The 72,089-nt window shown below is 39.5% G+C and overlaps 1 protein-coding gene across 1 annotated transcript; it reads left to right on the top strand.

Annotated features, from left to right (window-relative positions):
- The first annotated feature begins 33,521 nt into the window (after positions 1-33,521).
- Positions 33,522-70,448, top strand: LOC124798258 (small nuclear ribonucleoprotein-associated protein B). The gene is made up of 5 exons (XM_047261578.1): positions 33,522-33,635; positions 39,674-39,767; positions 62,505-62,777; positions 64,483-64,662; positions 70,209-70,448. The coding sequence occupies exons 1-5, from the start codon at positions 33,633-33,635 to the stop codon at positions 70,316-70,318; spliced, it is 660 nt and encodes a 219-aa protein (XP_047117534.1). The 5' UTR covers positions 33,522-33,632; the 3' UTR covers positions 70,319-70,448.
- Positions 70,449-72,089: the final 1,641 nt, after the last annotated feature.

Below are 72,089 nucleotides of genomic sequence, written 5' to 3'. Positions count from 1 at the left end.
ATGCCCAAGGGAGGACTCGAACCTCTGCCGGAATCAGCCGCACAGTCCATGACTGCAGCGCCCTAGACCGCTCGGCTAATCCCGCGTGGGGAATTTTTTAAACTTGGGGTGGTCAATGTCGGGGTGGAATTGGTTGGAACTACTGTGTACGCTCAAGCCGCTGCTGCTTGTCTTGCAATGTCTGCGACTAGCGTCCGAACAGAAGTGGTGGCTTAAAGAAAAGATTCTCGCTAGTCAGCTGTGGACAAGAACCGACTAGCGAGAATCTTTTCTTTAAACCACAGCCCCGAGACCAAGAGCCGGCGGCGGCCCTTGCGGCGCCCTCTGGATAACTGAATAGTGAACTAGCCAGTGTGCTGGTAGAGCGGCGGCAGACGCGGACGTGTGTGTTACGTGAGAAGGCTTAATATGGCTAGTGTTTGCGCTGAACGATTATTCCCCTGTGTAAACTGACCAGTCGACAACTTGGCGGCCACGGCGGCAGTCTCTTCTGCCTTTGATCATCTGGCGCGACCGGCGTGTGGATACCGGGAGGGGTGTGTGCAAAGACGACCAGCGGCGGTGTCCTCCGGAAGATTCTGCGATTGCCAACATCTGATCGTGGCAACTACTACGCAATGGATCGTGATTTAAGTGTATGTGTTTACAAAGTGCCCTGCCCATGTGCTGACAGCTGCTGTGTGTGGCACTGACTGTTTCTCAACACATCCGAGTGGACTCTGTCTTGCTGCTGAAAGGTGGAGCGTTTATGTTTAAATAAACATGGATTTTACGTTACTACTATCCTGTCATATGGTAGGTCCTTTCCCCTCTTTCTTTCTCCCGCTGTAGCAGAGAGAACCGACTTGAGAATTCTACAGTGCTTTAAAAAAATACACTTAGTAGACCTGTAGGTTGTCGGGAATTACACAACCGTGTTGGCATAAATTCCCGCCGAAATTTGAAATTATACTTTTATACAGCGCCATTTCCAATCACGATGTCAAATTCCTGACTGATGAGTTTATTGTTTCCAGTAGTGGAGTTGCGAGCACACTTCAGTCAAACACTTACCCTGTCTCCTGCAAATTGTTTAGGAACATAGCGTAATTGAGCTGAAATTTGAAATTCTCACTACCATTTTCAGCTGCATCCAGTGTCATGAATTTCCCACCAAACTATCTAACTGTGCCAGTATACACCAATAGGAGGAAAGGAAAATTGAGAAGGGGCAAGATCAGGGTTTGGAAACTGGACAGTTACGGAGTCGAACCCCAGATAGCCTCAGAATTTCCCACCAAATACTTCACTCTTAATATCCCCAACAGGGAGCAAGGAACAAGTGTCCCACCCAGAGTATATAGATTTAATTAATTAGTCAATCAATTTGATAGAGTAGACCTAGAGCAAATGAAATATTTCTGAAACAACCACAGCAGGGATTTATCAGGTATGCATTACTTTGTTCAGGAAGAAAGAGATGTTAGTGCGGTTTAATTAAAATTTAATTAACATTCTGGGACAGTTTGGTCTGCTGGTCTGAGGTGCAGGTGCTACAACCGGAAGGAACCATTTGAGGAAGGAATTCTCCAGAAAAAGGACCACAGCTGCATCGTGACCTGGCGGCTGGATGGCCACAAAAATTACAACTTTCTCCTGCTGACACATCCAGCGGAGCTCATTGGGCACTCAGTATGCATCGTTTAATTTCTATATTGATCGATGGTCTCCATAAGGTCAACGTGCTGATACTGGGTATAGGATTAGCGATCCTTCGTTACGAGGTGCGGTGTCGCGAGCCCGGGGCCACTGCACCTTCCAGCAGACAATGCATGCCTCTTGGCCAGCTTAGAGCACTGCAGCGCGTGCCATAGACTGGCGATCGCCAGATACGTTTAGCGCGATCCGTGACAGTATAATTACGTGAGGTGAGTGTTTCATGACGGTTTTCCTTACATGATCGGAATAAAAAAAAGTGCCTTCATTGCTTAAATATTCCATGCACTGCAATCAAGTTAACAACAAATTGTTTACATAAACAATGTTACACACACTAAAATCGATTCCCCCCCCCAAATCAATCAATATCTTCAGAAGGGGCAGTATGCACCAAGGAAAACTGTCTCATAAAAAAGGATATCGATTTAATTAATTAGTCAATCAGTTTGGTAGAGTGTGATGTGGGCTATTCAGATAACTCGAGCCTTACCTGGAGCAGCTCATGTTCAGCGACAGAATACCGAAAGTGGTACAATAGGTTAAGGGGAAGGGAGGTACCTCAGTTGAGCTATTTCCCTCCATTTTTTCAATTAATTTAATTAATTAGTCAATTAATTTGATATCAAAAGCACTGACATGGAACAAAACATAGTTTAAGGGGGTGACAAAGACAGTGTGCCAGAACTCCTTCAAAAGCACGTCAAATTCAAAAAGTTCTCTTGTTCCAGCAGAGAGGGAGGGGGAGAGAGAGGGGGGAGATGACAAAGAAATGTGTGCCCATATTGGCAGCCGTGAGCCAGCCAAGGAAAACCCGTAATATCATTTGCGGTGGGGATAATTAATCGAGCAAATTTATTGATTTGCCTAATTAATTTGATATCAATTTGATATCGAAAGTGCACCAGAACTGCCATTAACCTACTAATTACATCCAAAACAATAACATTCCACAAAAATATCACTCAATGCTAACCCAATATCCATTCTAAAGCTGACAAGTAAATTCTTCCTGCATCGACTAACCTGGTAGGGTGATCACTGCAATTCAGTAAATTGGGACAGTTAGATCTCTCTGCAGAGTTCAAGAAGAGTACATCAGCCAATCAACTTGCCTGAGAACTTGTAGTGGGACGCGAAATTGAAGCGTCACCCATCCACCAGTGTCAGCCCAGTTTGAAGGTGAATATAAGTTTAATTTAGTGATTTGTTTATGTATTTTGTAATATTTGCAATGGTTGTGAATTATCTAAAGTTTGTATTTATTTTTTATGTTTCATGTACGGAGAGGGCGGCGCAACAAACGGAGACAGCATCTTCACTGCCGGGACCAGAGAGAAAATTGCTGGCCACTATACATCATGGGTCGACAGCCGAAGAGCAACAGAAGATCCTGAAACCGAGTTGTTGCGTCATGCTTCTAAAAATTGAAAAAATAGGAATTTGTAATGTTTCTACAACAATGACGTCATAGAAAGTTTAATCATGTTGTAAATGTTCAGTCCTATCTTGTCAAGGCTCAGGTTCACATCTATATGCAGGATGATAATAAACTAGTGGATGCTACTAAAGTTTAAATACGTGTTCTGAGAATTTATTTATGAAAAATTATGTTAATGAATTACTAATTTATTTGACAACATTATTAATTTCGACAACGTTCATCGCGATTTTGAGTCTTGAAAGTTTATTCAATGTGGTTCTAATATTTATTAAAGCAGATAACTAGCATTAAATATGATTTCTGAGAAGAAACAAACGACATCTAAATTAAAAAACGTTTGCGCAAACCAATTGGACTGAGTGACGTAATTCTGCGCATACGACTCAAATGATGATATTTTAATTACAGTTTCGTTCAAGAACCATTCAGAGACAATTTAAAAAGAATTTAAATAATTTTGAACTGTGTTGTAACTGACGTAGGTGACGAAGTCTGCATATGGTCATATGTCAAAAGAAAATCATCTATACAAAACTTACGTCATTACACTACAAACTCCTGAAGAGATAACTCATGAAGTAAGCGATCTTCAGTTTACTTTTCTTAAAGGATAATATTATGTAACAATATTCATTCTTTATTTTGGGTTGTAAAGTATAAATTAGTAGACTTATTGTTGTTGTGGTCTTCAGCCCAGAGACTAGTTTGGTGCAGCTCTCCATGCTACTTTAAATCACCAACTTCATGAATTTATTTCGTATTATAGTAAAATACAATTATTTTGAATTTAATGGTAAACTATATCAGTAATAACATGACCTTGCAATGGGAAAGCACTTAGCAGGAATCCTTGCAGATGTGTTCATTAACTCTTTAGAAGTTAAATTTCTAAGCAATTTTTTGGCGTCAACTATAGGCATTCTTTCATAAGCTAGATACGTCGATGACATAATGATCATATACAGAGGGCCTTTTTAATACGTTCAAGGAGTTTCATGAAAATATTTCTTTCGCCTGTGAACCCGAAAATGAGTTCCAGCAATTGAATTTCCAAGATCTCACTCTTATGACAGTAGACAACAGAGTTAGCTTCAATATCTTCTGTAAAGAAACTAGTTCTGATCAAATTATTCCATTCAGGTCAGCACACCCACATTCTCATAAGATGGCCTCTTTTCATTCAGTTATTCATAGAGCCACCTCCACACTCCTTTCTTCTGAAAATCTCAATTCTGAAATCAATCTGATTAAAACTGTGGCTATCAATAATGGCTGTGATCCTTCTATAGCAGACAGTATTTTTAGTAGGAAAACCAGTGAGAGAGTCACCACCCTAGGCCTTTCTAATGACGAATCTAATGAAAAGAAAAAAATTTTCTCTATACCATTTCTGGGTCCAATTTCTTACGGGATACAGCGTTTACTTCAAAATAAATATAACTGTAGAGTAGCCTTATCCACTAATAATTCTTTAAAAAGTAACATCATACATAATTTGAAACTTACACTTTCCCCTTGGCAGAAATTCTGGTGTCTATAAAATTATTTGCGGCAATTGTCCTGCCTATAACATAGATCAAACAGGTCGAGCTATTTCGAAAAGATTTAAGGAACACTTTCTCGGCACCAATGTTCACAATTCGCTGCGTGGGTTTAGTCGAGCAGTCTAGTGCGCTGCAGTCGTAGACTGTGCGGCTGGTCCCGGCAGAGGTTCAGGTCCTCCCTTGGGCATGGGTGTGTGTGTTTGTCCTTAGGATACTTTAGGTTAAGTAGTGCGTAAGTTTAGGGACTGATGACCTTAGCAGTTATGTCCCATAAGATTTCACACACATTTGAACACTTTTTCACAGTTCAACTTTCGCTGACCATTTGTTAACCACAGGACATAATTCTAAATATGTAAAAGGCGTCCAGATCTTGCACTCGTAGAAAAATGGCTTTAGACTTAACATCTTAGAAGAGCTAGTGATTCTTAAACACCTATCTCTAAAGGATGGTCTCATTCTGAACGAACAGCTGCAATAGCGCAATAAAATCTTTTTTCAAGGTATAGAACCACTGATTAAAAATAGTCTTAATGGCGCTACTCTCCTCAATGTGGACTCTTAAACATCGTTTTCCTTTCCAGTTTTATATTTTCTATGTACATTTTGAACTACATGTCATATATAAAATAAGAACATTACAGCATATAGTAATTTTCATGCACTGAATCCTGTTAAATTGAAACATTTGTTCTAGTCTGTAATTCGATTACTTCTTGTTAGATGGCGCGAATCTGTTTTTCATGTCCATCTCGTGGCTGCCTTGGCCTGTTAGCCATCTAGTGTGACGGAGTGGCGGTTTGATGCAGTTGTTTGACCCTAAGCGACCTTGTGACTGCCATTGTATTTCGATGGAACATTTTATTCTATTCGACAAACATGTTATATTTTTACAGTTTAATTTTTATTCTTGTGATAATTTCAATTTGACAAGAGCGTTTTTGCTCAGATGTTTTTCACCTACAGTGTGATTACATGTAAGTACACTATTTGTACATTTTATGGAAGTAACCCTATTAAGTATATTGTACTTTTGAGCGATGTCATTATATTTTTTAGGTAATCCTATGTAATTTTTATTCAGACGAAGATCGGCTTAGAGCTGTCGCAGCCAGGGACATTTGACAACAATTTTATGCAGCTAAGGTGGTTATATGTACATTCTGTAATTAAAGTAATGCACAGTTGCTGGACTTCAGCCAATAACAATGTTTATAATTTCAAAACTTCCCACATATTAATTAAAGTTAATCCTTACCCTAACATGTATATAGTATAATCCTACCCAGAAGTACTGTAATAATCTACACAACACAGAAAAGAAAATAATCAAAATCGTAAGAATCATAACAAAACACAGAACATATAACTTCCTCCACAGCCTTGATGCATCCACTCCACAAGGTACATGGGTCTCCTTTTTCGTTGCTCATTCATCCAATTCTTATTTTTTGTTTCCTTAATTGATTATTCCGTCTAGGATTGCCTCTGATACGCCCTTGAAGGGCTGCAAACGTCCGACGTATACCGTCATTGACCTTATTTCCAACTATAGTTTTATATTCACAGGTGACGTTGTTTCAATCACTTAGTATGGGCCCTGGTACCACGTTACAAACTTCTTCTTCCCTTTCAGAGTATATGGACTCAACATCACCCACAGGCCCACCTTGCATTGAGGCAATGTTCCTGCATGCTTCACTGCATCCTATTGCCTTTCGAATGCCTTGGTGTTCCCTTGTTGAAAGTTCATCCAAATTTCTCTCATTATTGTCTCAAATTCTCGGACTAACTCTTCCTTTCTACTCCCTCTCAGCTTATTCACATCGAGTGGCGAGGGCATCTTCTTCCCATACACCACCTAGAATGGCGACTACCTGATGCTGGTGTGTACTTTTGAATTATAAACACCCATCACAAAAGATACATACATGTTCCAGTTGTGTGGTTGGAGATATAATAACTGAGCATCCTCTCAGTCTTTCATAAGCTAGATACGTAGATGACATAATGATCATATACAGAGGGCCTTTTTAATACGTTCAAGGAGTTTCATGAAAATATTTCTTTCGCCTGTGAACCCGAAAATGAGTTCCAGCAATTGAATTTCCAAGATCTCACTCTTACGACAGTAGACAACAGAGTTAGCTTCAATATCTTCTGTAAAGAAACTAGTTCTGATCAAATTATTCCATTCAGGTCAGCACACCCACATTCTCATAAGATGGCCTCTTTTCATTCAGTTATTCATAGAGCCACCTCCACACTCCTTTCTTCTGAAAATCTCAATTCTGAAATCAATCTGATTAAAACTGTGGCTATCAATAATGGCTGTGATCCTTCTATAGCAGACAGTATTTTTAGTAGGAAAACCAGTGAGAGAGTCACCACCCTAGGCCTTTCTAATGACGAATCTAATGAAAAGAAAAAAATTTTCTCTATACCATTTCTGGGTCCAATTTCTTACGGGATACAGCGTTTACTTCAAAATAAATATAACTGTAGAGTAGCCTTATCCACTAATAATTCTTTAAAAAGTAACATCATACATAATTTGAAACTTACACTTTCCCCTTGGCAGAAATTCTGGTGTCTATAAAATTATTTGCGGCAATTGTCCTGCCTATAACATAGATCAAACAGGTCGAGCTATTTCGAAAAGATTTAAGGAACACTTTCTCGGCACCAATGTTCACAATTCGCTGCGTGGGTTTAGTCGAGCAGTCTAGTGCGCTGCAGTCGTAGACTGTGCGGCTGGTCCCGGCAGAGGTTCAGGTCCTCCCTTGGGCATGGGTGTGTGTGTTTGTCCTTAGGATACTTTAGGTTAAGTAGTGCGTAAGTTTAGGGACTGATGACCTTAGCAGTTATGTCCCATAAGATTTCACACACATTTGAACACTTTTTCACAGTTCAACTTTCGCTGACCATTTGTTAACCACAGGACATAATTCTAAATATGTAAAAGGCGTCCAGATCTTGCACTCGTAGAAAAATGGCTTTAGACTTAACATCTTAGAAGAGCTAGTGATTCTTAAACACCTATCTCTAAAGGATGGTCTCATTCTGAACGAACAGCTGCAATAGCGCAATAAAATCTTTTTTCAAGGTATAGAACCACTGATTAAAAATAGTCTTAATGGCGCTACTCTCCTCAATGTGGACTCTTAAACATCGCTTTCCTTTCCAGTTTTATATTTTCTATGTACATTTTGAACTACATGTCATATATAAAATAAGAACATTACAGCATATAGTAATTTTCATGCACTGAATCCTGTTAAATTGAAACATTTGTTCTAGTCTGTAATTCGATTACTTCTTGTTAGATGGCGCGAATCTGTTTTTCATGTCCATCTCGTGGCTGCCTTGGCCTGTTAGCCATCTAGTGTGACGGAGTGGCGGTTTGATGCAGTTGTTTGACCCTAAGCGACCTTGTGACTGCCATTGTATTTCGATGGAACATTTTATTCTATTCGACAAACATGTTATATTTTTACAGTTTAATTTTTATTCTTGTGATAATTTCAATTTGACAAGAGCGTTTTTGCTCAGATGTTTTTCACCTACAGTGTGATTACATGTAAGTACACTATTTGTACATTTTATGGAAGTAACCCTATTAAGTATATTGTACTTTTGAGCGATGTCATTATATTTTTTAGGTAATCCTATGTAATTTTTATTCAGACGAAGATCGGCTTAGAGCTGTCGCAGCCAGGGACATTTGACAACAATTTTATGCAGCTAAGGTGGTTATACGTACATTCTGTAATTAAAGTAATGCACAGTTGCTGGACTTCAGCCAATAACAATGTTTATAATTTCAAAACTTCCCACATATTAATTAAAGTTAATCCTTACCCTAACATGTATATAGTATAATCCTACCCAGAAGTACTGTAATAATCTACACAACACAGAAAAGAAAATAATCAAAATCGTAAGAATCATAACAAAACACAGAACATATAACTTCCTCCACAGCCTTGATGCATCCACTCCACAAGGTACATGGGTCTCCTTTTTCGTTGCTCATTCATCCAATTCTTATTTTTTGTTTCCTTAATTGATTATTCCGTCTAGGATTGCCTCTGATACGCCCTTGAAGGGCTGCAAACGTCCGACGTATACCGTCATTGACCTTATTTCCAACTATAGTTTTATATTCACAGGTGACGTTGTTTCAATCACTTAGTATGGGCCCTGGTACCACGTTACAAACTTCTTCTTCCCTTTCAGAGTATATGGACTCAACATCACCCACAGGCCCACCTTGTATTGAGGCAATGTTCCTGCATGCTTCACTGCATCCTATTGCCTTTCGAATGCCTTGGTGTTCCCTTGTTGAAAGTTCATCCAAATTTCTCTCATTATTGTCTCAAATTCTCGGACTAACTCTTCCTTTCTACTCCCTCTCAGCTTATTCACATCGAGTGGCGAGGGCATCTTCTTCCCATACACCACCTAGAATGGCGACTACCTGATGCTGGTGTGTACTTTTGAATTATAAACACCCATCACAAAAGATACATACATGTTCCAGTTGTGTGGTTGGAGATATAATAACTGAGCATCCTCTCAGTCTTTCATAAGCTAGATACGTCGATGACATAATGATCATATACAGAGGGCCTTTTTAATACGTTCAAGGAGTTTCATGAAAATATTTCTTTCGCCTGTGAACCCGAAAATGAGTTCCAGCAATTGAATTTCCAAGATCTCACTCTTATGACAGTAGACAACAGAGTTAGCTTCAATATCTTCTGTAAAGAAACTAGTTCTGATCAAATTATTCCATTCAGGTCAGCACACCCACATTCTCATAAGATGGCCTCTTTTCATTCAGTTATTCATAGAGCCACCTCCACACTCCTTTCTTCTGAAAATCTCAATTCTGAAATCAATCTGATTAAAACTGTGGCTATCAATAATGGCTGTGATCCTTCTATAGCAGACAGTATTTTTAGTAGGAAAACCAGTGAGAGAGTCACCACCCTAGGCCTTTCTAATGACGAATCTAATGAAAAGAAAAAAATTTTCTCTATACCATTTCTGGGTCCAATTTCTTACGGGATACAGCGTTTACTTCAAAATAAATATAACTGTAGAGTAGCCTTATCCACTAATAATTCTTTAAAAAGTAACATCATACATAATTTGAAACTTACACTTTCCCCTTGGCAGAAATTCTGGTGTCTATAAAATTATTTGCGGCAATTGTCCTGCCTATAACATAGATCAAACAGGTCGAGCTATTTCGAAAAGATTTAAGGAACACTTTCTCGGCACCAATGTTCACAATTCGCTGCGTGGGTTTAGTCGAGCAGTCTAGTGCGCTGCAGTCGTAGACTGTGCGGCTGGTCCCGGCAGAGGTTCAGGTCCTCCCTTGGGCATGGGTGTGTGTGTTTGTCCTTAGGATACTTTAGGTTAAGTAGTGCGTAAGTTTAGGGACTGATGACCTTAGCAGTTATGTCCCATAAGATTTCACACACATTTGAACACTTTTTCACAGTTCAACTTTCGCTGACCATTTGTTAACCACAGGACATAATTCTAAATATGTAAAAGGCGTCCAGATCTTGCACTCGTAGAAAAATGGCTTTAGACTTAACATCTTAGAAGAGCTAGTGATTCTTAAACACCTATCTCTAAAGGATGGTCTCATTCTGAACGAACAGCTGCAATAGCGCAATAAAATCTTTTTTCAAGGTATAGAACCACTGATTAAAAATAGTCTTAATGGCGCTACTCTCCTCAATGTGGACTCTTAAACATCGTTTTCCTTTCCAGTTTTATATTTTCTATGTACATTTTGAACTACATGTCATATATAAAATAAGAACATTACAGCATATAGTAATTTTCATGCACTGAATCCTGTTAAATTGAAACATTTGTTCTAGTCTGTAATTCGATTACTTCTTGTTAGATGGCGCGAATCTGTTTTTCATGTCCATCTCGTGGCTGCCTTGGCCTGTTAGCCATCTAGTGTGACGGAGTGGCGGTTTGATGCAGTTGTTTGACCCTAAGCGACCTTGTGACTGCCATTGTATTTCGATGGAACATTTTATTCTATTCGACAAACATGTTATATTTTTACAGTTTAATTTTTATTCTTGTGATAATTTCAATTTGACAAGAGCGTTTTTGCTCAGATGTTTTTCACCTACAGTGTGATTACATGTAAGTACACTATTTGTACATTTTATGGAAGTAACCCTATTAAGTATATTGTACTTTTGAGCGATGTCATTATATTTTTTAGGTAATCCTATGTAATTTTTATTCAGACGAAGATCGGCTTAGAGCTGTCGCAGCCAGGGACATTTGACAACAATTTTATGCAGCTAAGGTGGTTATACGTACATTCTGTAATTAAAGTAATGCACAGTTGCTGGACTTCAGCCAATAACAATGTTTATAATTTCAAAACTTCCCACATATTAATTAAAGTTAATCCTTACCCTAACATGTATATAGTATAATCCTACCCAGAAGTACTGTAATAATCTACACAACACAGAAAAGAAAATAATCAAAATCGTAAGAATCATAACAAAACACAGAACATATAACTTCCTCCACAGCCTTGATGCATCCACTCCACAAGGTACATGGGTCTCCTTTTTCGTTGCTCATTCATCCAATTCTTATTTTTTGTTTCCTTAATTGATTATTCCGTCTAGGATTGCCTCTGATACGCCCTTGAAGGGCTGCAAACGTCCGACGTATACCGTCATTGACCTTATTTCCAACTATAGTTTTATATTCACAGGTGACGTTGTTTCAATCACTTAGTATGGGCCCTGGTACCACGTTACAAACTTCTTCTTCCCTTTCAGAGTATATGGACTCAACATCACCCACAGGCCCACCTTGTATTGAGGCAATGTTCCTGCATGCTTCACTGCATCCTATTGCCTTTCGAATGCCTTGGTGTTCCCTTGTTGAAAGTTCATCCAAATTTCTCTCATTATTGTCTCAAATTCTCGGACTAACTCTTCCTTTCTACTCCCTCTCAGCTTATTCACATCGAGTGGCGAGGGCATCTTCTTCCCATACACCACCTAGAATGGCGACTACCTGATGCTGGTGTGTACTTTTGAATTATAAACACCCATCACAAAAGATACATACATGTTCCAGTTGTGTGGTTGGAGATATAATAACTGAGCATCCTCTCAGTCGTTTGATGAACCCACTCTGTCCTTCTATTTGATTGGTTATGAAGTAGACTAGTACTTAGTTTCTTAACTCTCAACAGTCAACACAAGTCCTTCAACAGGTCTGACATGAAGTTTGTCCCTTGAGCCATAACTATTATCTCTGCCACCCCAGACCTCAATACCCATCTATTTGCCACCACTTGCACGACTCTGAGTGCATGCTGGTCCATCATTGGTATCATCTCGATACATAGAGAAAAATGGCGTTTCATAACAAATACAAAACTATTCCCTGCCAGAGTGTGGTTGAATGCTCCTCACACATCCACCCCAATAAAATGAAATAATTCCACGCTTCTGGCAGCCTCTGCAACAGTTGTTGTTTCTGACTCCAATCTGCACGCTGACACACACTGTACCCAATTCCTGATGTACTGGTCGACATCACTTTTCCTTCCTTTCGACCAGCACTTTTCTGCCACCACCTGATTCGTTGCTCTGCGTCCTCCATGGTCCAACAAAATGTGATCATGCATTTCTCTCGATACCTCTTCCTTAGCTTCAATGGTAGCACCACTCTTGGTCCTCATCTCATCTTCCTACACAACAACCTGTCAACATACTGAACTGCTGCTGCTTTCCCTATCACCACTCTGTACTGTTTGCCACTCAACAAGGTTGTGACCTAGTACCTGTATCACAGCTGTATCACTTGCTTAATGTGTCCACATTTCTGTGTTTCTTCCCAGGTTTGTGGATCATTTCATACTTGAAATAACTGGGTGTTAATACCTATCCCATCAGTCCACTGGATTTGTTCCTTAAACTTAGTAACCACTTCAAAGCAACGTGGTCAGTAACTACTTTAAAATTCCTCCCGTACACCGAAAGTATGTTACTCTGTGCACCAAGCTAAGCACTTCTCTCTCCATCACAGAATAATGCCTCATTGCTCCATTCAGTTGTCTAGATCCTAAAGCAGTTGGGTGTTCTATATTGCCTCCCTGGCTCAAAATGTACCCAAGAGTATGGCTCAACACATCACAAGATAACATAAACTTCTTTCGAAAATCAGAGTATACCAACACTTGACAGCAATAATTTCTTTAACTAGACAAATGCATTTTGACATTCCTCAGACCAAACAAATCTGGCATCTTTCCTTAGTGATTGTGTAAGCGCTAGTGTATATCTGCTAAGCCTCTCAAATTTACTATAATAATTTGTGAGGCCCAGAAAATGCTGAAACTCTTTGCTTGTTTCTGGTCCTGGAAAACCCCACAAAACCTATATCAATCTTGTACCAGTCTTCATACTAACCTTACAAATTACATGACCTAACTAATTTAGTTCAAAAAATGGCTCTGAGCACTATGGGACTCAACTGCTGAGGTCATTAGTCCCCTAGAACTTAGAACTAGTTAAACCTAACTAACCTAAGGACATCACAAACATCCATGCCCGAGGCAGGATTCGAACCTGCGACCGTAGCGGTCTTGCGGTTCTAATTTAGTTCTTCCAACATAAAGTGATACTTTTCAGTTCTCAGTGTCAACTGAGTTACCAGTAAACTTGAAAGCTTCCTTCCCTTTTTGTCTATTTTCTTGCACACCTCTTGAAAAAACAATTATTTAATCCAGATACCCAAACATGGACGATGCTTTATCTCTTTCAACACTTCATCTGAAAAATGCATAGTGGCATATGTGCACTTTATAGCCTACAACTTCCACACAGCAATCTTCCTTATCGAGAATTTTCAAAGTTGCCTCTAATGTTCCCTTTAACAACTTACCCTCCTCGGCGCAAAAACTATCCACATTGATAGATATCACCCTGCTTCTGTCCTTTTCCTGTATGTGTACAATGCTTTGTCTTTCTGATCAACATGCTGCCTCTAATACTTTACTCTCCTCCAGCTGTTATGCTGCACACAACATACCAGTTGGTAAGTCAGGCTTCACACTCACCCACAGCCACTTCTCAGTGTAACTGAACACTCAGTAATGGGAACTAAATCTTAATGTCATTACTCATGGTTTAACTGGGACTGCCTTGTACAAAAGATGCTCCTCATGACAGGTCAACATTAATGACTGTTTCCCCTAATTGAAATGTCTTCCCACTAAGTTCCACCACAGCTGTTGACAGTCTATCATGGCATGATGCTCATGTAGGAAGTCTAACGCTAGGATTATGCTATAGTCCTCCCTCACATAAGACATCACTCCTACAAACTGCTTAGACTTTCTCCGACTGAAAATTCATCATTATCGACCCAAGTGGTCATATGTCATTATCCCTCACCCCAAGCAAATTATAACGTAGTGGGTTGAGTTGCCTCTTACCCACTAAATCTCTCAAGGCCATGGATATGTGCACCCCTGTGTACAACAAAAACTCATACTTCCTACCACCAATTACAGTCTTTATGGCTCATTCCGCCTCTGCATTCGTATCTACTGCGTTTTCTTTTATTGGGAACGCCTTTCAGAGGTTCTGGGGTTTGTTTAGTGTTTAATGGGTGCTCATTAACCATCCAGACCACCCCTGCCATTATTCTTGTAACACTGCTGCTGGTTCATACCATCCCTACTTATATTCCCATAAATCACTGGTAGTTCATACCAATCCTATTACTCCATAGCTGGCAGCACTGACTCTGCACATGCTCTGCACATCCACAATTAAAGCAGCTCATGTTTGCTGCAAACACATATCGTCTATCTCTTACCTCTGTCACAATATCAGTCTCCTCAAACCCCATTGCTAGCGTAACAGACACATGGAGATCCCTAGGCGCACCAGTGCACGTCCTCCTAGACATCTCTGGCACTAAATCCGTCAGGAAATCATCGAGCTTCCGGTACCAATACCTTATTTGCCTGATCACAATGTGTCAACTCATACACATAAGCTCAAAGCCTAAAGGACACTCCCCTGCTACTGCCGTGACTGTGTTCCACTGTGGAATGGTTGCACTCAGCAACTCAGGCTCTGCTCGCATCCACCACAGAGCCACAGAGGCAAATGATGACTGTTGTGCACATGACATGACCTCCCCCCCCCCCCCACCCCCACCCCCCCGGCACAAAACTGCTGATGGCAGGCGTGAGAAGCAGTTTGCCAGTGCTGTGACACGAAGTTCCACAAGGAGGCTCAATGCAGGAGGTGACTGACCTGACCCAGCCTCCAAGCCATGGCTGCAGCTGGTAGTGCCTGATTGTGTCACTGTCTAGCATGGGCCTGGCGTCATGGTGGTGCTATTGGACTCTGAGTAGACCAGCCTCCAAATTCACAGCTATTTATAAGGTTTTGAGGTGCATTTGTTGCAATATTACAAAGCCCTCCATAACGTAGCTCACAACATTAATCTGGTGAGGTGACATCATCCCACCCCCTCTGGTTATTACCACTCTGATGTATAGATTTTGCTAAGCATGGTTAGCCCATCTTGCAAGTCTTTTGCATACGTGCTATTATGACCCACAAGTCACCATACTGTGCTCACTGGTTATACTGTGCTCACCAGACAAACTGTGCTTTCCGATCTTATGGTGCTTACCGACCAGGGGTAGCTAACACAATACTTCATGGTGGCTTTCATGCAAATTCTTACATCATCATCATCATCATCATTTAAGACTGATTATGCCTTTCAGCGTTCAGTCTGGAGCATAGCCCCCCTTATACAGTTCCTCCATGATCCCCTATTCAGTGCTAACATTGGTGCCTCTTCTGATGTTAAACCTATTACTTCAAAATCATTCTTAACCGAATCCAGGTACCTTCTCCTCGGTCTGCCCCGACTCCTCCTACCCTCTACTGCTGAATCCATGAGTCTCTTGGGTAACCTTGCTTCTCTCATGCATGTAACATGACCCCACTATCTAAGCCTGTTCGCCCTGACTGCTACATCTATAGAGTTCATTCCCAGTTTTTCTTTGATTTCCTCATTGTGGACACCCTCCTGCCATTGTTCCCATCTACTAGTACCTGCAATTATCCTAGCTACTTTCATATCCGTAACCTCAACCTTGTTGATAAGGTAACCTGAATCCACCCAGCTTTCGCTTCCATACAACAAAGTTGGTCGAAAGATTGAACGGTGCACAGATAACTTAGTCTTGGTACTGACTTCCTTCTTGCAGAAGAGAGTAGATCATAGCTGAGCGCTCACTGCATTAGCTTTGCTACACCTCACTTCCAGTTCTTTCACTATGTTGCCATCCTGTGAGAATATGCATCCTAAGTACTTGAAACCGTCCACCTGTTCTAACTTTGTTCCTCCTATTTGGCACTCAATCCGTTTATATTTCTTTCCCACTGACATTACTTTCGTTTTGGAAATGCTAATCTTCATACCATAGTCCTTGCATTTCTGATCTAGCTCTGAAATATTACTTTGCAAACTTTCAATCGAATCTGCCATCACAACTAAGTCATCCGCATATGCAAGACTGCTTATTTTGTGTTCACATATCTTAATCTCACCCAGCCAGTCTATTGTTTTCAACATATGATCCATAAATAATATGAACAACAGTGGAGACAGGTTGCAGCCTTGTCTTACCCCTGAAACTACTCTGAACCATGAACTCAGTTTACCGTCAACTCTAACTGCTGCCTGACTATCCATGAAAAGACCTTTAATTGCTTGCAAAAGTTTGCCTCCTATTCCATAATCTTGTAGAACAGACAATAACTTCCTCCTAGGAACCCGGTCATATGCCTTTTCTAGATCTATAAAGCATAGATACAATTCCCTGTTCCACTCATAACACTTCTCCATTATTTGCCGTAAGCTAAAGATCTGGTACTGACAACCTCTAAGAGGCCTAAACCCACACTGATTTTCATCCAATTGGTCCTCAACTAATACTCGCACTTTCCTTTCAACAATATCTGCGAAGATTTTACCCACAGCGCTGATTAAAGAGATACCTCTGTAGTTGTTACAATCTTTTCTGTTTCCATGTTTAAAGATTGGTGTGATTACTGCTTTTGTCCAGTCTGATGGAACCTGTCCCGACTCCCAGGCCATTTCAATTATCCTGTGTAGCCATTTAAGACCTGACATTCCACTGTATTTGATGAGTTCCGACTTAATTTCATCCACCCCAGCCACTTTATTGCACTGCAATCTATTGACCATTTTTTCCACTTCCTCAAATGTGAACCTATTTCCATCATCATTCCTATCCCATTCTACCTCGAAATCTGAAACATTACTGATCGCATTTTCACCTACATTGAGCAACTCTTCAAAATATTCCCTCCATCTGCCCAAGGCATCCACAGGATTCACCAGCAGTTTTCCTGACCTGTCCAAAATACTTGTCATTTCCTTCTTACCTCCCTTTCGAAGACTGCTAATTACACTCCAGAATGGTTTTCCAGCAGCTTGACCCATAGTCTCCAACCTGTTTCCAAAGTCTTCCCACGATTTCTTCTTCGATGCTGCAATTATCTGTTTGGCTTTGTTTCTTTCTTCAACATAACTTTCTCTATCTACCTGGGTTCTGGTATGTAGCCATTTTTGATATGCCTTCTTTTTCCTTTTACAGGCTGCCTTGACTGTATCATTCCATCAAGCTGTTTGCTTCATCCTACTTTTACACACTATTGTTCCAAGACATTCTTTAGCCACTTCTGGTACTGTGTCCCTGTACCTTGTCCATTCCTTTTCCAATGACTGTAATTGACTACATTCAACTAACTGGTACCTTTCTGAGATCGCTGTTATGTACTTGTGCCTGATTTCCTTATCCTGAAGTTTCTCCACTCTTATCCTCCTACATATGGACCTGACCTCCTGCACTTTCGGCCTCACAATCCCAATTTCACTGCAGATTAAATAATGATCAGTGTCATCAAAGAATCCCCTGAATACACGTGTGTCCCTCACAGCCTTCCGGAGTTCCTGATCTGTTATTATATAGTCAATGACAGATCTGGTTCCCCTACCTTCCCAAGTATACCGGTGAATGTTCTTATGTTTAAAAAAGGAGTTTGTGATTACTAAGCCCATACTGGCACAGAAATCCAAGAGTTGTTTCCCGTTCCTGTTGGCCTCCATATCCTCTCCAAATTTACCCATAACCTTTTCATACCCTTCTGTTCGATTTCCAATCCTGGCGTTAAAATCTTACAAATCTTACAAATTTCACTTAAAACTAGGCAGTGACACTACATTATAATTGACTGTGATATGAGATTCAATTGTGCCACAGCTATTTGAGATACATTCATACTGAATTTTTAGCAATCAAATCCGTCTTACCTGAACGCATCTGGAACTCTATTGGACGTTAGCCCTACACTTGTGATTTACAGGCGTCATCTGTAAAATAATCTGTGAAAAGGTCCAGAAACTAGACATGCTTATAAAGTCACAGTGTCCACATAGTACTAGGAAGAGGGCTGGCTGAATCCAGTTGTCAGTAGCAGTGAGATACTAAACGCCAAGAGAAAACTTGGAGAAAATTTCGCTTAAATTTCCTGGTCGTATTATAAACTTAGGAGGAGATTTCAACTTACCACCAGATATAGACTGGGAGACTCAAGTGATTAGGGTGGGTAGTAGGGACAGGGAATCGTTTGAAATTGCTCTAAGTACCTTATTCGATTAACATGAGCAGTTAACCATCTTGAAGATAACATCTTAGATCTGTTGCTGACAAACAGAATAGAACTTATCGACTAAGTTAGCGTAGAATAGGGAGTCAGTGATCATAAGAACGTTACAGCATCATTCAATACGACTGTAAACAGAAATACAAAGAAAGATAGGAAGATCATCCCGCTTAGCAATAGTGTTAAGAGACAGATTACCTGACAGGTCAACACGAAAATTTCGTCTCCAGTGCTGCCAAATGTAGAGTATCAATGAGCAAAACGTCAGGAGCATCATACAATACGCTTTATACAGGTATGTACTGAACAAAATTGTGAGCGATGGAAAAGACCCACCATGGCTCAACAACCATGTTAGAAAGCTGCTACAAAAGCAAAGAGAGCTTAAATGGAGCTAAAACCTCACAGACAAACAAAAACTAAAGTAGCCCAAATCAGCATAAGTAGAACTATGGGTGAAGTGTTCAACGAATTCAGAAATAAAATTCTATCTATCCACTTTACAGAAAATACTCAGACGCTCTGATGCATTGTATCATTTGTGTTAAATCAGAAAATGGACTGAAGCAATAATTGCATTGAAAAAGAGACTGACACAGAAAGGCCCAAATACTGAAAGTCTTTTTCCAAAACTGTTTCACAGAGGAAGATCGCACTGTAGTTCCTCCTTTAAATCTTCACTCAAACGACAAAATCAAAGACATCGAAATAGGTGACCAAGGGACAGAAAACCACTTGAAACCGCTCAGAAAAGAAAAGACACTAGACCCGACAGGATATCAGTTCGATTCCTCAACGAGTATCTGAAATAACTTGTTCCTCTTCTAGCAGGAGTGCACCTTGGGGCTCATGAGTAGATCACTGCAGTTTCTGCCCCAAAGATCGCTTATGTCAGCATTAGAATTCCCAGAATCGATGACATCAGCATCGGCTTTCCCAGAATCGCTGACTCCAGCGTCCAGCAATTCTGCAATTATATCATCCCTGTCCCTCACCCTGGTGCCAGTGGCATTAGACCGAGAGGCCCTGGGGCACTAATGGCGTGCAAGATCAGCCCCTCACCTTTCGAGTAATTTTAATTTTTATAGTTCAGTTTTGTGTGCACTGTCATTTCTTCATAATCTGTATGTCCAGTCAGTATGAAGAACCGCCAACAGCAGCAGCTCTCAGCTGAGAAGAAGAAAACTATCTCTAAATATTACACTAGTCTGTATTTTAAAACCTTTTCTCTGATGATTTGTTGAAAGTAAGTATTCTTAAATCAATTTTTAATGCTGATTCTAGAACTAACTACAGTTTTCGTCTATAATGTCAAGTTTTTACACAAAATAAGCAGTAATATTTTGACGATTTTCACTTCTCAGCCCACCTACATATTCTAACAACATCTCACACAAGGTGAGTTTCTAACCAAATACATTTTTAAAGAATACGTTTAAAAATACTCCTCAGAGTTCCCCTAATTCGTTTCTTGGCTACCTTGTATAAAAACAAGAAGTCAACAGTATTACCGAGCGAGGTGGCTCAGTGGTTAGACACTGGACTCGCATTCGGGAGGACGACGGTTCAATCCCGCGTCCGGCCATCCTGATTTAGGTTTTCCGTGATTTCCCAAAATCGCTCCAGGCAAATGCCAGGATGGTTCCTTTCAAAGGGCACGGCCGACTTCCTTCCCTGTCCTTCCCTAATCCGATGAGACCGATGACCTCGCTGTCTGGTCTCCTTCCCCAAACAAACCAACCAACCAAAATCAACAGTATTCCATAACTTTTAAACTTTCTCTTCTTTGACTTCCTTGCAGATCCTTGTGTATGATGACTGTCCTCAACATCCAACAGCAGTTGGCCAACACAGCTGCTACCCAGGGCTGCTTGTACCTCCCCTTAACATCTCGGGGAAAGCTTTCACTCTGCTCTTCAATGTAATGTCCCAAATTTCCGGAAAGTAGTCGATATGTGAGTGTAGAAAATGGACTTTTACACATTTAATAATCCATCCTCTTGAAATCTTGCAACTTGTTTCAATTACAGCCTTGTAATTAGGATCTCTGTTATTCCATAGAAAGTTCTCAGTAACTGATCAGAAGGTGGTCATGCAATTTTTTCTCTTTTCTTTGTTGTCTTCATTGTCAGACCAAACTCTCACATTACATTGACTTTACCTTACCTGACTGTCCAATTCGCATAGAAAGCAAGGTATTTTTGTGAACCCAGCTTCTTGTCCTAGTAGTATTCTGCTAACTTTGAAGTCACCGCAGATAAGCCAAGTGTGTTCCTCATACTGGATACTTGTTAAGAGTATCTTCATTTTCTCATATATTGCTTTCATTTGAACTGAATAGGCCACAAGAATGGACACATACACGTTTCCATTATGCAGTAACACGCCTTTCAGACTCCTCATTAATAAGTCTAGAAAAGTCTCCACTTTGTAGGATCATGTTCAATGCCAAATAAGTGCGTTAACTCATTCTGTGAGAATAAATGAACTAATTCTTTCTCTCTATGTATGTTCCATGAGTAATGGGTTCCTGATTCCAGAAGATTCTTACTTTTTAATGTGGAGCTGCAGATTCCTTAGGCAAATTCAAATCTCGTACAAGAGCATTAAGTTTACTCTGAGAGAACAGTTATGGAGTTCAGGCTGGTGGACATCACTATCGTCTTTGGTAATTGCATCAACTTCATTTTCTTTATCATTTTCTGCCACATTCTGTACAGCAGCAAGACGAAAAGGAGCAGTCAGATCTTCTCCATGTGCAAATTGGCCTAATGGCTGAATCAATGTTTGGATACACGATTTTTAGAACTGCACCCCTGAACGTTAACTAAGCAGAAGTAACAGTCATTAACGTAATTTTTAAGCTCTGTCCATACCACTGGAATCACAGATGGCATACATGTTTTCTTTTCTTTTGTCCACACTCTGAACCATTCCACACAATAGCGGCAAACTGTCTCTGGTGATCATCCCTGGTGCTGGTCACCACGTTTCATATTAAAATAAGCGTGGTAAGCTTTTTGCACAAAATCTGTTAGCCACTGTATAATTCCCAAAATGTAACAGAAAATAGTTAGGTTCTTCACACACTTGCGTGTTGACATGGTAGTAACTACACTCATGCTCATGAATTAAGGATAATGCTGATACATGGTGAAACAACGCTCTGGAGGGCGGTTTTCGGGTTTAAATCACCTTGGCGTATGACTATGTGGTGCATTTGACCTGCGGTTGTCGCACGGTGATGCTGGCAGTAATCCACATACGCAGAGGTGTGTTGGTGCATGTCAAAGTACGGTGCAGTGAGTAAGTGTGCTGACGTTTTCAGAAGTGCTAATGGTGACTGTGTGTTGAAAATGGCTCAAAGAACACGTATTGATGACGTTATGAGGGGTAGAATACTAGGGCGACCGGAGGCTGGTCAAACACAGCAGGTCATAGCATGGACCCTCTGTGTGCCACAAAGTGTGATCTCAAGATTATGGCAACGATTCCAGCAGACACGTGTCCAGGCGCTACAGTACAGGGCGCCCACAGGGTACAACACCACAAGAAGACTGATATCTCATCATCAGTGTCCACAGACAGCCACGGAGTACTGCAGGTAGCCTTGCTCGGGACCTTACCGCAGCCACTGGAACAGTTGTCTCCAGACACGCAGTCTACAGACGACTGAACAGACATGGTTTATTCGCCCGGAGACCTGCAAGGTACATTCTACTGACCCCTGGTCACAGGAGAGCCCGTAAAGCCTGATGTCAAGAACACAGTACGTGGTCATTGGAACAGTGGTCCCAGGTTACGTTCACAGACGAGTCCAGGTATAGTCTGAACAGTGATTCTCGCCGGGTTTTCATCTGGCGTGAACCAGGAACTAGATACCAAACACTTAATGTCCTTCAAAGGGACCTGTATGGAGGTCGTGGTTTGATGATGTGCAGTGGGATTAGGATTGGTGCATGTACACCCCTGCATGTCTTTGACAGAGGAACTGTAACAAGTCAGGTGTATTGGGACGTCATTTTGCACCAGTATGTCCGCCTTTTAAGGGGTGCAGTGGGTCTCACCTTACTCCTGATGGATGACAACGCATGGCCCCACCGAGCTGCCATCTTGGAGGAGTACCTTGAAGATATCAGGCGAATGGAATGACCTGCCTGTTCTCCTGACCTAAACCCCATCGAGCACATCTTGGATGCTCTTGGTCGATGTATCACTGCACGTCTTCAAACTCCTATGACACCTCAGGAACTCCATCAGGCAGTGGTGCAAGAATGGGAGGCTATACTCCAGCAGCTGCTCGACCACCTGATCCAGAGTATGCCAACCCATTGTGCGGCCTGTGTATGTGTGCATGGTGAACATATCCCATACTGATGTTGGGGTACACAGGCAGGAAACAGTGGCATTTTGCAGCACGTGTGTTTTGAGACAGTTTTCTCAACTTATCACCAATACCGTGGGCTTATAGATCTGTGTCATGTGTGTTCCCTATGTGCCTATGCTATCAACGCCAGTTTCGTGTAGTGCAACATTGTGTGGCACCACATTCTGCAACTATCCTTAATTTATGAGCATGAGTGTATCAACAGTAGGCGAAATGTTTTATTAATACTGTCTGTATATTTAATCACAATATAGCACTGGTAATCCAAGCCTGTGAGACAAGCAACACTTTCAGGTTCACACAACAACAACTATCATCAACAGGTGTAACAATCAATAGGTATACAGGACTATACTGAGGAATTTCCCTCCAACAATACACATAACCTATTGGCACAGTAATATACCTTTGAAGTCAAACTGCAGCTAAACTATATGTGAGAGGTGAGAGGAAAAAACTGAAAACAGATTTAGAATCATCATAAGAAGTTGAGGTAGTATCACACATTAGTTTTCAGTCATCTGATACCATTCAGACAGGTGTGTTTTGCTGTATTTGAGGCTTTGTTATTATTATTACTATTATTATTATTATTATTACTGACAATGACACACAGATGTTCCTTTGTGAATCACAACAGTATTAACAGCAGTTATTATCCACAGTCATGGACATTCATGCCGATTTCCAGAATACACTGGGAGACTCTACTCTTTCATATGCAACTGTTACCAAGTGGACAAATGAATTTAAATTTGGTCAGGAGAGCTTAGATGATGATCTGCACAGTGGTCAGCCAAGATTTGTCACTACTTCAGAAGTCATTGGAAAAGTGCACAAAATGGTCATGAAGAATCATCGATTGAATATGTGTGAAATTGCTCATGCTTCCAAGATGTCATCTGAAGTGGTATATCACATTTTAATTGAAGAATTAGAATTTAAAAAATTATCTGCAAGATGGATGCTGCGACTCTTGACGCACTCCCACATACATGTTCCGTCGCTATGGTAAAATTACACGAACTAAGGTATAAATTGTTGCCACACCCGCCTTATTCGCCTGATATGGCTCCGTCAGACTTCCATCTCTTCCCAAAACTGAAAATTTTTTTAGGTGGTCGAAGATTCACTTCAAACGAAGTATTGATAGCTGGAGTTGACAATTATTTTGCAGGCTTGGAGGAAACTCATTTCCGAGATGGGATCGAAGCACTGGAACATCGTTAAACCAAGTGCATTACTCTACAAGGAGACTACATTGAAAAATAAGAAAAGTTTCAGTGGTGTACGTACTTTTTTCTATTCTGTTCCAAGAACTTTCCATACCACCATCATACACAGCTGTGTTCATAAGCATAATTTTGGGAACTGCTTGAGGCTGTGTATTGATCCATGCATGAAGATTTCATGCCCCCCCCCCTACATTTTTTCATGGTCTTTGACATAAACTATGCTATCTCTATTAACATAGGTTCAGAGCAGTGTCATCATATTTTCGTACGATGCTCCATCTTCGTCCCACCATTTTCCATTATGACAGCGAGTAAGCCATGAAATTGTTCAATGAATCTTAACACAGTGTACTGTACTAAAAGGTTTGGGTGAAGTAACAATAGTGGAATACTTCATTAATACTTGTCCAGCACTGGAAAATACAGCGATATCAACGTCTTTAAACACAAACTTCCACATTGATCATAAAATCCCTCTATATCCATGACGATATTTGCTCTCAGAGACATCACTGTGAGATATGACACATATGATGTAATACCTCTACATTTATGCTACACATTGTACAATTTCTGTAAAGAATTCTTGCATTATTATCCACAGTAATACGAAATAGAAACAGTTCATGTTTATCATTCATAATGACACTTTCATTACCCTCCAATAAGCCCATTAACATTGTAAGCGGCATACAGACACTGACGTAGGCATCTATCAATCCATCTGTAAACTATCCTGCATCTTCTAATACATTCAGGTTAGAATTGATTTGGAGACATATGCTTTGAGCATTGATATGATTCCATCATTTCTTGTGTGGTCATGCTCGATACAATTAAGTACGTACCTTAGTTCTTGAAGCAGAAAGATGAATGCATTATGAGTAGGTTGCAATGTGTTGTTGACAGAGCGCTTCCAACCTTCTTCTTGGGTACAAATCTACCTTTAAAATACAGGAAACTGTTCCTTGGAAGTGTTAACTCATCTTGATCTTGAATGAGAATTCTTACCTTGTAGTTGTTGTTAAAGGTTGCTGAAAGAAAAGGTTTGTCACAGAGAGATTCCAGACAAATGATCTGTTCATAATGTTGCACTGGAGTTGTTATATCAAGCGGTAGCATTTCTAGCCTTCAGCGCTATCAATGTAAGAAACTAATAATTCTTATACATTGTTGCCGTCTACTACCACTGTAAAATGCTCACCTGATGGCCATGTGCTTGTATTTGTACTTGAAACCCATGATGTTGCTTTAGTGGATGATACGCTATTCTGCAAATAACCTGAAAACTTTTGGTAATGACATAATTCTCCAATCATCTTACTGATTTATGCCAAATGAGGTTTTCAAAACAGAGAAGATTTGTTTAAAAAATACAGTATTATATTGAATGGTCTTAATTATCATAGTTTTATTAACTTGAGATGATTTATTATCAGGAGAGCAACATATAAAATATGATAGTGTTACATTGCCTAAAGTAATTTATTTGTTAATGTGTCTTATGAATTGAAGATCCCAGCTATAAACAATGGTAAGGGACAAGTTGGTTGCTTTCAGAAACTGTAAAGCTTAAATAAATAAAATATTTAAAGTATATCCACTGTAATTATTTTATTCAGGTAAGTTATTGTTAAGAAATATTCCTTGAATAACAATATATTTTTAAAATCGAATGTTTTGTCAAAAATTTTACTCTTAAAAGACAGTCAGTAGGTACTTAACACTGTTTACTGTCAAAGTGAGTGCACTTCACATGCTGTAGTGTAATATGTCATTCTGATAAAACGATGTGTTGCACAATGATCACCACCATAAAAATATTTTTTTTAGTTTCAGTAGTGAATTGGGAGTTGTAAACTGTGTAGAAGTTTCAATTGGTTTGAGCATGAAACCGTCAAGGTAGGATGACAAAGCTGCTTTATCACATTTCGCAGTGCCTGCTAATTTAGGCAGTTTATTCCATGCAGTCTCAACCAAGTTCAGAGAAGCACCATGCACCAAGTGCAGTGAGTACCATGACAATTAGCATTACGTCAGAGGAACAAGGGAAGAAGCTGAAGTGTCATTAAGATTGTACAGATCTGTCATCCAGGTCATTCTCTCGAGAAATGGCTTAGATCATTTGTAGTGAACGTGGGCCGTATCATCCACTAGCATGCACTGTGGCTTTCATAGTGGGTGATAGGTGATACAGGTTTCAAAAATATTTTGATAAACTTTTTATAAAATGGTGACAGGAAGTATTTGATAAGTAATTATCATTATATGCATTAACTTCCTGTGACCCTGCTCTATAAATTTTATGAAATAAAGTTACTTCTCTACTTAATAAATCGCCAATACTGTAGATCTAGCAGGATGTTCGAAAATTTTACTACTAACAGATGTTGAAAGCAAGTGGTACATAAGAAAGACTGACTACCCTTGGTTTAGGCCGTTTAATAGAGGTCTACAATCGAATAAAGATCACAGCTACGAGACCAGATGCAGATACATAAGTAAGGAAGATTGCAAAGACAAAAAAATTAACGTGGTTACTCTGATCATTGAAGCATAAGGCAGAAGATCACAATTAATAATTAATGGTGATTATAAAATTTTATCACAGTACTTTCACCTTTCACATGAGGGAATATGTCAGTTGATTACCACTGATTTAACATTGTTTACTTGCATTTGTTTATGGAACATTACTGTGAAACCTCTCAAAAATATAAAGGATCTGAATATTTTCGGTTTATGACAGTAAGATTTGCATTACAAACGTTTTTGCTACAATAAGGCATAAAAACCTTAAAAATTAATCTATGATTCAGTTCAGTATAAAATTAGTTTATACTGTCACCTTACTGCAGCACATAAACGATGTTAATGATGACCCTCAACATTTCTGCTATCACACTATCATGTACCTTATGATAAGAAACATAACTTAACATTGGTTACTTGCTTAAATAATTGTCTACATTTATCTTATTAGCAACAGCTTTTCAAGTGCATTAGGTTCAAGAACATATTCAGGATCTTTATCTGAATCATAGTTATCCACACCATCCTCAGATTTGCACAAATCGTCCCTCTAAAGCATTTTCGTTGCATTAATACCACACACATTGATACAACTGGAATACATATTGTTGGCACTTACCAATATTTCCATACACACATCCAGACAAAGTTGCCATTAGCAAGAATCTGAAATTAGACATACAGCTGTCATTTCTCAGTTTATCATGGAACTATCAACTAATAAGAGTAAACCTCATCACGTGCTGCGTTTTAATGCAATAACTCTGTTCCTTATTAACTGTTCCTTACCATTATTTACAGCCAATGCTTTCAGTTGAGTATACTGACAGCATGTTACAACATCGTATTTTGCACATTTTCAAACTACTGTCAAATTCTATAAACATCACAACACAACATCTGCCTTAATAAACACAACAGATAACCTAAAGCTTGCCATGAATGCACAACAACCAACTATCATGTTCTTCATTCCTGATTTCTCGGTGGCAATGCATCATGTCAGGCACCATAAAGTCACAATGGAGGCAAGTAGTATCCGGCATCCCCCAAGGCTCAGCATAAGTCCTATACTCTTTTCATTGTACATAAATAATATGTCATCAGTTTTGTGCTACTGCAAATACCACAGAAACACTGGTGACCATCAGTTGTTTCCAAATGGAAAACCAATAAAGTTGGAGATACCTATCAAAAATCTCAACACTGACCTGTGCACTATCTTAATAGACACAGGATATAGGGTTAAAGCTCAATCCACACAAAACCCAAATGGTACTGGTTGGTCATTCTAGGCTTATTAGACCAAAATATTGGTAGTCCCTGCAATATTTAACCATAAGCAGGGCAATATCATCTTCTCTCCTTTAGCAAAGAGTCTAGGATTAACAACAGATGAAAATCTAAGTTGGACTGAGCAGAGAACTGCAGTGTGCAAGAAGGCATCAGCACCTCTCCATGCCCTCTTCACCTGAAAAAGGAACTTGTACAAACACTTATATTTCCCAATACTGATAACAGTACTGTCTCTGTGTAAGACCATTCTTAGGAAAACTCATGGTTGCTGGAATAGGTTATGAATGCCAGTGTTCGTTATACCTGTGATGTTCAATTCTTTGATCACTTTTCACCATCATATGCACAGCTATCCTTTCTGTGTGCAGCCAAGTACAGAGATTACCATAACCGCTGCCTTGTCCACTGTCTTATCAGTGACTGCTGATCCTTGAATCTCTCCTTGACCTTAATGACCTGTCTAAACAACATGGCAGAAATACTGCTCCCATCAGAGCAAAATCCTTTCTTCCCCCTCCATAGCTCAGCGATTCCCAACAGGGGACTGGGCGTTGTGTGTCCCTCATCATTTTCATCATCATTGACGCCCAAATCGTCGAAGTAGCGTCAACTAAAAAGACTTGCAATATGGAGGCCTAACCCCAAAGAGGATATCCCAACCAATAAATGCCATACGAACATTTAATTTCCTTTCTTCCCCACTCTATCACTCAGTATAACCATTTGCATTGTAACTGAGAACTGAATAACACCACCTGCTTCAGAAGACAGTTAACGACATATCTGCTAAAGCAACAATACGAATTATCATTGTCCCTTTAAGCACTTGTTGTCCTGTACATTCCTCCCTCCAACCTCATCTACCTTATTTCCCTTATATCAGAAAGCATCTATTTTGTATAACTATCAATTCTTCTTATACCTACCATTGTCATTATTGTTATTATTGTCATTATTACTATCGCCATTTTTATTATTACTATTATCACTACTAGTGGCAGCAGCTGCAGTAGTACAAGAACTGCTAGTATTAACTTTACTAGTCCATAGTCAGTACAGTTTACTCACACTGCCACTTCAGACACTCAAACCATTTTAATACTATTTTTCACATAAAATTGTCATTCCTTATCTAACAATGGTTTAAAAGAGGGTACTGTATGTGTGAAACCATGGTCTGATGTAAGAAAGCACTGGTCAGATCAGGTTAAATAAATGAATAAATAAGTGAATATTGTGTTATTGTGTGAGGTAACTCTATACGTGTGACATTTTGCTGCCAAAATTGTCAAAGAGTGTCATTAAAGCTACTATTGGATCTTCATATAGAGTATTATGTGTAAATGTGTTTATTACTGTTTCCATTTTAACAAATAAGTTGCTGAAAATAATATGCTGAGTGAAGGTACACTGTTACAGAACAAGAAACAATATTCTTGCCCATATGTCATATAACAGACTGTCATAATAGATTAATGCCTCTTAGCACCCAGTGAAAAAATTATTTACTGACAGACAACTAAATGTATCAGCTCTTCCTGAATATTTAAACAGATCCATATATGATTTGTCAGTTGTCCACAAATTCTATGGCATGTGGAACATAATCATACTGGCCATCATGTCACAACACAGCTCATCAAAACATTCCACAATGCTTTTCAAATAAGAGCATTCCCACATGTCGTCAACAGTCCTTCAAATCACGTCACGTCAAGGATTGTCAAGAAAAAAATGTTTATGGTGTCATCATCTGCTAATATTGGGAGTTAACCCACTTTCTCGCCACTGACTTATGTTTTAGTAGTAGATTCCGTGCTTTTGTTTTTCTTCTAAGCTTTTCTGTATGATTGCACTTTGTTTTCGTGGACAATTGCAAATGGTCCATGATGACCTGGACATTTTTGCTATTGAGTGTTCTTCCACAATCGAGATCATATACCTAAAAGCGAAAACTTATTTAGATTTTATAATAATAAAACACAACTGCTCTAATGAAGGGGAAAAATACAGTTCATTATGACATCGTTAGTTGCACAAGGATAAAATAATGGATAAGGTAAACATGACTATTTAATCCCTTATAAGTATGGTTTGATGTGTTCACAAGTATATATTTTCACTAGTATGTAAATGTTCTGAGTGCTGTTTAACTTGCCACCATTTTACCACACAAAATTGGTCAGAATATATGTTATGAAGTTTGCTTTGACCATTAATAAACTTTATCGTTGTTAGTTACTCAATACTCATACTATACTCCTGCTTTTTGTAGAATAGAGCATATCCCATAAGCTCATTTTCAACGTCTGGATACTCGGCTAAGCAATTTGGCGTGATGTGACATGATGGACCAAATGATTTGGTCTTTGAATGTGTTTTAATGTTGTAATTTCGGTAACTATCACACTGTATTTATATAAACTTAGATCTTTTAATACTATAATGAAAATGAAAATCTTATTATTAATACCGATTATTATTATCACAAGTATACAATAAACATTTTGCCTTAGCCTTACATATATAGCTCCCCTATCTAGTCCTTTAGGTCATCTGAATCTGCAAAACACTCTTTTTTTTTAGTCATCTATCTTCTGATTTATTTGATGCTGCCCACCACAAATTTCTCTCCCGTGCCACCGTTTACATCTCAGAGTAGCAATTGCAATCTAAATCCTCAATTATTTGCTGCTTTATTTGAGTGTCTGTCTTCCTCTACAGTTTTTACCCTCTATAGATCCCTGTAGTACCATGAAAGTTATTCCCTGGTACCTTAACAGATGTCCTGTCATCCATTCTCTTCTTCTTGTCAGTGTTTTCTGTATCTTCCTTTCTTTATTGATTCTGTAAGAAGCCTCCTCATTCCTTAACTTATCAGTTCACCTAATTTTCGACATTCTTCTGTAGCATCACATCTCAAAGCCTTCGATTCTGTTCTGTTCTGGTTTTCCCAATGTTCATTCTCAGAAATTTCTCCCTCAAATTGAGACTTATTTTTCTTACTAGCAAACTTCTCTCTGCCAGGAATGACATTTTTGACAGTGTTAGTCTGTTTTTTATATCCTTCTTGCTCCATCTGTCATGGGTTATTTCGCTGCCTAGGTAGCAGAGTTACTTAACATTGGCTACTTCGCGATCCCCAGTTCTGATGTTAAATTTCTCACTGTTCTCATTCCTGTTGTTTTTCATTACTTTCATCTTTCTTTGATTTACTCCCAACTATATTCGAATGCATTAGACTGTTCATTTCATTCATCAGACCCTGTAATTCTTCTTCACTTCCACTGAGGATAGCAATGCCATTGGCATTCCTACCACTCATTTAAAATCCAATAAAGAAAATGTTAAATGGTCACATGTATTTGTGATGGCGTGCTGGTTAAATCAAAAATTCCTGCAGGCGACAAAAACTGCCACATGCATCCCTTTATAATTGGACATGCTTTTTTTACCATTTAGTGGGGGTCTCCTGAATAAATATTAGTTTATCCTAATATGAATAATTAAGTGAATCTGTGCAGTGGGACTCCTTCATCAAAGTGTAAGTTTGATTTTACAAAATCGACTAATAATTAGAAGTTATTCCGAACATTGTAAATGTAAACGTCATGTGACTAGGGCCTCCTGTTGAGTAGACCATTCGTCGGGTGCACGTCTTTCGATTGGATGCCACTTGGGCGTCGATGCGGATGAAATGATAATGATTAGGACAACACAACACCCAGTCCCTGGGCGGAGAAAATCTCCGACCTAGCTGGGAACCGAACCCGGGACCTTAGGATTAACATTCTGTCATGCTGACCACTCAGTTACTGGGGGCTGACATTCCAAACATTAATCTCAACATATACCATGGAATATGCAGCACATTATAAAATCTACCATCAAGCTTCTCAAACACACATTTTCTGTAATGAAATAAAAAATAAATATTCAATATGATCAAGTATGCAGGCACCAGTAATTACTTTACTCTTACTGAGAACAATTTTCACATTACCTGGCTTTACAATAGGTTCATAGCAATTTCTGAGCTTCAGTAACCAATTGCATGTGTTCACAAGTGAAATATGTGTGTATAACAGTCATCAGCCAGAAGATAAAGTGCCTCTTTCAATACTTTTCGTCATATCACTGTTTTCTCCAATGAAGACAGCAAGCAGCAAGGAATACAGTATGGAAACCTAAATTACTTCACTGACATATTATTTATGGCTAGCAGGTAACTGACCAAGAAATACAATCAATATTCATGAAAAAGGAAATGCTCTAAGTTACAACACTACACCGCCCACCATCACACTGTAGAAATACCATACTGCGCCATTGTCATATCACCCTGTCTGACAAACAAGAAAAGTTAAAAGCCATCAAACTTACTGTCCTCTGCACCTTCCCCCACCATCATCAAAAAGATACACAAATGCCACTAGGTGAATCTACTCTCATTCTGCTTTTGATTGTTTGACAGCACAGAAATACACTTGATAAGGAATTCAAAAACAGTTTTAGTCGTTCATTTGCCTTTCGAACGACATATTCTGTGTCGAAAAGATTTTTATTACTAATTTTAACACCCCTAAATATTTTCTACGAGTATTCTAGTTTCGTATCAAAATATTTGTCAATGGTGTTCTTTTGGTCACGTTTCTGTAAGCTCTTGATGTAAAATCTGCACAATGACATTAGCAATGCAGTGCCAGTAAAGAATGACATTGCACAAGAGCAAGCACTTAAAGCGGTCAATATTATTGCTTAATATTTCTGATTGTGTGTAGATTAAGCTGAGAGTCTGGGCAATAATACTGTACAGATCGAGAACTTTTCAAATGTATTGTGCTACCTGAGAAATTGTCTTGTCTGCGGACAGTATTGACATTACCTTGCACTCACTCACATATTTTGTAGATTATTGTCTCTAAGCTTCTTTCAGTGAGCATTTGTATTTATCTAGTACTAAGAGTTACAAACAAAACGAAATTACGTTCATATTACAGTGCATCAAAATGTACAAATCATTGCTTACATGGGATGTTAAGGTAGGTGAATATAAAACTGGAGAATTAAGAATTCTTTTCATGATTTATTACGCTCCATGTATTAAAAGCTGTAGCCCTCAGCTGTGAGAAAAAATCCTGTCTTAAAAATTCGTTAAGAACAAAACCTACTAGCAATCCTTACCACTAACGTTTCGAATGTTGGAGTACGAACACATCAGAAGTTCTGATGATAATGTACTTCATCCAGCTTGAGTTTGTTCCGTAGCTTCTCCTGAGTGAATTTTTAAGACTCATTGTGCCACTTTTTCCTCCACCTTTTTTTCTGCTTGAAAGAAAATAGAGCAATTAGCTTACCTGCACTGTATCCATCCTCCAAAATTTCGAATCACGCTAAAAGTCGCACTTTTTTAGAAATCTAAAAATAACAATAATATTGCACAATATTACTACACAGTAATATATACCGTCTAAGGATCGTTTGTTTCGACCGGCGAGGATGAAGAGTGGATGCATGTGCAAGTTTTGACTACTGTGGATGCCCCTTAATCTCTGTGCATATCTTACATCCTTTCTCAAATAATATCTTTGCGGAGTCGTGTTTGGTTCACACTCACAGTTTGCATATGTAGTTGATGGCGCCATTTTGGCGGTGTGTTTGTTAGTTGTTGTAAAGGAATTGTGAAACTCTTCGAAGATGGTATGTTGGGAAATATGCAAATAATGTTTCAAGTTATAATTTGTATCCAAGCATAATCTATTTTTTAAAACTATGTATTGTATGGAGTGACGATTTCATTTCTGCAAATGCCGGGCGACGCGGTGCAACATGATTTCCATCCGCTATGCTGTATTGTTGTGATATACAACTTTGACAAAAAAAACTTACGTTGTCGTCATCTTCGTCAAGAATTTGGCTCAGACACCGAATGCACTACATAATTGTAGCAAAAGTCTATGATTTATTAGGCTAACAGGGTTTAACCATGACAAATCAAACAAGTGCTGCAACATGACCCCCTTACATTTATCTGATATTAAGTATGCATGTAGTATTCGTAAATAGTAACACAAAACCATTTTTTCCTCATTTTTCTGACAAAATATTACGTAATATTATTTGCTAAATGTGTAAAAAAAATTTTTTGTTTGCGGTACGATATCGTTTTAATAACAGCTTATGTTCTAAGCAAATGAGAATAATGAAATTAAGTTCATTTGTACGCCATTTTAAAGTACATTTTGATAAATTGCATTCATAAAATTCTCAGAGAAATATATTTGAAAGATACTGTTTACTTCTACAAATTCTGGAAGTTTCGTTTGGGGATGAACGTTGGTTTACTGTCAAAAGTAATTTTATGTTTAAAGTGGTGTTGTAAAACACCTTTAAAACTTTATTTATTTTAAATAGTAGTCCTACATCTCATTAGTTACTTCATTGTACAGCCAAATGTGAGCATCAATATAATATAGGTTAGAACAGATGAATAAAATATTTGCTTTAAGTGTGTTGGATTTAAAAAAATTGATACAGCAAAATACAAGAGATGTCGCAAAAACCAGTTATTAGTTCTTGTTACTGATTTGAGTTATATCTAATTCATCATGCTTCTTTGCAGTTAGTTGCTTGCACATCACCATTTCTCCATGGGATAATGTGTGTGTTCCTCATATAGCAGTTTGAGGCTTCAAGATTGCCTTTAGTTCCCAGTTATGTACATGAAGAATGTCTGTATAACCATGGGAAATTAAAGACATGGACGGTCCCTCATGTATATAAGACATTAACTGTGATTTAATCCTTTACTTATTTTTTTCCAATTACCAGTGTCCATTATATTCACAAGTAACATCTCTAGAAACAGTCACAGAAATCCTGCTACTTTTTTAATTTTTTTATTTATTTATTTTGCCAAATTCAAAACATTTAAACATGTTGTTTCTTTGTGCCCAGTCAATTATCTGCCTTCCCAAAAGGATTGAAAAATAATCTTAAAGCAGCTGAGTTCTTTGAGATTTGTGATTTGTCTGAGAATTGCACATTTGTTGTAAAAGGTGATGATCTTTACCATTTGAGAAACACACAAACAATAATTAATCCCTTTGTAACTTACTAGAAGGATGGTGACACACCTGAGCGCACAAGTCTTATCGTAACAGAATACCTCACAGATGACACTGTTGCTGTGCACCTGTTGCGATGCTACATCATTCTTTCTGATCAAAATATTTAATTAAAAAAAGTAAAATATATTACTCTCCTGACAGAGGCAGCTCAGTATAAGACTAGAAAAAAATAAACCATGGCTGTTCCATTTTGAAGCCCAGTGGCATTTTTCACCCTGCTCTCATGGTAAAGGAGTTAGCGATGGTATTGCTGGAACAGTTACGTGTCTGAGTGCCCAAATACTCCGGCCATCCTGATTTAGTTTTTCCATGATTTCCCTAAATCGTTTCAGGCGAATGCCGAGATGGTTCCTTTGAAAGGGCAAGGCCGATTTCCTTCCCTAACCCAAGCTTGCGCTCTGTCTCTAATGACCTCGTTGTCGACGGGACGTTGAACACTAACCACCACCACCAGTGCCCATATACTGATCAAATCATGGCACTCGAACAATTGTGTTTGCTATTGATAATGTTGAGTGCATAAATTTCAAGTATACCACTATGGAAGATCGTGAAAATGAAGAATTGACTCTTTTAAGAGATTTGAGAAATGTTGCAAAATTACAGGAACACAAAATGTCTTCATCTTAATTCCCCTAAGCAAGACCAGAATTATAAAGTGTAATTGAACAGGTGACAGCTGTTGTCAGTGATCCTGTATCATTGGATAATATTAAAGGATATATTGCTTGTGAAGACAGTGAACACTGATGGTTAGCCTGTGTAGTTAGAAAGAATTAGGTAAAAGATTGAATCACAGTTGCTTCCTACATCTAGAGGGACCGTCCATATCTTTCACCTTTTCCAGTTCTTTCTGTAAGCAGCAGGGAATTTTGAACACTGAAATTTCAACTAATCGAACATATGCATTACCCTATGCGTAAAAGCTGATGTGCAACAAACTGACTGGCTAGAAGCATGACAAACTGAACTGTTCTGGCTCATCTGATTTTGGGCCTATCTTTGGTATTCAGCTGTAGGGTGAAGGCTCTAGTTTTGGCCGCTACCCCACTTATGGCCACCTTGATGTCAAAGGTTAATTTTTAAGCTTCTCTGGAATACCAGCCAGTTCTAACATAGATTATTATAAACTTAATTTTATTTAAATAGGCTTATTAAAATATTTCTGGTATTTTTATATCAATATATACCTCATTGTTAGTATTGTTTTGGCATATCATACTAATTTACCTATGCTTGTCAGATACAGAATATGCAATAGGCACTATTCAATTATACAACATTCTTTAACTCCATCTTTGTGCATTATTGATAGGAAAATGAGTCAACCACAGAATAAGAGGTTTCAGCATTCTCCCAGCAAAGTTAAAGATGCTCTAAAGGCTATTGATGAGGAATGGAAGTTGCTACTGCAGCTGCAAGCAAGTTGTACAAAGTTCCAAGGACAACATTAAGAAACAAAATTTTTGGTGTATCTCCACAAGAATCTACAGGGCACTGTGGTCCACATTCTGTCTTAGTAGAACGTTTTGAACTGTTGTAGCATGGGATTTCCAGTTACTAAAGAAAATCTCTGTGCATCTGTGCAAAACCTTATTGAGAGTTCAGATATGGAAAGTTATAAGGCTACATTTATTAACAATCGACCTGAAAAAAAGTGGTATTACGTATTTCTTAAGAGACACAAGGTTCTGTCACAAAAACATGCAGAATATGTCAATAGGGCTAGAGGTTCTGTTACAGAAGAGAAAATAAGAATCTGGTTTCACAAAGTATCCAGCACTTTAAATGATATGGATGCGTTAAATCACCCAAATAGAATTTTTAATATGGATGAAACTTCTGTCTTTCTGGCTCCTAAAGAGGAATTAATCATAGGTCCTCGTTGCCGTCATGTTTATGATGAGTCGTGTAACTCTGACAAAGATAACTTTACTACATTGTTTGCAGTGAATGCTGCTGGAAAATTTGCTCCTCCCTTAACAATGCCAATTCTACGCACATCTTGCAACAATTAGATGTAGCTGTCTTTGGACCTATGAAAAAAATGTGGAAGAAGATTGTTCAGAAATGGCGTTTTGAAAATAATGGCACTGAAATTTCAAAATCTGATGTACCTTCTGTTCTGTCACAAATTATTACAGAATCCAAAATGGTGGCAAATATTTGTGCTGGTTTCAGGGCAACTGGTCTGTTTGCATTTAATGTGAACAATGTAGATTACAGCAAGATAGTTGTTTGTAGTATACCAACCTCACCACAGTTCAGACAAATGAGAAGCTTCAGAGACATTTCATATATAGAAAAGCAAATTGATCCTGTCCTTCTAGATGAGTTCAGAGCAACTGAGAGAAGGAATCGTGAGTGGGAAGGAAATCAAGAAGCATTATTATTTTTCAAGTTCTGGAGAAAAATAGCTGATGACATTGACAGATAGCATAGTGCCTCCCTCTGAAGATAATCCAACAGAGAATCTATCACAAAACACAGACAGGCTTAATCCTTCATCCATTCAAAATGTTGATAATATTGATATATATCTTCAACACACAGCAGCATTTTACAAAATTCAGATATTCCTTCGACACCCACCAACAGTCTTATTCCTGCAGATATATCAACAACCCCCAGTAGTATTTCACATAATTCAGGTACTCTTAACATCCAACCATAGTCCATCTTCAGTGCGTATCCAAGTGATGCCACCAAAATCATTAGCAACAGTTTTTGAAAGTGTCATCACTTGGCCAGAACCTAAACAAGGCACAAAGAGAAAGAAAGAACACACACCCACTGTTGTGACTATTGACAAGTGGGTGGAATATCATGAACTGAAGGAAAAAGAGAAGCAGGGGAAGGAGCAGGAAAAAAGGAAGAGAAACGCTATGAAGGAGTTAAAAGTCCAAAGAGAAGCACTTGGCAGTATCTCGTGTAAAAAATGGGAAAACAAGAAACAGACAGGAGTTAAGTGATAGGCCAACAAGGTCTTCAGAGGAAGAAGAATGGACGGACAGTGGAAGCAGTTTAGATGACTACGTAAGAGATGAAGGTGAAATACCAGAAAATGTGAAACTGTCTTTGATAATTTGAAAGTAGGGGACTTTATTTTGGTAAAATTTAGTTAAACAGGAAATATAACGAGCTGCAATTTTTAAGTACATATGTGTAATTTTGATAGTGCTTTCTGATTCTGAATATGAAATTCAGTGCCTAAAAAGTTCTAATGTTCAGAAAACTTGTTTCGAATACACTGAAAATGATGTTTCAACTATAATGGGTGAAGATATTACAGGGAAACTGCCACAACCAGTCTCAATGCCAGGAGGACATTCATTAAAAACAAAGTTTCCTGTTTCCATTGATACTCGTGAGAAATAAACTTGTCTGGCACTTGTTTCTGTAATTATTGGGACAATACTTTGCCTAATGATTTTTTTCTGTTCATTCAGTTGCTGTACCTTTGATGTATGTTTGTTGTCTTATATACTTGTATAAAGCACAAATTACTTTCTGGCACATGGATTGATAATTATTTTAGCCATAGTTTTATTATAATATGAAGTGGCCATAAGTGGAGAAACAACTGGCCATAGGTAGGGTTAACATGGCCAAAACCGGGGACATGCGCCATTTATTTTTCAGTATTTTTTCTGCTTTTGTTATACAACTTACAATATTTGTTTTTACGTGGTTGTAATATGTAGACTTTGAAGCAATAGATATGATTTTTTTTGAAGTAATTTGTATAATTCCTTCCTATACTAAAAATGTGATGTATCTCAAAATGCCCTTAATGTGGCCATAACTGGGGTCTGGACCTTACTGATCTCTCTCTCTCCCCCCCCCCCCCCCCCCCCCCCCCCCCAATGTTGTGCAGCTTCTTTTTTTAATTTGACATTGATAAACAATAAGTTATTTTATTTTGTTGGCCACGTGCAGTTATGCAACACACAGCTGATGAGAAGTAGGTCTAATACTTAAAACAGATTAATTTTTAAAGCTGTTTCATTGCACACTCTTACACTTCAAATTACTTTAGATAGTGACCACATGCACATTCAGAGTTGAAACTCTCATTATGTGTAGAGAAAAAGAGTATCTTAGGCTTACATTTCTGGTTCCAAAATTCAATAATGTTTTCATAAAAATAGAATATTTGTTTTCAGCTGATTATGTTTATCATTTGAATATAAAGTTCCTTCCAGTGAACTCAATTTCATTATTGTAGCTTACTTAAAACACAAGTTGTGAACAAATCAATATTATTCCGCAAGGCAAAAAATTCGTTTCCTCACCCCACTCATTGCTCGGCAACCTTTTGTCAGAAAATGTGAAAAAATTCTCACATTACTGTATGTGAATGCTACGGTTGAGCTTCATTTCAAGTTAAATCCAATAGGGTAAGGTTAGAAATATTTTTAATTTGATTTTACATGGAATGACCCAATAGTTAAGTTGAATGGTTACCCTGGTGGGTCCAGCAAACCGTATACTAAATGAATGAAATTTAGAAGAAAATGTTATAAATTTGGGGTTCTGTTGACATGAAATTTTGTTTTGTGTCCTTACTCATTGCTGGAAATGTATGTTACGTAACTTTTGTTATAGACGATCGGGAAAAATAATAAGATGCTTCAGCATATCAACTACAGGGTCAGAATTATATTGCAAGACTCCAGGACTTTTATTGGAACGTTCAAAGGTAAGTGGAGCTCTGCATACAGTCTGGTTGTGCTCGGCATCTGCATCCAGAAACATTGAAACTCACTTTGTAATGGCAAACTACATTTGAATGTAAAAGTGGAGGAAAGCTCCAACTTTGGCTATTGTGCCAATTGTGGCCACTTTGATGTAACTGCTGAATTTTGAAGTTTCTTTTGAATACCAACCAACCCAGTTCTAGCCTCTTACAAAAATTATTACAAGTGTTATTCAGTTGTGTTGAGAAGCATTTCTTTTTGTTTGGAGTCTCAATTTTGTGAAAATATTTGATGTGAAGTTTTGCTTTCTGTAACCTACAGTCATACTTTACTTGTTTAAACAGAACCTCAGAAGATACATAATTTTTTGAAAGATATGGCTAAAAAGTTAAAATATAAGAACATATTGTTAGACTTCTGTGGCAATTAACAGACCAATATTTAGTACTGGTTCTCTGTTATGACCATGCATGTTGCTGAAAGTACATGTGTATCCTTTTTTGGCCACATTTATTAATAAATTAATGGCCACATAGTAAACTGATATAAACATCTATAGTGCGGACTTGGCCTACGACATAACTAGGCTCAATTAAAGTTAAAAATAAAAGTTAAAAAAAATTGAAATGATCTTTATACCTACATAGACATAATTTATATTGTCTGGGCATTTCTCAAAATTGTTAATGCTCATAATATAATAAAATGTGCAATGGGAACTATAAAAATGTAACAATTTTAACTCAAGGTATTTGTGCAATATTTATAGAAATATTAAGTCATCCAAAGGATAAGACTTCAGTATTCTCCCAGCAATGTTAAAGATGTGCTAAAGGCTATTGGGTAGGAAATGAAAGTTGGTATAGCAAGAAAATTGCACTGTACCCCAATTACAACATTAAGAAATACAATTCTTGTGTATTTTCACAAGAATTCGCTGGGCACTTTGGCCCAGATTGTCCTAAGAAACAAAATTGAAAAAGGTTGATGGTCTGAGTTTCAACTCTTCCATCAGGTTTCCACTAGCTGAGGAAAATCTCCCCCCCATGAACCATGGACCTTGCCGTTGGTGGGGAGGCTTGCGTGCCTCAGCGATACAGATAGGTGCAACCACAACGGAGGGGTATCTGTTGAGAGGCCAGACAAACGTGTGGTTCCTGAAGAGGGGCAGCACCCTTTTCAGTAGTTGCAAGGGCAACAGTCTGGATGATTGACTGATCTGGCCTTGTAACAATAACCAAAATGGCGTTGCTGTGCTGGTACTGCAAACGGCTGAAAGCAAGGGGAAACTACAGCCGTAATTTTTCCCGAGGGCATGCAGCTTTACTGTATGATTACATGATGATGGCGTCCTCTTGGGTAAAATATTCCGGAGGTAAAATAGTCCCCCATTCGGATCTCCGGGTGGGGACTACTCAAGAGGATGTCGTTATCAGGAGAAAGAAAACTGGCGTTCTACGGATCGGAGCGTGGAATGTCAGATCCCTTAATCGGGCAGGTAGGTTAGAAAATTTAAAAAGGGAAATGGATAGGTTGAAGTTAGATATAGTGGGAATTAGTGAAGTTCGGTGGCAGGAGGAACAAGACTTCTGGTCAGGTGACTACAGGGTTATAAACACAAAATCAAATAGGGGTAATGCAGGAGTAGGTTTAATAATGAATAGGAAAATAGGAATGCGGGTAAGCTACTACAAACAGCATAGTGAACGCATTATTGTGGCCAAGATAGATACGAAGCCCACGCCTACTAAAGTAGTACAAGTTTATATGCCAACTAGCTCTGCAGATGACGAAGAAATTGAAGAAATGTATGATGAAATAAAAGAAATTATTCAGATAGTGAAGGGAGACGAAAATTTAATAGTCATGGGTGACTGGAATTCGAGTGTAGGAAAAGGGAGAGAAGGAAACGTAGTAGGTGAATATGGATTGGGGGACAGAAATGAAAGAGGAAGCCGCCTGGTCGAATTTTGCCCAGAGCACAACATAATCATAACTAACACTTGGTTTAAGAATCATGAAAGAAGGTTGTATACATGGAAGAACCCTGGCGATACTAAAAGGTATCAGATAGATTATATAATGGTAAGACAGAGATTTAGGAACCAGGTTTTAAATTGTAAGACATTTCCAGGGGCAGATGTGGACTCTGGCCACAATCTATTGGTTATGACCTGTAGATTAAAACTGAAGAAACTGCAAAAAGGTGGGAATTTAAGGAGATGGGACCTGGATAAACTAAAAGAACCAGAGATTCAGGGAGAGCATAAGGGAGCAATTGACAGGAATGGGGGAAATAAATACAGTAGAAGAAGAATGGGTAGCTTTGAGGGATGAAGTAGTGAAGGCAGCAGAGGATCAAGTAGGTAAAAAGACGAGGGCTAGTAGAAATCCTTGGGTAACAGAAGAAATATTGAATTTAATTGATGAAAGGAGAAAATATAAAAATGCAGTAAGTGAAACAGGCAAAAAGGAATACAAACGTCTCAAAAATGAGATCGACAGGAAGTGCAAAATGGCTAAGCAGGGATGGCTAGAGGACAAATGTAAGGATGTAGAGGCCTATCTCACTAGGGGTAAGATAGATACCGCCTACAGGAAAATTAAAGAGACCTTTGGAGATAAGAGAACGACTTGTATGAATATCAAGACCTCAGATGGAAACCCAGTTCTAAGCAAAGAAGGGAAAGCAGAAAGGTGGAAGGAGTATATAGAGGGTCTATACAAGGGCGATGTACTTGAGGACAATATTATGGAAATGGAAGAGGATGTAGATGAAGATGAAATGAGAGATATGATACTGCGTGAAGAGTTTGACAGAGCACTGAAAGACCTGAGTCGAAACAAGGCCCCCGGAGTAGACAATATTCCATTGGAACTACTGACGGCCGTGGGAGAGCCAGTCCTGACAAAACTCTACCATCTGGTGAGCAAGATGTATGAAACAGGCGAAATACCCTCAGACTTCAAGAAGAATATAATAATTCCAATCCCAAAGAAAGCAGGTGTTGACAGTTGTGAAAATTACCGAACTATCAGCTTAATAAGTCACAGCTGCAAAATACTAACATGAATTCTTTACAGACGAATGGAAAAACTAGTAGAAGCCAACCTCGGGGAAGATCAGTTTGGATTCCGTAGAAACACTGGAATACGTGAGGCAATACTGACCTTACGACTTATCTTAGAAGAAAGATTAAGGAAAGGCAAACCTACGTTTCTAGCATTTGTAGACTTAGAGAAAGCTTTTGACAATGTTGACTGGAATACTCTCTTTCAAATTCTAAAGGTGGCAGGGGTAAAATACAGGGAGCGAAAGGCTATTTACAATTTGTACAGAAACCAGATGGCAGTTATAAGAGTCGAGGGACATGAAAGGGAAGCAGTGGTTGGGAAGGGAGTAAGACAGGGTTGTAGCCTCTCCCCGATGTTGTTCAATCTGTATATTGAGCAAGCAGTAAAGGAAACAAAAGAAAAATTCGGAGTAGGTATTAAAATTCATGGAGAAGAAATAAAAACTTTGAGGTTCGCCGATGACATTGTAATTCTGTCAGAGACAGCAAAGGACTTGGAAGAGCAGTTGAAAGGAATGGACAGTGTCTTGAAAGGAGGATATAAGATGAACATCAACAAAAGCAAAACAAGGATAATGGAATGTAGTCTAATTAAGTCGGGTGATGCTGAGGGAATTAGATTAGGAAATGAGGCACTTAAAGTAGTAAAGGAGTTTTGCTATTTGGGGAGCAAAATAACTGATGATGGTCGAAGTAGAGAGGATATAAAATGTAGGCTGGCAATGGCAAGGAAAGCGTTTCTGAAGAAGAGAAATTTGTTAACATCCAGTATAGATTTAAGTGTCAGGAAGTCATTTCTGAAAGTATTCGTATGGAGTGTAGCCATGTATGGAAGTGAAACATGGATGATAAATAGTTTGGACAAGAAGAGAATAGAAGCTTTCGAAATGTGGTGCTACAGAAGAATGCTGAAGATTAGATGGGTAGATCACATAACTAATGAGGAAGTATTGAATAGGATTGGGGAGAAGAGAAGTTTGTGGCACAACTTGACCAGAAGAAGGGATCGGTTGGTAGGACATGTTCTGAGGCATCAAGGGATCACCAATTTAGTATTGGAGGGCAGCGTGGAGGGTAAAAATCGTAGAGGGAGACCAAGAGATGAATACACTAAGCAGATTCAGAAGGATGTAGGTTACAGTAGGTACTGGGAGATGAAAAAGCTTGCACAGGATAGAGTAGCATGGAGAGCTGCATCAAACCAGTCTCAGGACTGAAGACCACAACAACAACAACAAACGAGGAAAATCTCTATGTATGTGCAGAAACTTAGTGCTAGGACAGATTTGACAAGTTGTAAGACTGCATTTGCAAACAATCTATCTGGAAAAAATATTATTAATTTCTTAAGAGACAGAGTTTTCCTCAAAACATGCTGAATTTGTTAATAGGACAAAAGCTTCTGATACACAGAAAGTAGCTGAAACTCTTAACGATGTGTTAAATGGTCCTGACAGTTTTTGGTGTGAATGAAACCTTTTTTTACTTTGATACTCACAGGTCCTCATGGCTGTAAAATTTGATTAAGTTTTCTAACTCTGATAATGATAATGTAATATGTTTGCTGTGAATGCTGGTGGAATATTTGCACGTCCTGTAGGAAATAACTGTAAAGTACAAAAGAATTCCAGCAGCATTAATGAAAATAGTCCTTCAAATTGACACTTTGGAGAAACAGAAAATGGATGAATATCAGATGAAAGTTTCTTTCAGTACATAACAAATATATTTGTCCATTCTTGAAAAAAAAAAAATCCTTGACCTATTATAATATTTTTAGGTAAAGACAGCTCTCATTTGACACTTAATTTGAGCAGATATTGTCACGAAAACAAGAGCATGCTAGCTGCTCTTTATCCCCTTTCTACAAATCTTGAAACCACTAGATGTAGCAGTCTTTGGAGCAATCAAGAAAACGTGGAAGAAGTGTGTTCAGAAATGTTCATGACAATAAGAGCACTAAAATTTCAAAATCTGATGTACCTACTGTTTTCACAAACTGTTTCAGAACCCAAAGAGGTGGGAAATATGTGTACTGGTTTCTGTGTAAGTGATCCGTTTCCATTTAATGCAGAGATTGTGGATAGTTGTTGGTATTACACTAGCCCCAACTGCAGAGATCTATCAAATGTCTCTTGTGTATGTCGAAAAGCAAATTGATGCTTTTTTTCTGCACACTTCAGAGAATTAAGGTACTTAAAAGAATATCCAGTCTTTAATGAATATTCGATTGGTACCACCAAATTCACTAGCAACATTTTCTGAAAATGGTATGATATGGCAAGAACCCAAGCAAGGAGGCAGAGATAGAGAGAAAGAATACACACCCATTCTTATGATTAGTGAAAAGTGTGTGTGTCATGAATTTAAAGAAAGAGAGAAGTTGGAGGAGCAGCCTGAAAGGAAAGGGGGGGGGGGGGGGGGGGAGAAAACAAAAGCTGTGAAGGAATCAGTCGAAAGAGGAGCAGGTCAACAAGTTTTGAGGAAGGGTTGGAAGCAGTTCAGAGACGTAGAACATGATGAAATGCATGTGAGAACTAGGAAGAATGGGTCGTAGTCAAGAAAAGTAGTAACTGGTGGCTTGACCATCTCGGAAAAATTTGATATTTACTGGGTGAATTCCCTAATGTGGAGTTGACTCAAAAATATTTTTTAAAACATTTATTTTGTATCATTTAGAAATTGTGGGCATTTTTGCTTCAGTCTGCAAGTATTTTTTGCATTCGCAAGCATCTGTGTTTTTATTATTCAGTGATAGGTTGCACTAGGCCTTTCAAACAAAAAGCATTTAGTTCAGCACACTCTGGCCTACAAATTGAAACCATTATCGCGTAGCTGTATGTATTCCTTAACTCTGCTAAGGGAGGTAAACACCACAAAAAATTTATCCCAGAGGGCATGAACAATAATTTACATATTTCAAACCTTACTGGTAATATGTTTCATACAATGGCTCAATCCAAATGAAGTGGTCCAATAAAAATTAAGTTGGTTTCTTGACCATTTTAATTTTTTATATGTAATTACCCTATAATTGAGAAGTTCAAAACAGTTTTTAAAAAATTTTACCCTTCACCTTTACTGAATGGCGGCCATTTTAGTTTGTAAGCGTGCAATGATGTTTCAGTTTAGAGATGTTCGCAAAAATATTACTATCTCTGCACTAGGTTAAGTTACAACATTGCAATTGGCATGATTGTTTTTAGAAAAGTGTCCTCTACAACATTGTTTATTACACAAAATACCCTAAATTCAAAAATGACCTCCAAAGTTTGGTATCCAAATTTTCAAAAACCCACTTTTTAGGCCCAAAAATAACAAACAGCAGGGAGTGATTTATGACAGTCTATTTCTTCCTGTAGTTAGATATCATACACTACTATTCTGATACAGAGCAAGAACACTTAAAAATGTTTCCTTAATTTTTATGAATTTTTGAAATTTGAAAATTTTCATTTTTTGTAAAGTTTGGGGTTGGTTATCTGAAGTGGGACTGAATATAAAAATACGTTTTTTGCACAGTTTGTACACCTATATGATAGCAACGTACTGTGTAAATTTCAACATTGGTATCTCACTGTGAACAAAGATAACGAATTTTTGAAAATGAGGAGATAATTCACATTACTCTACAACTGATCTTATGGCTGTTGCCTATTCATGTGTGATATTGGCAGGATATAATCAATTATTATTGAAGTAAGGCAGTGAATTATACACAAAAAGTGGAAACATCATTGAAATTAACATTTATATTATTTTGACATACTTTAAATATTTTCAATTAACGTCCTTTGAGATGTTAACTTCCTAAACCTGGTGGCGAATGTTAAGAACACTTCTTTCTTCAGGCGGCTTCTGTGATATAGAATAAGAGTTTCCTTAAAAAATTCTTCATTGGTATCCAAACTTTGTCACTAGTAGATTTCTTGACTGATGGTCTTGGTCCAGCAGGGTGGTAAAAATGCCCAAAAAAATCATTGTTTTCCAAACTTATTCTTTCAGCCTCTGCAAGGCACCACTGTTCATCATACACACATGCCACTATGTCATTCAATGTTAAAAACAGAGATGTAATTTTACTGGCACAATGATCCTCATAAATTTCGGTTTCTGATGTTACATAGCATCAAACTAAGTTTTCTGCAATGCCAAGGAATTTGTGAAAATGCCTTGTTCCTTTTTTTGCTCCTTGCAAAAGACATACATGTCACGTACTGTGAGAATTTGCTGTTTTTGGTGTTTATAGGCTGGCTTTACTTCAAGTTTTGTTGTACCTCCTACTCCATCACATACATTTTTACCATGGCAAGATGGGGGGGGAATACCATCCAGCCTCCAACCCAAAGTCTACTTTGTGATTGCACAGATTTGAAAAATTCTTTTTGTTCTTATACTGGCCATCACTTCCATCTGAAAAGTATGTCAGCTTCTCAAACTTGGGAAAATTTTCTTTTATGTAATTTATTACATACTTTTGAAACAGATGTACAGCCAAAGTGTTGTGCTCCACGTAGTCACTTAGAATGCAAATCGAAGAACTGTAAACTTCATCTTTCTCGTTTTTAAAGCAGAGAGTAAGTGGGTGCACTGTCGCCTGGCCATTGACCCAGTGGCACCCTTGTATTGCATCCTAAATCACAAATGTAACATTTTCTGCAGAGTCAGATAGGACTTTGCATTCAGTTTCATGAAGTAGTATATTTTTGTTCTTCAAAAACTTACTCTGGGTTTTAGAAACATAGTGGTGACTTTTGTGTTTCTGTAAGTTATCAGTTAAAGATTCCAAGTACTCTCCTTGAGATTTAACCACTGTTATCATTTCTGCCCTGTCAGTTGTGGCTCACTGTTTGAAGGTCTTGCATTTCCTCATCATATACATGAAACAATTCAGTAATGGTTTCCTTACCAGAGCATTTATTACACAAACGCATCATGCAGTCATAACTGTTGTCTTTAACTGTTGTCACAGACCATTAAATCTAGTAACTCATCGTAGTTAAGATCACCGAGTTATGCACCTGCAATCATCAGTTTGACATTTTGATGGTATAAACAAACACATATGGGGTGTGTCCCTGAGGATCCAGCCAAAATACACCAGTTATGGTGGAGGTCACAAAATTTTGACCTTCCAATTTTGCATTCAGGATGAGAATTTTTGAAAGCTACATAAAGTTCATTTAAATTTGACAGCGCTAGTCGTTTCTGCTTTGTTACTTTAACTCCATTTATAACAACTCTTTAGCTGTCTTTGCAACCTGGGCACATTCTACTGTTATCATCTTCAAAAAACTGCTGGATCTTTTTGTTTCTTCACTTATACCTATTCCTTTCTTCTTTCCTAAAACTGGAAGAATGCCTTGCTCTTTCACTAATTTTCAGTTTAGTTTAACCAAACGATGAGAAACCTTAGAATTCATGAGCTATTTTTCTCCTGACCATGAGTAAGGGAGCAAACTTAAAATTTTAACTTTTTCCTATTTAGATGTCACTGAACATTTAATTTTTAATTTCTCTATTAAGCTCAAATATTCAGTGTCAGATGATGCTGGTGGTAGGTTTTCTTCTTCTTTAGAAATTATGTTGGTATCTGTATTGTTAAAGCAAGATTCCAAGTCTCTTCTAATTTTGTCTGAAATTTGTTGTACCTTGTTTTCAATAGTTGCTTTTCTTTTCCTGCTACTTAATTTTATTATTTTCGAAGCAGGAGATATCCCCAGCTTAGAACAAGTAAAATCCAATATGTTAATAACTTCCACATTACAAATAGAAATGTCATTAACAAGGTTACATGATTCTGGTTCCCGATTCACAACAGATATTTTTGAGTAACAATTTGGGTACAGGGAATTTCCTGGAATGACATTACGTTTCACTTGGGAAGCTGTTTCACATAACAAGGACAAATGTTTAAGTTTTATTTCCCCCAAACCTTTTTTGTCTAACTTCATCAAACTAATTGACATTTTTCAAGTTTTTTGAAACTGAACCATAAACTGTTTTGTGACACACTTCACTTGCTATATCTCCAACAGAGCTCTGTTCATCCATGTTATTGCATTCCAGTTAATCTCTCAAAATTAATTACAAATTACACACAGAACAAAGCACATAACACATCCTACACTCTCGATAAAGTATGTACATCCACTCTGACAGAGGTTTCAGAACAGACTGACTACAACAATGCCTCACCTAGCAATAATGTACTTCTTTATTGGCAATAAACCTAAACGTAAATGGGCATTTTTATTACCTAAGAACAAAAGCGAAAGCTCCTGTTGTTTAATATTGCATTATTTAAAATAAATAAACTAAATGAACATTAGGTGATTGTGTTAACTAAATATATGTTACAATTAAATTTTATTACAATGAAACAATAAGCCATTTAAATAGGCAACAGCCATAAGATCAGTTGTAGAGTAATGTGAATTATTTCGTCATTTTCAAAAATTCATATCTTTGTTCACGGTCAGGTATCAATGTTGAAATTTTTACAGTGCATTGCTATCATATAGGTGTACAAACTGTGCAAAAAACATATTTTTATGTTCAGTTCCCCCCTGAAACTTAACAAAAAAAGAAAATTTTCAAATTTCAAAAATTCATAAAAAATTAAGGAAACATCTGTTACGTGTTCTTGCTGTACATGAGATTAGAAGTGTATGATATCTAACTAGAGGAAAAAAATACACACTCATAAATCACTCCTTGTTTGTTATTTTTGAGCCTAAAAAGTGGACTTCTGAAAATTTGGATACCCAACTTTAGAGGTCATTTTCACTAGTTATTTTTGAATTTAGGGTATTTTGTGTAATAGGCAATGTTGTAGAGGACGCTTCTCTGAAAACAATAATGTCAATTGCAATGTTTTAACTTAACCCAGTGCAGGGATATTCAAATGTCTCCAGGCCGAAAAATAAAAATGGCCACCATCCAGTAAAGGTGCTAGATAAATTATTTAAAAAAAACTGTTTGAACTTCTCAATCATGTATAAAAAAATTAAAATATTTAAAAATGGTCAAGCAACCATCACTGGACCACTTCATATGGATTGACACCAATAGATTTGTAAAAATTCACGTAAACAACAACAAAATATTAACATTAAATGTGACGACTGCAGCTAACCATTGCCCCATTAGGGTATAAAATTTCAATAGTTGGTGATTCAACTTTGGTTTAACTTCCTTTTAATTTTCTTGGTATTTCTTGTGAAACAGTTCTTGCCAACTCGCAGGCACAACCGTACGTAGCATGCTAAATGCATCCACACTGTTTGCACTAGAGGTTTTCGTGGGCTGCAGACTGCACACCTTCTGGATGAAAGTCCGAATTTGAGAACTGCTACATTTCATTCTCCTTGTGCACAGTGAACATATTTTTTACACAGTAGTCTAAAAGTGAAAGTACAGTATCATCCACCATTTCTTGCTCTTTGTTCCTGTAGCATAATCTTTTTGACTTCAGTCAATCAAAATTATCCACATAGCTCATACTGGAATTGCAATCTTTCAACATGTGAGGGCAAGTAATATTGGTTATTGTTCCGTCTTTCATCCTACAGCTTACTATGGACACATTTCATGGTGTGTGATATGTAGAAATCATATTCATTGCCCTCTTATCTTTCCACCTACAGATAATTAGTCCATCAGTGCTTATTGTGTAATCGAATTACCCTTTCTCAAGTTCCTTTTCCTCTGTGAGTTTTGGCATGTCTGTAAAGACCCTTTGAAGTTACGGAAGTTACCGGTATCAAATATTGACAGTTCAGCGATCTTGGAAAATGCCAAGGTTATTCGAACTTGTTTGTAGAATCTGAAGATGACAGGGGCAAGGTTATTCAGGCTTGTTTGTAGAATCTGAAGACGACAGTTTGATGCTGAAAATATAGAATACAAACAGTGTGTGACAAGAAAGAATGGAAATGGTGACTATCACAAAACTATGAGAAAGTGTTGGTAGCAAACCATGATGATCTGAAAACGTGTCATGCTATTGCCAAAGCTCAAGGTAAATTTATGAAAGACAAAGACAAAAAGCAAACCTTGGCAGTTGATGAGCCCTTGGTTATTGTTGACTTACGCGGTTCCTCGTCTGTACCAGGACTGACAGGGTGACTCTTGCCGCCACGAAACCCCTTTTCTTTGTGGAACACGTTGATGACAAGTTTGAAGTTGAGTCCTTAACCAGGAAGATATCTGGCTCCCTCCTTGTAAAGACAATTTCAGCCAGTCAGTTAGCCTTCTTTCCAACCATTTAGGATACATCACAGTGAAATCTCTCCTCACAAGTCCCTCAGTACGACACAGAATATAATTTTCCATAGGGACCTTCTCCTCCAGTCGGATGATGAACTTAGGACTAATCTGGAATGATGTGTTGATTTCCTCTAGTGTGCCCAGAGAGGCCCTAAAGACCATCATGTAGACACTGTTGCTTTTGTTCTGGCATTTGAGAGAGTACCCTGCCCACCTGCATGTTTTGCTTCCATTCCGTCAAGTTCGGCCACATGCCTTTGCGATGCAGTGCCACTCCAATTTGTGGTGGCCGGCCACCCTCTCAAAGTGGGCAGCCCTTGCACCATACCACTAACTATGTAAACTGGTCTCATTCTCTGTCTCACCAGTGTCCAATATATACAAAGGAAAAAAGAATTCAGGAAATAAAGATTCTTGACTGTCTCAGGTGCTTTGAAGTCCACAAGAATTTTGACAGGCTTCACCCTGTGCATCTCTCCTCTACCTTTGCCTCAGTTATGTCTTTCTCTCCTCCCCCTCCTCTTCCTTACCCCTATCCTGCCTCTTCCCTTTCCTACCCCCTGCAGCTCCAATCTCCCCTCCCCCCCCCCCCCCTTGTAACGCCTCCCTCTGGTGTTTTTGAAATATGAAACCTACAAACCTCAGGTAACCTATACTCGATGGTCCCCCAATGCTGCTCGCTCACTGTTCAATCCCGACATTGCCGCTCCTTATTCCGTTATTGATAATGCCTCCTCCCTCCCTCCCTCCCTCCCTCCCTCCCTCCCTCCCTCCCTAGGGTGAAGAAGTGGCTGCACAAGTTAAAAGGACGAGAAGGCAACGTCCCCTCCTCCTCATTCCAAATCGGAGTCACTTTCCCCCTGCGGGTCCGGGGATTAGAATGGGCCTGAGGTATTCCTGCCTGTTGTAAGAGGCGACTAAAATAAGTCTCACACATTTTGGCCTGTACATGATGGTCCCCTGTAGGGTTTGACCTCCATTTTGCAAAATTTTCCCAAAGAGCGAGTCAGTTGGGGAAGGGCGCTTCACATGGTGCATAGTGTCCATCATGCACTGAGACCTCTTGCATCTCCGTCAACGTGGACCTGCACTGCGGCTCATTCTCCAGTTGTTAGGTGAGATCACCCTCCTAGGTGCATTTTCCTTCATCCTCTGTGCAGTATCGCTTTCTGCGCTGTCGACAATAATGGACTTCATTTGCACCTGATATCCAGCACGGTAGCCAATCCGTTGTAGTGGAGCCACCATGTACCCTGTTGGTTGTAGCTCCTTGATAATACAGGGATCACTGTGCTGATGCCTGCGCTATTAACTCCACACGTATTTCAAGGAGTAGATGCCTGTCACCCTGGGGCCTCAGGACTCGTGGCAATGGCCATACTGCCAGGTGGCCTTCTCTGCAGCTGGGTGGTGCATGAGAGATATCCAGACAGAAGACCCCCTAAGACCAAGGCAATTGTGGTGGCACCCACACCACTGCTGCCTACCTCTGTGTCTGAACATAAAATGAGAATTCTGGCGTCCGCTGAGGACCTAGATCTCGTCAAACCATCAGACAATGGATATAGCCTGTTCAGGAAATAAGTCTGTGGCAGCAGGTGATCCTGAGGCATAGACTGCCTCATTGAGTGTTACATGCCTTCCCAGTCTCACGATCACATCATCCTCCATTGGAATTGCGGTGGTTTTTTCAACCATGTGGCTGAGTTACGGCAACTGTTCAGCTTTACACTTGCTTTCTGCATTGCCTTCCAGGAAACCTGGTTCCTGACAATGTGGACCCCTGCCATTTGCAGCTACAGGGGATATTACAAGAACCATAGCGAATATAATAGTGTGTCTGGTGGAGATTGCATTTATGTCCTGAACTCTGTGTGTAGTGAACTTGTGCCCCTTCAAACTCTTCTTGAAGCTGTGACTGTCAGTATATGGAAGACGCATGAAATTACTGCATGCAACGTATATCTCCCTCCAGGTGGTGCAGTACCCCTGAACGTATTGGCTTCACTGATTGATAAACTCCCTAAACCTTTCCTACTTTGGGAGATTTTATCGCCTATGCATACTGGCCGTGGCAGAGATTTCGAAAATCTACTGTCCGAACTCGACCTCTGCCTCTTGAATACTGGGGCCGCTACACATTTCAGTGTGGCGCATGGTAGTTACTCGGCCATTGATTTATCAGTTTGCAGCCCAGGACTTCTCCCATCTATCCACTGAAGAGCACATGATGACCTGTGTGGTAGTGACCATTTCCCCAACTTCCTGTTACTCCCCCGCTGTCATGTCCGTGGACACCTACCCAAATGGGCTTCTAACAAGGCAGACTGGGTAGCCTTCACCTCTGCTGTCACCGTTGAATCTCCCTCACGTGCTACCATCGATGTTTTGATTGAGCAGGTCACTACAACGATAAATTCTGCAGCGGGAAACAAGCCCTCGTTTTCTGGGGTGCTCCCTGTGAAAGATGGTCCCTTGGTGGTCGCTGGAAGTTGCTGATTCAATTACAGAGCATCAACGAGCTCTACAGTGACGTAAGTGGCAGCCTTCCATAGAGCACCTAATAGCCTTTAAGCGGCTCCGTGCCTGCGTTCGCATGTTTATAAAACAATGAAAACGGTTGTGTTGTCAGAGGTATGTGTTGACCATTGGGTGCCATACGTCTCTTTCCCAAGTCTGGACGAACATCTGACGTCTTTTTGGCTACCAGACCCCAACAGGTGGCCCTGGCATTAACATCAGTGGCGTGCTCACTACTGACACAAATGCGATTGCCAAGCATGCTGCTGAGCACTATGCTCAAGCCTCTACGTCAGAGAACTGCCCCAACCTTTCACATCCTCAAATGGTGGATGGAAAGGAAAGTCCTCATGTTCACGACATGCCACGGTGAAACCTATAATGCCGCATTTACAGAGTGGGAGCTGCTCAGCGCCCTTGTACATTGCCCCGACACATCTCCTGGGCCGGATCGGATCCACAGTCAGATGATTAAACATATCTCGTCTGTCTAAAACCGATATCTCCTCGTCATCTTCAACTGGATCTGGTGTGATGGTGTCTTTCCATCCCAATGATGGGAGAGCGCCATCGTTCCGATGCTAAAACCCGGTAAAAATCTGCATGATGTGTATAGCTATCGGCCCATCAACCTCACCAACATTCTCAGTAAGCCGGGACTGGTTTTCGACACCCGATTGACTTCGCTATCTCACCTTCGTCAGCTTAAGCGGGAGTGCTGGCAGCACCTCAATGCTGTCTGCTGCCTGAGCAACACCAACTGGGGTGCAGATCACTCTACGCCACTGCAGCTCTACAGAACCCTTATTCGATTTCGCCTTGAGTATGGGAATCGGGTTTACGGGTTGTCGCCCCCCTCAGCTTTGCGTTTACTCGACCCAGTGCACTACTGTGGTGTTCACCTTGCAACAGGAGCTTCTAAAATGAGTCCGGTGATCAGTGCCCTGGTGGAGGCCAGAGCCCCTCCCTTGCGGACCCGACGTGCTCAACTGCTCGCCAGTTATGTTGCACACATTCGTAGTTCTCGTGGGCCTCCAAATTACCATCTTCTTTTCTCACCTGCGGCAGTTCATCTCCCACGTCGACAGCCCAGGTCAGGGCTCATGATTGCGGTTTGCTTGTGGTCCCTTCTCTCCGAACTGGGGTCCTTCCCTTTACCATCTCTACTTGAGGTCCATTGACGTACACCTCTGCCGAAGCTTCGTCTGGAACTTTCTCATGGTCCTAAGGACTCTGTTAACCCCGCCTGCCACTCTCCGTTGTCATTTCCTCTTGATTCTTGACGTGTTCCGGGGCTCTGAAGTTGTTTACAGCGGCGGGGCAATGGCTGATGGTAATGATGGCTTTGCCTATATCCACAGAAGCCATATTGAACTGCTTTCCTTACCTGTTGACTGCAGTGTATTCACTGCAAAGCTTGTGGCCATATCTCATGCACTTCAGTACATCCGTTCCTGTTCTGGTGAGTCATTTCTTCTCTGTTCTGACTACTTGAGCAGCTTACAAACTATCGTCCAGTGCTACCCTCCCCATCCTTTCGTAGTGTCTGTTCAGGAGTACATCTATGTTCTGGAATGGTCGTGTCATTCAGTGGTATTTGTGTGGACGCCAGGACACATTGGAATCCCAGGCTGACAGGCTGGCCAAGCAGGCTACACGTGAACCGCTTCTGAGATTGGCATCTCCGAAACTGTCGTCCATTCTGTCTTACGCCACAGAGTTTTTCGGCTTTGGGAGACTGAATGGCATAACAGTATGCACAACAAACTGCGTGTCAGTAAGGAGACATACACCTCAGCCGAAGCTTCGTCTGGACCTTTAGCATGGCCCTAAGGACTCTGTTAACCCCACCGCTGTCTTCCATACAGTCCTCTCGCAGGGAATCACTTGTTCTCTGCTGGCTCCGCATTGGCCATACGTGGTTAATGCTTGGTACCCTCCTCCATCGGGAGGACCCACCCCAGTGTCGATGGGTTCACAAACGACAGTCGTCCACCTCTTGCTGGACTGCCCACTTTTAGCCACTCAGCGGGGCTCTTTTTAACTTTCACAACACCCTATCTTCAGTGTTGGGGGGCAGTGCCTCAACAGCAGCTTTACTTTTACGTTTTATTCATGAGGATGGGTTTTATCACTTGATCTAAGCTTTAGCCCATGTCCTTTGTCCCTCTGTGTTCTCCGCCCTTGTGCTTCTAGGGTAGAGGTTTTGATGTGTTGCGGAGTGGCTGGCTTCTCGCTTTCATTCTCATGGTCAGCCAGCCATTATATTCTGCTTTCTTGTTTTGATCTCTTCTACATGTTTCTTGCCCCTCCCTGTGGTTTTCTTGTTCAATATTGTCTATTTTAGTGTTTGTTGCCCTTGTCATTCTTGTGGTTTTCTCCTTTCTTCCAACTGTGCTTTGTATGTCTCGATTATTTTACTCCCGCCCTTGTAGAATTATTTTAATCGGAACGAGGGGCCAATGACTTAGCAGTTTGGTGTCTCCCCCCTACATCTACATCTACATCCATACTCCGCAAGCCACCTGACGGTGTGTGTTAAACCAACCAACCAGACCCAGGTTTTATGGATGGCACTCCATTCTTGTTGGTTATGACCACTGACTCGCTGACATGACTTCCCCTCGGATTCTATATGTCTAACCTGGACTCTAGCCACATGGTAATCCACTGGAATTGCAAAAGATCTTACAGTCACCTATTGCTTCAAGAAACGCCCTTCCTTGATGACCACTCTCCCATGTTTTGTATTTATCGGGCATTCCATTATAACCTTACTGACCTCGATATAGTGTCTGGAGGGGGTCTGCACTTTGGTTCGTACCAATGTCAGTATAGCACGGTTAAAATTAGTTGTGACTTCTGACAGTTCAGTATGCAACACATGGAGGGAAGTGTAGTTGCCAATGTGTGTTGAACGCCTCAGCAGGTGTTGATAACACAGGCCTGCTCTACCTGTCAGCCGCACAAGCTGGCCGATCGGCAATCTTTTATCAAATGATTTTAAAGAAACTATTTAGTAATAAACTCTTGAGTCTCACACATCTTATAACTTTATTCGTTAGCTTCTGGATGAATTACCTACCATTTCGTTAATGGTCATAGTGATTGTGATATTATTAGCTAAACTACTGCAAGAAATTCTGAAACTTTGCACTGAAAAACAGAGGTTGCTATGAATTTGCGTTTGGTGTGTGTTAGGTCATATGTTGAAATTTAAATAGCATATTAAATTATTCTTTAAACCCCGAAGGGTATCACTATCTCAGTCCAATGTCAAAAAAATGGTATTTATGTAAAGGGCTCCATCACCAGTCACCAGTGAAAAGATCAGAATGAAATATTCATCAATCCCTCATGTCTCATAAACGGTCTGAAATATCGACATATGATTTTGGCAAATGATAGCACGCAAAATGAAGAGTTTTTTCCCGACATGATTAATATGTGAAACTTCCATATCGATCATGATATTCAAGCAACTACTGATTTTTAAAAAATGAAATACCGTAATTTTTAAGGACCATCAATAGCGTGCGAAACAGGAATTGCTGTGGGTTTTGCAACAACATAAGTGAAGAAGCTGCACATTTATTTTTGCACTGAAAATGCACTTGCTTATAACTATTGATATGTCTCGCCCTCAATTACTAGTTTAAAAATATGCTGCTTGTGGATTCTGCCACAGTTTAAACTGCGTTTGAATGATAGTGAGATGTATACCTGTAGACTCTGCTGTGTTCAGGTAAAAGAAGCACATGTTAATGCAGCAAGAGAGAAGTAACATAATACTCAAAACTCGACACAGTCCAGCGATGTAAATTTGCAATGACTTCTTTTGTCAGCATTTCACCCTCACTGAGCGTAAATTTCTTTCTGTTTTTGGCAACACTACTTTTCAGCTGGGCCTGTATATATTCTCAGTCACATTTAAATGAGAATGGTACATTGTAAGCCTGATTAAATTATACTCTTCAGCATCAACAATTTGTGCGACCTGGTAGCATGGAGATTTTAGCTTGTACACTAACACAAGTTCCATTACCTTTGTGTTACACAGGCTGGGTTTAACTTCATCCAATTGAACATTCGTTTGTATCCAGAGAAAAATAGCCACTTTCCTCCAGTACATTGTAGGAGCTTTATTCATCACAGCCGAGTGCTACTGCATATTGTCAATTACTGTTCTCGAATTCAGAGGAATATTTTGCAACACAATGTTATCTTTACAGCCGGTGAACGTATTCTCGGCTGACCACTTTTATTGCAAGTCTCATGTTGAGATATGCCTCCCTTTTATTATTAATGCTGCACCAACATGAAACACTTTCTCACGATACCTGATGACTGCAGAACCTTTCAATGCCAGAAAATATCACTTTACAACAAGAGTTAATGGACATCCATGCCTGTAATATGAGCCATCACATGGTACTGTTTATCCACAGCATGGCAGCAGGGGTGCTTTACCAACCGAAATGGGCGGCGTGGTATGGAGAGCCGACTCGCCATTGGTATTACCTGTGCAGTGGCATCATGTCTCCTCTGGTGAGCCAAACATCAAAAGTCACAACTAATTTTAAATGCACTATAGGTACTGGATCTCCCTTCATACCAACCTGGAAACAATGGTGGCATGAATGAGAACAATCTCGGCAATCATCATTCGAAATATCTGCCTACCGGAATACTCCTGCCACCGTACCAGCTTCTCAGGGACTTCAATACACACCACCCCGTATGGGGGAGTGCCGCTTCGATGGTTAGAGGTCTTCTAATTGACCAACTTACTACAGACTTTGATTTTAGTTTCCTCAACGATGGTTCCCCTACCCACTTCAGTGCCACTCTCACCTTTTCTGCAATCGATCTCATAATCTTCTCCCCTGCTCTTGTGGCTTCCCTGGATTGTTCACCACATAATTATTTTTGTGACAGTGACTGCTTCCCTATGAATCTATTGTTTCCCTGCTGCCGACAGTCCCCCACATTGGGCTCTTTGCAGAGTCAGTTGGCCTTTATATATGTTTGCTGTGCACTTCAACACCTCTCTGGGATTGAATTCATGCAAGATGCCCCTGCTGTTCTTCTTCATGCCACTGGCACTGCTATCCTCATGCACAGGTCCCCCTCGTCATCATTCAGTATCGTGGTGAACCTAGGACGTAGCAGTCACTATCCAGGACCGCCGATGAGCACTGCAGTGACTTATTCACCCTTCAGAGGCCAACCTTATCACTTTTAAGCACCTCCTTGCTTATCACTTTTAAGCACCTCCTTGCTAAGGCTCGTTACTCTAGTAAGCAGAGTAAAAAAAAAGAGCGCTGTGTTTCCTCCCTGGTGATGTCTCTCTCTTCATCAGAGGTGTCATCCATGCATCATAGCCTACTGGGCTGCCAGCGACTATCGACTGTCCAGGGTCTCGTCTTACAGGATGCTCTGTACACTGATCCATTGGTCCTCACTGAACACCTCACGACACACTTTGTGATAGCATAGAGGTCCTCTTCCTATACTGCTACCTCTCTCTGTTAGAAATGCCGATTTAAAAATAGCCCTCTGTTTCAATCCCCACCAAGCCAAATTCTATAATGAACCCTTCACTGAATGGGAATTCTTGCAGGTTCTTACCTCTTCACATGACACGGTCCCCAGGCCCAGATTCCATCCACAACCACAAGATCCAACACTTAGACATTAACCAGAGGGAACATCTCCTCAGGGTCTTTACATGCATTTGGCTCACAGGTGCCTTCCCCATGCAGTGATGAGACAGCATAGTTATCCCCATCCTTAAGCCCGGGAAGAATCCTACATCTCTCAACAGCTACCGCCGGACTAGCCTGATGAACATACTTTGTAAACTGCTTGATAGAATGGTCAGCTTCTGATTATGTTGGGTGCTTGAATCTCGAGGCCTTCTACCCACATATCAGTGTGGCTACTGGGAAGGATGCTCTACAAGTGACCATTTCCTCAGGTTGGAAACAGCAACCCAACTGGCTTTTACTAACTGCCGGCATCTTGTCATAGTGTTCTTTGATCTACATAAGGCTTATGACACAGCTTGGCGCCGTCATTGTTTGTTGCCTTCCATGACTGGGGCTTTTGCAACCCCTTTCAGATTTTTATCTTGAGACTTTTTATCCCACTGGCTCTTCCGTGTTCGAGTTGGAACTTCACTCAGCACCCCTTGAATCCAGGAGAACAGTCTCCCACAGGGGTCTGTGAGACATCAACGGGCTTGTGACTTCTGTTGGGATTCTGGGTTACCCCAGCGTTGTATGTCTGATTTTCGCTACTGGTGTAGCTCCCACTTTATTTCGGCAACCAGCGCCTAGATGTTGTACTACATTCCCATTTCTTGGGCCTTATTTTTGATAAAAAGCTGATGTGGCTGCCTCATATGCACCACCTAAAGACAACCTGCATGCAGAAGCTTAATGCTTTCTGCCTCCCGACGTGCACACATTGGAGTGCAGATCAAGCTACTCTCCTCCATCTTCATCATGCTCTGGTTTTGTCCAAACTAGATGATGAGTGTCAAGTGTACAGCTCAGTGGCTCCTTCCACTCTTAAACTACTTGACACTGTTCAGCATTACAGACTGCATCTGGCTGTCGGTGCCTTTCGCACTAGTCCTGTCGACAGTCTCCTTGCAGAAGCGGGGATTCTCCTGCTACAAATATGGAGCCAACTCCTGGTTTCTTCACACACACACACACACACACACACACACACACACACGTGTGTGTGTGTGTGTGTGTGTGTGTGTGTGTGTGTGTGTGTGTGTGTGTGTGTGTGTGTGTGTGTTGTTGTTGTTGTTGACAAAGGCCTTAATGGCCGAAAGCTTTAATTGTGAGAGTCTTTTTGTGGTGCCTATTGGCAACTCATCATCTCCACTCTATGGTGAGTAGCAACTTTCCTTTTCATTATATTGTTACATTCCATTCTGCATTTTCCATTGTTTGATTCTATTAATGTTAAGTATCTATACTACGAGGGTTGTTTTTTAAGTAAGGGCCATTTTTATTTTTTAAAAAAGATACAAATACTTTTGTAAAAAAAACTTTTGTTTTCTGATTCTACACACTTTTACCTATTTTTCTACATAGTTGCCTTGTTTATTTAAGCACTTGTCATACTGTACAACTAAGTTTTTAATTCCCTCTTCAAAGAATTCGGCCGCCTGCTCCGACAGCCAAGAGTTCACGGCCGCTTTCACTTCATCGTCATTGAAGCGCTGCCCGCCAAGATGGTGTTTCAGGTACCAGAAAAGGTGAAAATCGCTAGGAGCAAGGTCGGGGCTTGATGGTGCATGGTCCAAAACTTCCCAACCAAAAGAATCAATCAAATCCAGAGTCTTTTGAGAGGTGTGAGGCCTAGCGTTATCGTGCAGGAGCAAAACTCCTTTTGTCAGCATGCCGCGTCTTTTGTTTTGAATTGCTCTGCGGAGCTTCTTTAGAGTTGCACAGTAGGCGTCTGAGTTGATTGTCATTCCTCGTGGCATAAAGTCCACTAGCAAAGCACCGCACCGGTCCCAGAACACAGTTGCCATAATCTTGCGCTTTGACAGCATCTGTTTGGCTTTGACCTTGACGGGTGAGGTTGTGTGTCACCATTCCATCGATTGTCACTTGCTTTCGGGAGTGATATGGGATACCCATGTTCCATCTCCAGTGACGATTTGACTCAACATGTCATCCCCTTCTTCCTCGTAACGAATCAAAAAGTCCAATGAAGTGGTAAATCTCTTCCCTTTGTGGTCCTCTGTGAGGAGTCTGGGTGCCCACCGAGAACACAGTTTCTTAAAGTTTAGGTTTTCAGACACAATTTTCTACAAAACCGGTCTTGAAACTTGTGGAAATTCCAAAGAAAGAGTGCAAATTGTGAATCTTCTGTCCTCACGAATCTTTGTTTCCACTGCAGCCACCAAATCAGCAGTGATCACAGAGGGCCGGCCTGAGCGTTCGTCATGGACATTTTGACGGCCATTGACACACTTTACCTTCACTCATTGCATTCAAGCCATAAACTTCTGTTAACTGACGATGAATTTCTGCTGCTGATAGGCTTCTCGCGGTCAAAAAACGTATCACTGACCGTATCTCACACGCGGCGTGCGATTCAATAATCGTAAACATTATAAAGTAGCACAGCAATGCGTACACGTCAGCTACAGAGCTGCAACTTGCATCAGTGTGAACGGGAAGGATGCCAGCAAGTGGCGCGGTGGCTTGTTGCGGCGTCCGCGCGAACGGCCCTTACTTAAAAAACAACCCTCGTATAAGGATGTAGACAGTGTGACTTGCGGAAGTTCAGGTCGTTCTGGGCAACCTGGACTCATAGTCGAAGTATTGGAGATGACAGCTAGTGATCAGCAGGAAATCCGGGTTAGTCCCAATCCAGCACATTTTTGTGTGTCATTATTTTTGTGTGTATGTAATACAGCTGATGTTGAGGAATTCACAGTAAGTCAATTAATTTCGAAATTCAAGGCAGACTTTCATCAACTGACTTCACTACAGAGAATGTCGAATGGTTGCAGATTATTTTACTCAAAATGTATCACCTGTTTTCTCATCATTGGGCAGCTGCAACTATCATCCCGTAGATTGTATAAGGGAGTTACCTTAGGGAGTTAACTTTCAATCTGTCTTTGTCCCTGTTTGAGACAGCCATAGCTTCTTTCTTGCCTCAACTCATGTTATCCAGATTGGCTTGTATTCCTAGAAACTGTTCATGTAAATCCCCCCCCCCCCCCCCCCCACTAAGAGCCGGAAAAGTCTTTTTACTTGTAGCTTTATTAAATGTTAAATGTCACCTATTTTGTTTTTGTTTTTGGGGAAGATAAAGTGTTGTTCTTCCTTGCAGCTTTTGACAAACATATGAACCTCATACTTGGAGATTGTGAAGAATTTCGTAAGGTGAAACCAAAGAACACAAAGCAAGGTGAACGGGAAGAAAAACGTGTATTAGGCTTTGTTCTATTAAGAGGTGAGAATATAGTGTCGATAACGGTGGAAGGGCCTCCTCCACCAGAGGAAGGACTGCCCAGGGTGCCTATACCAGGAGCTGCACCGGGTCCTGGAGTTGGTAGAGCAGCTGGTAGAGGTGTACCTGCCGGTGCCACAGGTGTTCCTGCAGGTAAGATTATACTTTGGTGAACATCATTTTCACATTTGTAGTGAACACTTATCTCATGCCACTACAAATTAAAGCTTGTCATGCTGTGGAGTAATTGAAAGATGCACAGTTTGTGTTACTATTCATTGAAAAGGAACATCATGAAAATTAATATGATAGTAAAATTCAATAATTGTATTTGATAGACCTAATAATTTGTTCTAACCAATATCAAGTTAATGGGTTAGATGTAGCTTTGAGTTGTAATACATGAATAATTCACCAAGCCATACAAAATTGGTAATTTTTTCCGTTTTGATTTATCGTATCAAAGAAAATTAAATATAACACAATTAATAAATTAAATATCACATATTTTGAATTTAGTTCGTAAGATCACAGTTTCATTTGTTTAGCGTGTGGAAAATTGGAACCATAAGTTATTTTAATAAGTTCTGTGTGAAATGAGAAGTGAAACATCTTCAGCCATCTGTTTTGCATGTAATCTATTTATGCAACCAATTCTGACTAGCAGTATACCATCCTTTGGCTCCTTGATCAGTGTAAATTGGGTGGAATTGAATCTCAGGTGCTTTCATAATAGTAGCCAATATTAAATAACTGGTGTCTAGTGGTTTGCACCACACTATCCCTTCGTTCAGCAACCATCAACTGTCGGGACAGTATGTTGTCCTGGTTGAGCATGTATCACTTCTTGGTAGTTTTTCATGCTTAACACATCCATTATGTACAGGGGTACTTGTCAAATTTCAGAAATTTATGAACTGTTGTTTATCATCTTCCACTCTAGTTGAAGTAACGCTCTTGAAACTGAGCTTCATCTTCATTCTTCCTTGATTGCCTTCTATGAACTAGAAGTACTCTAATGAGGCCTGTCAAATGCAGTGATTGTTGATTCCAGTCTTCCATATTATTAAATTTTCTTATAATATTTGATTTTTTTTTCAGCTCTTAGTTCCTCAAAAAACTTTAAGTTAGAATTACAGTCTTCTCCAAGTTTATAAATTAGAATTGCAGTCTTCTCCAAGTTTGTGTGACTGAATTCTTTAATTTCTTCATGACTGTAATCATTTATCCTCGTACTTGCCTTTTCCTAACACCATCAGAATCTGAAGGTTTCTGTTTTTAATCCTCATATGAAGTACTCATCATTCAGTATTAACTATTAAAACTGAAATGAATCACTTACACTACTTGCATTACAAAACAGAATGTCTCAAATTAAAGCAGCAGTGTTCACTACCACTAACAATGCACAAAAAAGGAAAATTCTCTGTTTCTTGCTTCAACATTGTTTGCCAACTCACGAGGAATCTAAAACTTAATACACAACATTGGACAAAGCACATCTACTCCCTGTAGCAAGAGGCATTAGTGCATTCTTTCCCTGCTTGACTAATCTGAGGTGGGTATAGAATGTGAACTATTCGTATTATCACAATGGTCAGTTAACATTGTCAAACAACACAGAATCCTCCAATACTATAAATTGGTTTTCAGTCTCCCACCAACTTTTTGTGACAATATTAATATCAAAACAATAATTAATATTAAACTAGTGCTTTCATTGCTAAAGATTTCTGTTGGTCCTTGCACATGAGTTGAAGCACCATTGTGGACAGTAGTTCCAGGTGTTAATTTCATCGTTGTGAATTCTCCTGTTAGAGCAACAAAGTAGAAATGTTAATGTTACCACTTTTTTTAGGCTTACAAGGACCAGTACGGGGAGTGGGAGGCCCATCTCAGCAGGTCATGACTCCTGCTGGCAGAGGTGCTCCTGCTGTTTCTGCACCTCCTCAGATGAGACCTCAGCAGCCTGGACCACCAAGAATGCCTGTTGGTGGTCCACCACCTGGCATGATGGGACCACCACCAGGAATGATGGGTAAGATTTTTGTCACAGTGAAATTTGTGCTGTTTACGGAAATCTACTAGGTTTTCAAAATGCAGTTAGTGAGTAAACAGCTTCAGATTATCATGCTTCGTTAAACACCTGAATTTTGTGGAAGATGAGTAGCTCCTGCCTCTCTTAGTGAAAGTATTAGTTGGTGGTGTTTGTGCTTCAGCATTCTCAGTCTACCTGGGGGAGGAGGGGGGGGGGGGGTTGCAATGTTAAGAGTTATTCTGCCTCTCCTATGTTAAATAATGACTAAAGAACAATGAGAAAGCTTTCCTGCTCTTACACAATAGTACATCCATCTAAAGTCTTCTTAAGGGGATACGGAATCGGATTTTGGGTTAAAAAATCGAATTTTTTTTTATTGGCGTATTATATTCTGCCATGTTTCCTCTTTAAAATGACGTATCATACATAGCTCTACTACAATTATAACTATTTTATTTTTATATATTTGTGAGATCGGGTATTGCGCTTTAGTTATACACGTCTCTCGTGGCTGACCATGAACTTCTTGGCAGTACCTTTAAAGTGACATGAATTCAAATATCCCGGTTTCCAGCGACTATTTATACACTAGTTGCCCGAAAATGTTTCTCTCTGGTTTCCTCAAGTTACTCTTTGACTTTGTGGCGGGACTGTTTTGTAAACAGTGTGATATAAGAAAGTAGTTGTTGTTGAGTTATTTCGTATTTAGTGCTTCATTTTTCGCAGTGAAAATGCCTAGAGCTAAAGCAAAAGTATTTAAAAAGCGTGTGAACTGGCAAAAGAAAAGAAATAATGATTCATTAGCAAAGCAAAGCAGTTCATCATCATCACTGTTGGAAAATGTGAATCCACTTATTACTGATTTGCCGAACGAACTTACACCAAATGAAAACAGTGCTTCTCATAAAAAACTAAGAGATTTGGAAGAGAAATATAATTTATTTGATAGAGGGAATGAAGTTTTTGAACTCATTGATACGAATATATTGTGTGAAGCTCTTGAAAACAGTTTGTGCTGCAAAAAATGTCATGGAAACGTTTCTCTGAAAGTAGAATCCCATGTTGGCCTGGCTGCCCAGTTTAATTTAATATGCAGTGTTTGTAAATACAGCTGTAAGTTTCCAAGTTCGGTTTCAGTAACTGTAAATAATGGATACAAGAAAACTGAACTTTATAGTGTAAATATTAGGTTAGTTTATGGATTGCGAGCAATTGGTAAGGGCAAAGCAGCTGGTGATATGCTATGTGGTGTTCTAAATCTTCCAAGTGCACCTTCAAAGTTTGAAGCTTACAATTATGTACTAGGATCTGCAGTTGAAGATGTAGCACAGAAGTCAATGCAGGTTGCTGTGGAAGAAGCAGTGGAAGAAAATGACGGCAGTCGTGACCTCACAGTGGCGTTTGATGGCACGTGGCAGAAAAGGGGCCACACCTCCAACAATGGTGTTGTAACAGCAACTAGTGTTGATACTGGCAAGGTTATTGATGTTGCAATAATGACTAAATACTGTAGGTGCACAGGCAGGCTGAAAAATGAACACAGTGATGACTGTATTGCTAATTATTATGGTAGTAGTGGTGGCATGGAGGTTGCTGGGGTGAAGAAAATTTTTCATCGCTCTTCACAGTGGTATAATGTTCGCTGTGTCAAATATCTGGGAGATGGTGACTCTAAAGCATTCAAAGAAGTTTTGGAAAGCAAACCATATGGGAACAGTGTAAATATAAGCAAACTTGAATGTATAGGACATGTGCAGAAGAGAATGGGTGCCAGGCTGAGAAGGTTAAAATCAGTTATGAAAGGGAAAAAACTAGATGATGGGAAAACCTTGGATGGCAGAGGAAGATTGACTGATTCCATAATAGACCACATTCAGAACTGCTATGGCCTTGCAATCAGGCAAAATACAGGCAATCTTGAAGAAATGAGGAGAGCTATATGGGCTTTATATTTCCACACCGCATCCACGGATGAGCATCCACAACATGGTTTGTGCCCCAAAGGTGAAAACAGCTGGTGTAAATACAATAGGGGACTAACAACAGGAGAGAAATACATTCACCACCACAGTCTACCATCAGCCATCATGGCAGAAATAAAGCCCATTTTCAGAGATCTGGCTGACAGAAGTCTTCTGATGAAATGTCTTCACGGAAAAACGCAGAACCCCAACGAGTGCTTGAATAGTGTGATATGGCATCGTCTCCCAAAAACAGTGTTTGTCGGAATTAATACACTACATTTTGGTGTGTATGATGCTGTGGCAACCTTCAATCTTGGAAATATAACTAAATGCCAGGTCCTTCAAAAGTTGGGTATGTGTGTTGGTTCCCGTACGGTACGTGCTATGTTCTTTTTAGATCAGCACAGACTAAGGCATGCTGATAATATAATCAAGACATTAGTGAAAAAAGCAAGACAGGTGCAGAGGGGTGCCAAAAGAAGACTTGAAGATGATTATGAAGACTGTGAAGGGGGTATTAGCTACGGATCAGGAATGTTTTAATCTTCTTTCTCCGTTTCACGTAAGTTTACTTTTTACTTCATCTAGGAACATTATCTCAGGTACTGGTCAACCTAGAAGTCTGAAATTTTTATGACGTAGTGACATAGGTCCCTATTACATACTGAAACAACGATTTTTTAATTACTTGATTTACAAAAGACTTAGGGGTGATAGTCTAGTAAAAAGCGATGGAAAAAATTTACTTAAAAATAAATGTACAATATCTCTGTAAGAAAATACTTTGACAATAAACTGTTGTTTCAGTATTGTTGTAACATATGAATGCACATACAGTAAAATTTTTACCTCTCTGTCTCCAGTAGTTTGTGAGAAAATGTTCCCTATAATAGGCATATATTAACATTGCGGGGATAGGTGATTCCGTATCCCCTTAAGAGCTGTAATACCAAAAGGTGTGGTGTATAAATATTTTGCTGTGGTACACCACTTGTAGCCTGAGAATCTTGATAATATCAGAGGGCTCTGTCTGTCTAAAACTTGTCTTAGAAATATGCCAGTAATGGATGGTGAATTGAGCCACTGGTAGAGTATGTGTCATGATGGGAATGGGGGGACACACCTGTGGTAAGGTGATGTCGTGTATCATATGTGCAAGTTATATTGATATATTTAAAATGGGAATAACCAATATATCATATTGAATAGTTACTGGAAAAGTAACAGCTGTTACTTAAGTGTGTGTTTCCCACATTAAGAAAAAGAATGAAGAGACTTATATTCTACTTATCAAGGTTCTCACAACCATAGGCATAGGAACTTTCCCTCATGTACTTGGCTCTTTTAATTTGTAGTTTCTTTGTTAGTTTTCCTTTTCTGCATTATTTTTTCATGCTTTTCCCTTTTCTGTTTAGATTCTATGCTGTTAATTTGTCCTTGTGTTTAATACATAGCCTTCTTTCATTTTTTCCTAATTTGGCCATAACACCCACTAAATCTTCTCATTTTTTCCTACTTGGGTTTAGAGCCTTTATTTGCATACCATGATCTCTTCAAAATTAGTTTGACTGATAGTTCGCCTACATGGCGTTACCAGAACTTGGATTCTGTCTGATAGTTCTGTTGCTGTTTGTGCCCTGTACCTTTACTTTCTTTATAATCAGTGTTCAGTGGGTTTTTTATCGCTATTGTCCTAGGTTCTATCTTACACTACTACTTCCAGATGGATATATCCTCGAATGCATAATGGGGTTTGCTTCTTACTCTAATAGTGCAAGAAGTACTCTATGAATGAGCAATAGATATATTAGTCATGTTTCTTTCTTGAACACAACATGCTCAGTATTATTGAAGAAATTTGGGTTCTTTGGTGTCCGTAGCATAAACATTTGTTACATCTGTTACTATAGGTTATCCATCTGGAGCTTACTGTAATTTAATTAAAAAGTATTACACCAGACATGTTTCACTTTTATTTATAAAGCATCCTCTGTGGTTATTGGTGTTTCTTTACATATTCTGCTCCTTGCCTCCTTAATAGCAGCCGTTGGCATCGAAAGGCTTCATTTCACATTTTACTTGGCAGTTTTTGCCATTCTGCAGTATTTCCTGCACTGCATTATTTACACTTCACTTTCTTAAATGTAGCCTAACACGAAGAGTTTAAGAAAGTGAAGTGCAAATAATGCAGTGCAGGAAATAATGCAGAATGGCAAAAACTGCCAAGTGCAAATGTGAAATAAAGCCTTTAAACACCAGCCACTACTAGCAAGGAGGGAAGGTGCAGAATATGTAAACAAACACCAATAACCATGGAAGATGCTTTGTAAATTAAAGCGAAACACATCTGATGTAATTCTTTTTAATAAAATAGCAGTCAGCTCAAGGCGGATAACCTATAGTGACAGATTTTAACAGCTGCTGTGGAAGATGGCCATGCAAACAAACGTAACATTAAGTACAGATTCAGATGTGGTGGCATCTTTGAAAAATTTGAAGGAAACATAATTTCAAAGTTAGTGTAGTTACTGAAAAACAAATGTTTGTTGGAAAAGGTGCTTGACTGAATGTTGGTGTAAAAACCTGAATAATATGTTTGTGTGTTACTTCAGATATTAAAATATTGCAGTTAAGACTTAGAGGGTCGTCAAAAAGAAAAAAAATTCTGTAACCCCAATAATAAAAATGGGGCATAGCCAGTTGTGAGACAGGCAGTTTTGTTAAGAAAGTCCGGTTTTAGAGCTGCTTTTAAGGCGTTCGTGACCAGTTTTGTTGAATAAAAATATAGCAAGATAGTCATGGCTACCAGCAGATTTGAAATTCAGGACTCTTTCTTTTTTTTCCATGGCCAGTTTAGATTCTAGCCCTTCATATCGATATATTGCCTGGAAAACTAGCAATCAAGCTTTGTAGACTGCATACAATCACCCTAATGATACAAATATTGTGAAATTCCACATAGAAAATGGTGTGTGTGTGCGTGTGCGTCTTTCCAAAGCCCCAGCTCACAGAAACTGCACTACTTTCTCTACATTTTGACTGTTGGAGGTAACGTTTGTTCAGCACTGTGCTTCAATAAGTCAGCCCTTTTTCATTGGGTAAGCATACAACATTTGATTGTGGGATGAAATATGTAGACAGTGGTGAAAAATTTGTACGGTAAGTGCAAAATTTTATTAACAATGATTACATGAACATTATGGAAAAATATGTGGTTTCAAAAGACATGTCTTCCACCTTTTTCTTGAAGATGTGGAAGAGAGACAAAATGTACAGACTGTTGGTAGATTGCATGTGGGGGTAATTTGTCTTACTTCATTTCCTCTGTATTTTCTTTCTTAATTATGTTTAAAACTCTGCACAAATCATTTTTAGAAACCTGCCATAATGATTGTATGAAGGCTGTCCAGTATAAAGGCATAGTTAGAATGGCCTGGTTTCTCGTGCCATGAGCATTTCCAGTCTGATGTGACTTGCATATAAATAAAATGCATCAGTAAATGTGGATGTATTTTCAGAGAAATTTTTATATGAGGCTGCTGAGGAGATATTTATCTTCCACTTCAATTTTCTTTCTTGTAGGAATGCCTCCTGGAATGGCGATGGGAAGAGGTGGACCAATGGGCCCTCCAGGTATGAGAGGACCACCTCCAGGAATGATGCGTGGAGGTCCTCCAAGGCCACCTTATTGAGGTCCATTACTTAAGAGAATTGAGACAAACTGTGATTTGTGAGCGCATTCACATTTGTAACTTGATACATGCCATTCTTTTATCCTTCATACTCAGTAACTTTTGCAAATAAAGCAGTTTAATAAGATAATTTGTGTCAGTTGTATTAATAGATGGACAAATATTGACAATATGTGGTCAATGATCTCATACTAAATGTTGTATGAAAATGAAAAGAATTGTACCTGCAATAAAAGTTTTGAGTGCTACAGTGTAAAAAAATTGCTGATTGAAATGTTACTGCGCCTGCTGTAGCTACTCTCCCGTAATCACAGCTGCAGATACACAAACGTGGCTTGCAAGTTTCTCACCACCTTAAAGAAATTTGAAGAACTGAAATGTTGTGTCTAACATTATAGATTTGTGAAATGTTTGTTCTGCTCACCATCGGGGCAGGATAGCTCGTGTGCAGGGGTTAGTAGTGGTAGATTTAGAATTGATGAATTTACTTCCCAATTTAATTTTCTGATTTCATTTATCATAATATCTGTTTGATATAATGGAAGGAAACATTCCACGTGGGAATCTGTTTGCATGAAAATAATACATTAATCAATATGATAAGACCTTATGTGTGCGTGTGTGCTTAATTTGCTGTGGGAAGCAGGAGCTTTCCATTTGTGTTGATAAATTTACCAAAGACCTTACAGGCAGCAATACCGTGATTACATAATACAGAAACATAGTCCCATGTCATTTCATCCAGGCACATAAGAAAACTTGCTTTCACCTTGAACCGTCTCACCATTCTGAGCTAGATGGTGCAGAGCACAATTGACTGAGGAAGAGGTTCTGATCCCTGTCCAACCATCCACAGTGGGTTTCTGTAGTTTATTTGGATTGTTTAAGGCTAATTCAGGGATGACTCCGCAGAAAATAACATGGCCAATGTCTCTCTCCATTCCTCCTTATCCCAAACTCTCCAATGACCTCATCATTCATGGGATGTTATGCTGTAATATTTCATTGTTCATGCAAATAATGTAGGCTTTGAAAGACATCTTCACTGGCTCATATTGTGCCCCAAGATTAGATGTATCCTCAAATCCTTCGTAGTATGTTGTGAATCATTCAATATCCAAATTTGTGCTTATGCCAAACCTGTTCCTGATCTTTTATTTCAAAAATCTTTCTCCTGTGGATGATCCAGGTGCGACATTTGTACCATAAACCCACCCGCATCTGTCAGGTCCCGCAGCCAAACTCCTTGCACATTTCACAAGGTGAGGGAAGCATCCTAGTGAAAACAAGCTCCATCTCATCCATAAAACAATTTAGTGGGCACCATTTTGGTGAGGTGCGGTGGCATCTAAGAAACGCAACGTCCGAAGAAATTCGTTGTCTCCTGTCTCACAAGGCACACTGTTCTTCCGTTTTTTCCCCCCCCCCCTCTCAGACAAAATTGCCAGTACTTTGAACCACTGTTAGTTAATTGACTCAAACATGTCGAATTTGCTGTCCCATCATGTGTCCACTTCTCCTACCAGGGACTTCTGCAGAGGGTTTCAGACAACCAGATCTTTTACCATTGACACCTTGAAAAAAATTTACTGATCACAGTACATCACTTCTCATTATTGATATCAGCTCAAGTCGTACGATCCAGCACAGTGTTGAGCCTGGTGCAATGACCATGAGTGTTGCATTGAAGTGCTGCTACAGTATTTGGATCTCTGGCAGCAACAAGCACAATATTTTGTGAAGTGCTGAAGAAATTGCACGACTCTTAAAT

The sequence above is a fragment of the Schistocerca piceifrons genome, chromosome 5 (assembly GCF_021461385.2).
Source record: "Schistocerca piceifrons isolate TAMUIC-IGC-003096 chromosome 5, iqSchPice1.1, whole genome shotgun sequence".
Classification (NCBI taxonomy): domain Eukaryota; kingdom Metazoa; phylum Arthropoda; class Insecta; order Orthoptera; family Acrididae; genus Schistocerca; species Schistocerca piceifrons.
This window is presented reverse-complemented; position numbering and strand designations above follow the sequence as displayed.

Bases quoted from the DNA above. Each gene is read 5' to 3' on its own strand.
- LOC124798258 (XM_047261578.1), top strand. The intron at 62,778-64,482 runs GTAAGATTATAC...CACTTTTTTTAG, and splicing joins TGCCACAGGTGTTCCTGCAG to GCTTACAAGGACCAGTACGG. The intron at 64,663-70,208 runs GTAAGATTTTTG...TCTTTCTTGTAG, and splicing joins ACCACCACCAGGAATGATGG to GAATGCCTCCTGGAATGGCG.